The sequence below is a fragment of the Thunnus albacares genome, chromosome 12 (genome assembly GCF_914725855.1).
Source record: "Thunnus albacares chromosome 12, fThuAlb1.1, whole genome shotgun sequence".
In the NCBI taxonomy this organism is placed as follows: domain Eukaryota; kingdom Metazoa; phylum Chordata; class Actinopteri; order Scombriformes; family Scombridae; genus Thunnus; species Thunnus albacares.
This window is the reverse complement of record NC_058117.1, coordinates 4,549,244-4,621,332: the sequence shown is the minus strand read 5'-3', so window position 1 is coordinate 4,621,332 and position 72,089 is coordinate 4,549,244. Positions and strand designations below refer to the sequence as shown.

The 72,089-nt window shown below is 39.3% G+C and overlaps 3 long non-coding RNA genes across 7 annotated transcripts; 2 read left to right on the top strand and 1 right to left on the bottom strand.

Annotated features, from left to right (window-relative positions):
• Positions 1-40,531: 40,531 nt before the first annotated feature.
• Positions 40,532-43,405, bottom strand: LOC122994120. Its single transcript, XR_006406516.1, has 4 exons — positions 43,068-43,405; positions 42,544-42,693; positions 40,972-41,066; positions 40,532-40,620 (listed from the first exon to the last, which is right to left on the bottom strand). It is a non-coding gene; the product is annotated as an uncharacterized LOC122994120 (long non-coding RNA).
• A 139-nt stretch (positions 43,406-43,544) lies between these two features.
• Positions 43,545-58,923, top strand: LOC122994662. 3 transcript variants are annotated; one of them, XR_006406646.1, is made up of 7 exons: positions 43,545-44,921; positions 55,466-55,695; positions 56,042-56,219; positions 56,323-56,677; positions 57,465-57,576; positions 57,695-57,764; positions 57,875-58,923. It is a non-coding gene; the product is annotated as an uncharacterized LOC122994662 (long non-coding RNA). The 3 variants fall into 3 exon arrangements; XR_006406647.1 differs by lacking the exon at positions 43,545-44,921 and adding an exon at positions 51,304-52,321; XR_006406645.1 differs by lacking the exon at positions 43,545-44,921 and having other exon boundaries at positions 51,305-55,695.
• A 3,541-nt stretch (positions 58,924-62,464) lies between these two features.
• On the top strand, positions 62,465-68,727 carry LOC122993066. Of its 3 annotated transcripts, XR_006406321.1 has the most exons (5): positions 62,465-64,578; positions 66,009-66,249; positions 66,640-66,834; positions 67,849-68,304; positions 68,523-68,727. It is a non-coding gene; the product is annotated as an uncharacterized LOC122993066 (long non-coding RNA). The 3 variants fall into 3 exon arrangements; XR_006406322.1 differs by having other exon boundaries at positions 62,465-66,249; positions 66,669-66,834; XR_006406320.1 differs by having other exon boundaries at positions 62,465-66,249.
• Positions 68,728-72,089: the final 3,362 nt, after the last annotated feature.

Genomic DNA, 72,089 nt, shown 5'->3' with positions numbered 1-72,089 from the left:
GTTGGCTAGTCTTGTGTTGATGTACTCGTGGATGGGTTCGTAAGGACTTATGTATGAATCTAGGCGGAAAAGGTAGATGGGTTGAGGTTGACCCGACTGGTTAGTCTTGCTGCGTTTGAGGTGGTAGATGAGTGTGTCTGAAGAGTGGAAAGAGATGTCGGACAATGTGGCGTGTAGTGATGGATCAAAGGAGTAGGAAGGATTGGTGATTTCTGAGCAGCATAGGAAGCCAAAAAAGGCTAGTAAAAACATGGACTCTAGGGTTTTGTCTATGTGGGGAGACAAGTAGCCTGTGTGGAGTGTGTGAATGCATCGGACCAGAAGGTCCAACGTGAGGGGTGAACGTTTTGGTGCGGGGTGCGGTTCCGCCTTGCGGAGACCTTTAATTAACATATTAATATGAGAGTGGGACAAGGCTGGGCACGGTGCTCCGGAAATCAATTTAACAAAGAAATTGATTCCACTGAGGTAAGTCTGTATGGTGGAAGACTTGATCTTGAGTTGAGTGTGGGAGAATGTAATGAAGGAGGAGAGGTTAAGAATGTCCAGTGAAGGGAATGGGAGTCCGTGAGAGACGTGAAAGGCTTTAAAGGAATTCCAGCCGGTGAGGTACGAAGATAGTGTTCGAGGGGCGACGCTGTTGATGATGTTGTCCCGTGAAATGGTGACCAGTTGTTCCAGTTGCGGGTTCAGTTGTAGATTGTGGCTGAAAACAGTGAGACTGGAGTTGGAAGAGGGTTGGAGGCTGGAGCTAGTTGTCTGAATTTCTGAAACAGGAAACGAGAAAGTGAATCAGCCATTGCGTTTTTGTGGCCTGGAATGTGGAGTGCTCGGATGATGAACTCGTGCTGGGCTGAAACCAAAGTGAGCTTGCGCACGAACTGCATGATGTCCAGATTGTGTGACCGGCCTTTGTTGAGGATGTCGACGACGGCGCTGTTGTCAGAGTGGATGGCGATGGTCTTTTTGGACCATTCATGCCCCCAAAGGATGGCAGCAATGATAATCGGGTACATTTCCGAAATGGTGGAGGAAGGGGTCAGGGAAGAGGAGTCGGGTGGCCATTCAGCAGAGAACCATCTGCCGCCGTAGAGACCGCCAAAGCCGACTGAGGGGGCGGTGTCAGTGGCTGTCTAGCGTGACGTGGTCGTGGATGGATGGGACGGCGGTGGCTATGGAGAGAAGGTGTGACAAGAAGGATCGGCCCTGAGGGATGATGCGGGTGGCGTAGTTGAAATGGCCCAGCAGAGAGAGTAATTGACGTTTGGTGCATGTGTTGGCCATGAGAAAGTTTTGAATGAGTAAAGAAATGCGGTGGAGTTTCTCAGTAGGCAGAGATGCTTGGAGTGTAATGGAGTTGAGGGTGATGCTGAGGAATTCCAAGGATGTGCTTGGGCCTTCTGTTTTCTCTGGAGACAGGGGAATGCCGAGATCAGTGAATGCGGAAATCATTGTGGTGAGACCGTATGACGGGGGCGAAGGCGGTGGCGTGACCGTGAGGAAGTCATCAAGTAGGTGGATGACGTACGGGAGTTTATAGTTGTTGGAAAGAATCCGGCAGAGGGCTTCGGACAATGAGTCGAATTTTTTTTTTTTTTTGGGCTAGCAGCCGAAGGTTAGACGCGCGGCAAAATAGTATGCGCCCTTTCAGGAGACCCCGAAGAGGTGCCAGTAGTCGGGATGGATGGGGAGGACTTTGAAAGCACTTGTGATGTCCGCTTTGGGCAACCATGCTCCCTGGCCCACGAGGTGGATGAGGGAAATGGCGTGGTCTATGGTGGCGTATTGCATGGAAAAGTCCAGGCTGGGAATCAGGCTGTTAATGCTTGGAACAGTGGAACTGTGGGGGGACGAGAGGTCGATGATGAGCCTCTTTTTCCCCAGAGTACTTCCTGGTTGCCACTCCGATTGGGCTGACTACAGCTGTTGCTTTGCCGGGTTGTGTGGGCATGTGGCTCTGGCGTGGGCTCCTCCGCAGAATGAACAAGTGTGGAGGAATTTGCAGCTGGAGGAGCTGCAACCAAGGATGTTGAAGTTATTGCAGATCATCCGTCCTCCCTGGTAGAGGACAGGTCTCCCTCTCCTGTCCGTGCCTTTGGGGAGGGGGCCGAGGATGGACGGGTGATCTAAGGCAGGTTTGAGGGTGATGGATGGTGGGGGAGCCGCCGATGGCAAGTGGTATGGCATGGCTGGGCTTTGCTTGTCTGTTACCGAGGCGGGGGGCAGGGGGGCGGAGAGGGTGCATGCTGCGGCGGGATGGGAAGGGGCGCCGCACGTTTCGCAGTGCAGAGAAGTGCGAGCTGCGAAAACTCGGCAGTATAGCTCGTGGTCCAGTGTTCCCCAGTACGTGCCCTGGTTGAACTGTTGGAGGCGACCGGCGGCTTGGGAGGCGAAGAGGATATGATTGGTATAGAAACCGTTGCCACCGAAACGCAAGGCCAGGTCGAGAATTAATGACAAGTAATCATCGAGCTCGGACCTGCGGTCGGGGAAGGCTGAACAAATTATGTCCCTATACAGTGAGAAAGCAAAAGCGAACACGGCGACTGTGAGGTCCTTGGAGCGGGCAGGAAGTGGCGGTTTAAGTTCCAAGGGGCCGAATAAGGTGAGCAGTTCCCTGGGGATGTGAGGATTGATTGATGTAGGGTGAATGAGTTGAGCAAGATCAATGTAATTACCGGTTAGGATCTGCTGCCTGAGGGTGGGAGACACAGGGGAGGGCCGGGCGGATGCTAGGGGGCGCACTGGTGGCTGGGCGGTGGCCAGGGTGTAGCTGCTGGATGGAGGTGCGGGAGCCAGGAAAAGGCCGAGGCTGGCCGTGTGTGAGGCGGTTGGATAAGGAGGTGCAGGTGCTGTAGTACAGGTAATGCTAGAGTGCGAGTGGTGGGGAGGAGGGGGGTAGGGGAGGAGGCAGGGAGGGTGAAAAGAAGAAAGGGGGGGAAAAGGTTGGGTATAACTCGTGGAGCTGTTGGGGCCCGCTGTTTGTGCTGTCTGACCGGCTGCTGAGGTTGGTGCGGGTGGAGGAGCGGCTGAGATGGCCGGGAGGGAAGGGGCAGCAGAGATAGGAGCCAGAGAGGAGGAAGGGATGCTGGGGTGGTGGGATGTATATGCATGGGATGTAAGTGTGGCTGAAGAGAGAGTAGGAGGAGGAAATGGCTGTGGAGCAGAGAGAGCCTGCATAGGGTTAGAGACGGACTGTACTGGAGAGGCTGAGGTTGCTGAGGAGGAAGGTGTGCGTCTGGCAGAGCGACGTGCCGTGACGTCACGGATGTCGTCGCGTGCGACGCCGGGAACCCGGAAGATCGTGGGAAGATGGACGGGAGAGAGTGGTGTCCTGCAGGGAATTCGTGTATAATTGAAACAGTCTTGCCTTATTGTCGGTGCAATGGAAGGGTATGTTATTTTGGCTGGTGAAATGCTTTAAGTGAGCGACGGTCCACTCGGACATGTTTGGGGCCGAAGAGCGGTCGGTACGCTGGTGGCGAGGAGAGCGCTGCTCGCGGTGGCTGCTCCTCTTAGTCGGGCTCCGGGATCTCGAGCGAGGCTGGAGTGAGCGTCGGGAATAAGTAGCTTCCTTCGGACGCCGAGTACGGGACCTTCCCCTGGAGCCGCTGGGGATCGAGGGCTCGACGATACCGTCATCGACAGAGGATGAGGGCCGAGAGGCCGGGATGAGGGAAACCGAGGAGCGCAGGCGAGGCTGCCGGAAAGATCGGACGCCGGGGGACTCCGGGACTTCGAACAAGTCCTCGTCCGAAGCGTTGAGGAGCAGTTCGAGGTCCATGATGTGAGTAAGAAGTTTTAAGTTTATGCTGGTGTGTCACAGGGTGCTTGCAAGCTGAGACAAAGGGAAGAGGAGCGGATATGGTGTGTTTAAATACCCTGTGGTGCGGAAATGGGTTGCGTACAAGGCGTGGTCTGTGGTTCCCAAACTTTGTTTATAAGTCTATAAACTTCATATAATTTAATTATTTGTGCACATTTCACATTTAATTTTTGCTTTTGTCACCTTCTTATATTTCACACAGTCCATATTTCCCTTGCAGTCAGTATTTCATGTTTCAACTGAAATCATCTCACACAACATACTTAAATGCCATTATACAAAATTATTGGATTAAATTTTTTTTTTTTTCAATAGTAACTGTGAAGGCTTTTCAATAGTTTATATAACTATTGAAACATACTATACTATGTATATGAGCACACTTTACTAGTATGTGTGAAAGCTTTTCAATAGTTTTAATGAGAGCGTTTCAGTTGTCTGTGTAAGCATAGGCTACAGTTTTTCAGTTGTTTATTTATTTATTTATTTATTTCATTTATCAGGACCATGTACAGTTTTAAACATAAATGTTACCATTTGATATACTGGACCAGAGTTAGCGTATAGCTAATTTTCATCTGCAGTCCCTTCAGCAGGTCACAATTATAACATGTAACAGCACAATAACAAACAGTACAAAGCAAAAAACACACAGGACACAAAATACAAAGCTACACACAGTAGCACATCACATACACCAACAATGTCAACTAGAAATGACTAATGTATGCTTGTCAGATTAAAAGCAAGATTATTTGTGTTCATGATAAAACCATGAGATAAAATGTAGAGTCAATGGTTACAGAGCTGAATAGCTTTTAGCAGATTTTTTAATTGAAGCTATTCAGCAAAGTTTCAGGAGCAGGACCACACCTCACTTACGCCACTACCAGCATTCCTATAAATACCACCTAACCCTCTCCGCTTCTTCTGCTCTCGTATTCTGCGCCCCTCTCTCCCACCCTATTTCTCTCTTCCTGTTTCTTCATGATTCCTCCTCTCCTTCGTAGGGTCCTGAGGGGGTCCGCTGTTGCCCGGGTGCTGCGGCAGATTCCCTGTAAGATTCCCCACTACGCAGTCAGCAACCAAAAGAACTATGCACATTAATTGTTTTCCTCAATAAATCATCCAAACGCATCTCATTGATGGTGTGGACCTTGCTAGTGAATTTGGTTTTAAATGCACTGATGGAGCTGCAGCTCTTCTTATAATCAGGTAGGACATTCCACTGAGTTGTGGCTTTCACAGAGAGTGCTGACTGCCCAAATACAGTGTGATAAAATGGTATGGTACAATCTTGTATAGAAGATATTCTGGAGGATTGTTTTAAGCAAATTTGAAAATAATCTAAAATACTTGAAGCTCAGTGTAAATATTTGTGTGAGAGTGTTTCAGTTGTGTATGTAAAAGCATTTCAATTTTATGTGTGTGAGGTTTTCAGTATATTATGTGAATGACTTTGGTTTCTCATATGTATGTGAGAGGAAAAGTACATGTATATGCATGGTAAGTCTGAATAATATCCCTAATGGCCCCTCATACACATAGCTATTACATATTTTGATGTGAGAATGGGTTGCACTCAGACTTTAGGGAGGATCGAGTGGAGAGTGAGTGAGCGAATAACAGTGTGTGTGTGTGTGTGTGTGTGTGTGTGTGTGAGGATAATGCATCCGGTTATGTATGGAAGCAAATAATTGCCATAATAACTGGAAATATATCAGCAACTGAATACCAAATTTTGACATTTAATCACTACTGAATACTTGGTGTTGACATTTAAATGACAGAATTTCTTTCACTGAAAATGACCTTGAAAACCATTTTCACTTTGTGAAATTCTAAATAGTCACTTTCAAGTTGTGCAATTCCAAAAACTTTCAGATAGAGAATTAACATGCCATCCATCCATTATGATCTAACTTTTAGCATCTGAATTTCACCAAGTGTTTCTGAGCAACCAGTTTTATCAATTTTCTATCTGAATTTAAGAACCCTAAAAATATACTCTGGAAATAAAGTTTAAATTGAACAACTTGAAAGTGACTATTGAGAATTTCACAAAGTTCAAACCAAATAAATTCAGAAAGGTGGTTTTCAAAGTCAAACATTTCAGTACAATAAATTCACTGGTATTTAACAACATCAAAGTATTCAGTAGTGATAAAATATCAAAATGTGTATTTAACTTCTGATATAATTCAAATTATTATTGCAGTTATTTGCTTCCGTAGATGTGTATTAGCAGCACTTCAAAAACGGTCCTGACAGATCCTTTGAAATGAGGTTTTGGAAGTGGTATCTATGGGTGCTATAACAGCTTTTGTACATCTGAGTACAGATTCAAAGCAGAAGACTGTGAAGCTCTAAAAGTTCCCACACTGTGTGCGACACTGAAGTTACAGACTTTTAGTTGTTAAAGCAAGCCCAAAATCCAACCCAGTCTCAAGATTTTATCCTTGTTTTTATTTCTTTATTTTTATTTTACCAGTCCCGTGGGCGGACTGGAGAGGATGCGCTTTATATGAGCAAAAATATGATACAATAATTTTTTCCATATTAATCAATATCGATACTTATCATGATCTATAATTTGATAATGCTGCCAGTTTGAAGAGTATCCTGATAATGACTAAAGCCTGAGGAAACCAGAGAGTTCATAAGTTAAACTTTAGAATAGTTAATTAACATAAAAAATGGAATAACATAATTTATCTGCCTAACAAAACAATACAAGTTAGCTTGCCTTGTAACTCAATTAAATAATGTAAAAACTAAAAGTTGTGAATACTATCACATCAAATTCCTTTGGTTATCTCTTAAATCTTTTAGAGGTAGAAATATGGGTAAAAAGTGTAAAATTGTAAACCAGCCATTATACTACATCTTCATATATATCTGTGCTTAATTCACATATCATTAGACTCGCAAATTTTCTTTATGAAATGACACTAGTGGGTACGTTTCCATGGAGTTTATACCCCTTCGCCAGCCTGGGTTCACTGTTTACCCGGGGACAGAGAAGAAGTGTGTTTTCTTTGAGGAAACTTTCATGCAGTCCATCGGCTCTCACTGTGGTCTCATTTGACCTGCATGCAGCCATGTTCTGTAATGAAGTCAGAACAGTCTCAAATTGTGCAAGCGCTGTTGGACAACAGGTGTGTGTACTGCCCATCTGGTAGGACACAATGGCTTGAGAGATCCAAAGTGCCCAGCTTCAGAGACAGTGATCTCCTTAAAAATGGCAGACTGGTGAAAGAAAAATCCCAAGTCGTGAACCAAGTTCAGTGAGTCTCTAACAAATGGAGATGCTGAGATGACAGACTGCATCATGACGTTGACACAGTGTAGTCTGCAATGTACATACAGTGCTACCAGTTGGTCTTTTCTCAGGTGAGCTTGTACATCTTGGACATTACCTGATATGTCTTCTGCCCAATCATAGGTCTGCCCACTTAATTATGAAACAGGAAGATCCAGTCAGTGTAGCACATCAGTGGCCACCTTTGCAATTCCCTCACCTGTTGTATTTTTTATGTCATACAATCCAAAAACTTGTAGTTAATATTAAGTGCAGAATCGCCTTTAATAACCTATAACTGCAAAGACATTCTTTCCCCCTTTTGCCAACACTATGTGATAATGAAATCATCCTAAACAATGTTGAGGAACTCACTTGTCTTTTAGGCTGTTTCGTAAAGAAATGTCTTATTTCTTGCCCCTTCCTTTTCCCTAGCAACTCACTCATAGTTGCTGAGTTGTGACTGAGGATCAAATTATTTATGTACAAACAAGCAAGAACCATACACATAAAATAACATTATCACGCCTGCCTGTTAGGGTTAAAAAAACAATTTGGCCCTTTAACTTACTAACTAATACATATATTAGTGGGTTACTAGACAGAGATCTCAGGACAACAACTAGTGATATGGAGGTTGGCTGCTAGCCAGGTTCTACAAACTTTTTTTTTCTCGCCCCCCAACAAACTCTAAAGTAATAAACACTACCTGTGCATCACCAAACAGCAGACAGACAAAGGTAGCAACTAGCCGGTGAATAAAGTGGAGCATTTAGCAGCAAAGAGCCAGATATTTCTCTCAGGGAGGTGGTGGAGTCAAAAATGGAGCTAGAAGGAGAGTGAATATTGGACTTACATTCATCAGGTGGACAGACACATGACTTTAAATGAATGCTAATGTGTCTGCCTGATGTGTAAATGAGAAACGGTTTGCTAACATATTGACCCTATCAACTTTATAGGGTGATAATATGTCAATGCTGCTCCAGTTGGCCAAAAAAATCTATGAATGCAGGTTTAAAGCATAATTTTCTACACTACCAACTGATTCTGACCACAGTCTCTTCCACTACTTGTCCAGGTAGCAACTTACATCTTGTTTTCCTGGCTTTGTGAATCTCCTTTTCAGTCCTACAGGGCCAACAGTCATGCCAAAGATCAGCCCTAAGTACCCAAATCATGTCTTTATCAGCTCATTGATTACCCGTTCATTAACCTTCGGCTTTAAGGACTGGCCCTCAATTAGACATGGATTACCTGATTGTGAACACACACCTGTTTCAAGGATATACAGTAAGTTCTGCACTGGGGAAAACTGACAAGAGCCCAGTTGCATTGGAGTTTTTAATTTAACAGTCATGATCCTGCGTTGTAAAAAAAAAAGTGTTAGCACACAAGCGATAAAAATGAGTGATGTGGTTACCTGAGCAGCAGAGGTACAGTGTGAAGTCAGAGTGATGATTGAATAGTAGACCAGTGGACGGGTGCAGAGCATTCATTCTGCTCTGTAATCCAGGTCCCCTCTCTCATTACTGAATCAACAATGAAACCATGTTTGGAAATGATCCTCCTGTGTGACCTTGAGCCGCCCATCCCTCACCCCTCAATTTGTATTCATCGGCAATTGCGCACAAGCCCGACCAGCAGTTATTTCACACTACATCAAAATGGCATGTAGGTGCACAACACCTCAACCCACCACTGTGTGAGTACGGGGAAGGATAGAGAGGAAAAGAGGGAGAGAGGTGGAAGGTGAACAGGGGGAATATGAATATTGAATGCTTAATGTAATTTCCTTCATCTGTGCGTGTGTGTCTACACTGTCAAAGGGATATCAGTGGCAGAAAAGATTCACAAGAGGCCCAGCTGCAAGAATTACTATGAACCCTGCACCCCAACCTGCCTACCTCACAAATTGAACTCATGCTGTGCAGCGTTGTGAATAATTACTGCTCATTTTTACTGTACACTCTTAACCTTTGTTATCAATTTAAGATTGGAGCTTTCATACATGCACCTTTCTACTTTAATGTAGATTTCCACAAGGAATTCTTGTCAGGCTTCCTTTGCGGTCTGCAGTGCTGAATAGAGTAATATGTGATGTAAAACTGTATATATTTATATATACACACACAGTATACATAGAACTATTCATATACACACACAGGTATGTATATTCCCTTACTAATGCATACATACTGACACAATGATAATGCAATGCATGATTAAAACCACAATAAGAATTTATGAATCTACAATCCATCAATTATATTTTCCAAGTTGTAAACACATTATTGAATTGAGTTCCATATTGAAATTGAAGGTTTGCTTGCCCATTTAAGCTCTTTTGTTTTTTGGGATCTTTTTGTGACCATTCTTTCAGTTTACTTTCCCATTTCGATTGGTGAGGGTACAGGAACATAACATGAAAGAGACTCAATACACTCATGCAAGGAATACATTAAATACTCACATACAATCTTACCAAAAAAGTAGACAAGATGTATCAACATTTCTGTCTCGGGTCTTTACAATATCAAAATAACCAGACAAAAAAAGCCAAAACTCACCTACCTTGTATACCCTATACCCACCTGCTGCAAAAAATAAAGCATAAATAAGTAAACAAATAATATAAACAAGATACAATTATAATCTTGTGTTTCAAACAAAACTAACCTGAAACAAAAAAGGGAGTTTGCTGGAGCTGCCATGCTTATAGTATCACATCTTTGTATAGACATATTTAGTAGTTGTCTACGGTTGCGGAATATACAGGATCTTGGAGTCAACCGCCCACCATTAAAGGTGTTACAGCCACAGATACAAAAGATAGTCCAACATCTTGTTCTTATCCTTGGTAGTATAATGACTTTTATCTCTACTCCTTATGTTGACCTTATGTTTATCTAATAGTTTGTCCTGAAGGCTTAGTGACCATTTAAACTTATGAATTTTCCAAATGGTACAACTGAATGTCTCACATGTGCTACTACAGTGGGCCTTTCCATTATGTAGTGTCACTACTTCAGTTCAAACCCACATTGTGAGATCATTCTTGTTGCCTTGTTTAATGCATTCTGTCTATCTCTCTCTGAGTTGCATTGTCCCACACTACTGCACAGCAATAACTCATGTGACTATAAATTAAACCATGAGAAATAAACTATATATACTGCATGTTTTCATAAGAAGTTTGCAATTCATCAAAACAGTCCTGCCATTTTCATCATCTTTCTGAAAGGTCAGTATGAACTGTCCATGTTAGATTATTTTGTAGTTTGATTCCTTTGTGTTCCATTTCCATTTCCACATGTCAAATATTATGGTTTCAATCTTTTGTCCTCCTTCCTGTTGCGCATTTTGTCACATTTTAGGTTGTGTTAGCATTTAACACCAATTTATTATTTTTGGCCCAATTTAAAAAAACAAAAAAACAAAACTACAGTGCAAATTGAAAAATATTAATGTACCTGAATTTGTGAACCTGCTTTTGGTGTGACTGTTGTGTCATTCACAAAGCATTCTTTTTTTTTCTTTTTTTGCAAAGAAGGTCCCCAGCCAGATTTGAACCAGCAACTGGGGACACCTCAGCATACATGCATTTGAAAAAGCTAAAGCTAAGGGAAGATCATTTGTATAAATGATAAAACAACAATGGTTGGAGGCAACTCCCTAGTCATTTATTTTGAATGACACATTTTTGCAATGAGTGACACTCTGAATAACTGATTTAAAAAACAGAAAATTAATCTGGCTTCTGGCTCCAAAAGTTTGTAATATTTTGCTGTACTCATCTCTGTAAATAAGAGCAAGGTGTGAAAAACACTCTGCTATTGCAGGAAGTAGAAGAGAATTGAAACATTTAGCTTCATCACCAGATCAGTTTGTTTATAGACTGACCTACAGGTGCAACCACCAACTGCTGTCTTACCTGCTGTTTAGTGCAGAAAGGCTGCATAGTAAATGATGACGATGACAATGACAATGAGGATAATGATGATGAAATGGTCTGTTTACAGTAAGGTAGACACAACTAGCTGCATTCTTGGGAAGTTTTCTGACCCACATACTTTTTTGTCGAAACTTATTTCTGCACTAGACACAAATCAATTTTTGCCCTTGAAGTGTTTGTCTCGCTCGAAGTCAACACCAGGATATGGCAAGGTAGCAGCAAATCTTTACTCATCTCGGATATCTCCAGAACAGTAACTCTGAACTAGATATTTAGCCTTAAAGTACATTTTAACACTACACATCCCCATAAAACTCTAAATATTGTACAGGATGGTAGAGAGGTCAGAACACATGGCCAGGCCAGACTGTTTTCCTCTGGAGCTGTTTCACTAATCTGTAACCACAACTTTAAAAATAAAGTTGTGGTCAGGTTTGATAAAGATATGGCAAAGACAAGCCTAAAAATAGCCCTTAATAATAGCATCTGTACAGGAATGCACACTGTGGCACACAGATGTATTTTTGATCCTTTTAGCAAGCTTTCCTAAGTGTTTTCACACACGTTTGTCTGAAAAATTCTCTGAAGCCTCAGATGTTAAACGCCACAGGGTTTGCGTAGGTATTTCTGGACTGCAAGGTGATAATTACACTTTACACTCTGCAGGCTGCTGCGCAGATGCAAAGACCAGTAGGAGGCGTGATAGCAAACAAAATACAAGAACAGATAATGACAGGGTTCTTGGAAGCCTTGGAAAAGACAAGAAGTGCATGAAAAACTGGTCTCAGAAAAACATGAATCGTCACATGTACTAGAAGACCCAATGACACAGTAAATTGGCTGTTAAGGAAAGTATGTATACCACTGTTTATTTCTTAGCTTCATAAGGTGAGATACAATGGAAAACAGTGTAGAAATAAGGATTACAATGTGGTGTATTGTACAATTACCTTCAGTGTGAGGGTGTTGAGTCTTTCAAGGCGGATACACTCACTACTGCAGGTCTATGCAGGGAGGGGTGTAGCCATGATGCTCTGTGTGTTAAACAAGCTGATAGGTTGATCCAGCTCCTGATGGGTCATGGGTTCCAAACGGAAAAGAAAAAACACATACACTTAATACTGAAAATATGTATTTGCCTCATGACTGTCTCAGAATGACCCCAATACATGTTTGATTACATTACAAAGAGTCCAGAGAAGCATGCTCCTGAAGTTGAGGATTACAATTTAAAATTCAGTTATTACATTACATTTGCTAATCTCAGCAATGCTTTGCTCCTTTCACATTGCCATTGTTTTCTGTTTCACCAGGTGTTGATCTTAATATGTCAACAATCAATTTAGCCTCTATGCATTTTGTGGAGAGACCAATTTGGAATATGTTAGGTTGGCACAGGGGTTGGAGGTGATGGGGGGCAGCTAGCCTCCAATAAAAGAGGAGGAAAACATCAAAATTGTCTTATTTAGCTTTTTAGCTGACTAGTTAACGTTAGCCACTGGCAAGACTTGCATTCAGGAATCACCTGGTTTTGATCAGAACTGGGGGGTGTGAGAACCCCACAGCCTCACTGTGAGGACAAGACTTGTAGCCACCGGGGCTAACAGTTAGCTGTTGATGGTCAGACTGAATGTGAAAAAAAGACACCAACACATTTCGACACAAGGCCTTCATCAGGATAATTTGTTATGGTCAGAACAAACCAACTGTACAAACTACAGGCTGGCTGCTTGTTAAACTACAATATTTCATCTTCTATGTCTACACTACGTCAACACTGAAGATTTGACATGTCAGTTAAATTTTGGAGTTGTTAGAAGCTTGGCCTTATTCACCCATCAAGTGGTTTTTCAGAAAATCTTCGACCAGAGCCTGAGTCTGAGCCTGATTATCATCCCTGCTCTGTGGAAGACATCATGCCTTGTTCCTTTCCCCAAGAAAAAGCACCTCAACACCCTCAGTGACTACAAACCAGTGGCTTTGACGTCACATGTCATGAAGTCATTGGAGAGGTTAAAGCACTCCTGTTCATTAGACGAGCCATCACTAGACCCTCTGCAGTTCGCAAACCAGCCCCGTATTGGGTCAGGGTTAGGGAGTGGAAGATGCCATCATCTTTCTGCTGCACAGGGATTATACTCACCTGGAAGAGGCAGGCAGAAATGTGAGTCATGTTCTTCGACTTTTCAAGTGCTTTTAACACCATACGACCTGCCCTGCTCAGGACTAAGTTACTGAACATGGATGCTCCACTAGTGGCCTGGATCACCAACTACCTCACAGGTCAGCCACAGTATGTGAGGCTGCAAAACAAAATTACTCGACATTGTAGTGAGTAGCACGGGGGCACCTCAAGGGACGGTACTGTTTCCCTTCCTGTTCACGCTATGAACCTCAGATTTCAGATACTGTTCAGAGTCCTGCCACCTGCAGAAGTTTTTAGACGACTCTGCCATTGTGGGTAGTATCAGAAGGGGACCAGAAGCTGAGCACAGGAGTGTGGTGGACAGTTTTATGGAGTGGTGCGAACTAAATCACCTGCAACTCAACATGACAAAGAGTAAGAGTTGGTGGTGTATTTTAGGAAGTTAAGCACCCTCCCAAACCCACTAAGCCTCTGGGGAACAGAGGTGGACATTGTCGAGGAATACAAGTACGTGGCCATCCACATAGACAATAAGATGGACTGGACTAAAAACACAGATGCTCTGTACAAGAAAGGTTAGCGCCACCTATATTTTCTCAGGACATTCAGATCTTTCAACCTCTGCAGAATCATGCTACAGATGTTTTATCACTCATTGGTGGCCAGCATCATCTTCTACTACGCTGTAGTGTGCTGGGGCAGCAGAGTGATGGCAGCCAATTCTAACAGATTCATAAGCTCATCAGGAAAGTGGGTTCTGTCCTGGGAATGGAACTGGAGTCTTAGGTGGAAGTGTCAGAGAGGAGGATGCTGATGAAACTGCTCAGTATTATGGACATGGAGTCATATCTGAGCACCTTCAGCCATAGACTGAGACCAGGTATACGACAGAATGCCACAAGAGGTCTTTTCTACCAGTGACCATCAAACTGTAAAACTCCTCCCCCTTCTGCAGGAAGGACAGCTGAAACATTGGAAACTGAGAACAATAATATCAATATCATGTGCTATATTACTTTTTATTACTTTTTCAATATCATTGCCAGGATCACTTTCCAATATCATGTGCGATATTACTTTTCTATTTTAGTTTACTTATTTTACTAAATTTAACTTACTTTTACTGTCATTCTATCATGCACTAGTGTTAGCATTTACTCCTTAAACACTTAATATTTTTTACTCTATTGTTTTTATTTTTATGTTGTAATTTTTGAGTGATCTCTGGTACAAGAATTTCCTTCAGGACTCATAAATTTTTATCTTATCTTATAATGGGCAACTGCAAGTAAGATGCTTAACACTGTGCTCAATACATGTAAAGTCTGAGCAGATGTAGAACGTGTCCCTACATACCCACTCACAAACAGTCATTTCAGTACAGACAGGGTTCTGAGAGAAATAGTTTCTGTGAAACCCTGAGGAGTTTCTCCAGTGAAAAGCTCAGCAGCAGTTTGTGAACTTGAAAGTGGAAAGCAGAAGACTCAGACAGGATTGCCATTTTGCCAGTTGGACTTTCACACAAAGCTCAGCTTTCATTTTCTTCATCTCTGTTTGACTCTTGCAGTGAAACACTCTCACACACACACATACACAGACTGTAGGTCACTACATGATGTCACAAAACTGTCATTTTGCTTTCACAAGTCATCTGTACTGTAAGTGATGGGCAACAGACCCTGCTGTTCTTTACCTTTCTGATTGCATCTACAGCCCTCCTTTCAGCACCTTGTTTTCTCTGTAGCATTTATTATAGTCAGGTTGTTCCAGGTCAAGTATAAGTCATTACTAGTAATTGTTGGTATATCCATCTCTGTGGTGAAGTATCAAGAACACAGCAAATAGAGACAATCTTTATACTCAAGAAATACTTGAGAAATGTATTAGTTTCTCAAGTAGCATTGTGCTCTTTAAGGCTGGTGATATTTGATTTTTCTATTTGTGTCTGAATTCCATGAAAATCAATGACATGTTAGTCCATCTCTCAATACTTTCTGACTTCCCTCCCCTGTCTGTGGCTCTTGGCCTCAAAATCTTTGGATGTGAATCTCTGTCTCATGCTGTAACTATATAGTTTCATTTTTAAAAAAGTCTCAGTAATTTTCTAAAACAGTTGGGCACTGTAGTTTTGAACAAACATTACTCAAATGGGAAGAAATAGTGCATTTGTTGGGGACTAGTTTCAGCGGTGGATTAATCCACATTTGGTGCTCTGGTGAGTTTTTATGGCAGCAGAACAGTGTGTGTGGGATTGAGTCAAAGTAAAGTACAGTGTGTGTGTTCATGGTAATGAAGGAACATGTCAAACGGTGGAATGGTGTGACTCACTGATATGTTTGTAATAGCATTTGGACAACAATGGAATTCTATGGCACAGAGGAATAAGATACACCAGGCTTTGGATACACACACAATACTTGATAGATGATCAATTCATTTTTGATTTTGGACTCTTCATTGGATTTTTTAATCGTAAAAATCTGTACATAGAATATCACCAGTCTTGTCCTTGTTGTCCTTAAATTTTTGTTAAAGTAATTTATGAAATGTTTGAGTTTCAAGTTAATTGTACAGGGACGGCATGAGTTTACATGCTAAAGCAAGAAATGGACAATATAAAACATGTACAGTACTGTGCAAAAGTTTAAGGCACTTCAGATTTTTAGATTCTTATCCATAAGGCAACACCATCAGGGAGGTGTCTGATTGATCCCAAATTTATTTTGCAGCAGGACAAAAACTATCTTCAACATCATTGAGTCAGTCTGGAATTACATGAAGAGAAAGAAACAACTGAGACAGCCTACAGTAAATCCCCAGAAGTACCCTGAAAAAGTGTGTGCAGGTGTACTGAGGAGAACTGCTGCTGTTTTAAAGGCAAAGCGTGCTCACACCAAGTATTGATTTCATTCAGGTTTCCTCTGTTTCCTGAAAGTTAATTGATAAATGGCATTATTTTGAAAAGCACATTCACTTTACTTTTTGTGCCTAAAACTTTTGCACAGTACTGTACTTTTAACATGTATTTGAGTATTGTAGTAGCAGCGGGAGGCACAGTAACCATGGATTATGGTAATCCAAGATGTGTTACCCTGTTGAAGCCAGTTGAAAACACATTTGCAATTAATTTAAATGTCATTTTTTGTGGCTGTATTTTACTTTATTTGGTTTGCTTACTGTACTGCTTGCTGTCTTTTATCTGTACTGTACTGAATCAAGTACATTAACAGCAGGGAAACCGTCTCTTTGTCTCCCTCCCTCTCTCGCTTTCTTCCTTTTCTGTCTCCTCTTCTCTCTCTCTCTTGCTACTGAATTACAAAGTACAAGTACACACAAACTGGGTGTGTAGCTTTGCTGAAGAGGCTTTGATGAATAAAAATCAATTATTTCGTCTGAGTTGGTAATTAGCCTGTTCAAACCAAATGGCTTGAGACAAATTTCCCCTCAGACAGACAGAAGGCCAAAAAACCAGAGGATTAAGATTCACTGGCTTTTAAGTCCTGTTTGCAGATGGAATAAAGAAAACACTGTGTGAATATTCTGTTTGATTTTAACAAATGGCAGTTAATCAGATAGTGAGCAATGCACACACATGGAAACACATATGTTTGATTCAGTTTGACTGTCACTGCTCTATCTTTGTGTGACCACAAGGTAAGAGCTCTTTTTTACACACTGAAAACAGTGGTTCCAGCACCATAATGCAAACCTGTGGGGTCTCTGATCGCACTCACAGGGAATACACTCAAATTTTAGATGACCCTTATCATATCAACTTTCCAACACCTGTTTTTTTTGGAAAAAACAGCCCTCTCTCTTGTAAAAGCGAAACATGAAATACTTCAGCTATGACTAACAACTGGCCACTATGATAGTGTTTAAGAACTTTATTCTGCCACATCCCTATGACATACTGTATGAACTATGACCTTCCTACGGAAGCCCACTTACAACATACACTGTAACAACTGCTCTCAGGACATACAGTGTCCTTAAAGCTTCCAGTAAATCAGCAGCTAAGTCTAACTCAAACACTCTCCTGTCAGGCTCTTGGAAAGGATTGCAAAGTTTTCTCTGACCGCATTTTTTAGACTGTCTTTTTCAGCTCTTCTTCATGACATTCTGTGAACCCACAGAATGGCTGCTTGATAGATGGTCCGTTTCTGCAGTAACGGTGTCGGGAGATGCTCAAGGATTTTTTTTCCCTCCGTGCCTCCCTTCACACTTCTCCTGTAGGTTAAACTGGGCTTTCAGGGCTGGTAAATCTAAAAGACACACTAAAACAGACTTAAAGTAACTCGTTAGCATAGCAACAATAAAGCTATGCTATGAGGTCATATCAGGTGGTGGTGTACTGGACTACATGATATTGAATGGTGTTTCTAATATTTTGTCCATTCCATTAACATACAGGAACGGGGCAAAATATTTGGAACACTTTTCATGGACTCCAGTACACCACCACCACCACCCACTATGACCTTAATAATAAACATAAAGTAGAATTATCACCTTTGTAACAATGTCAGTAAAAACTGAAAATGTTTCAGCTTCGTAAAAGTAGAATTTATGGCAGAGCTGTTGTACTGGATTGCACAAGATTGCACAGGTGAAATGGGACTCTAGCCCATTTCATTCATCTTGTAGCAAGAAAATAAGATAACTAAACATCACTGTCATCTGGATTGGACTACATGAGTGCCATGAGTCTCCATATGGTGACAATGATGTTTAAATGCTTCCAGGTTGGCAAAAAGATATAATATCAGATTTTTTTAGTACAGCCTACAGTATATCAAAATGTGATAAATTTGACGCAAACTGCAAGTTTACTTATATTAAAGAGGAAATATTAGCTTTCATCACAACAACTTTTGAAAAAGCAGCAGATTGACTTGGTTCAGCCTGAGGTGAAGCTAAATCTGAAAACTGGCCCGACTAGGACCAGGCTGGAGGGGAAAGATCAAAAGGAAAACCTTGCCACCACATTATTTTAATGTCCATTCATTTTAATCATCTGTACACCAAAAACATGCTCTTCTTGTCAATGTAATAATCGAAATGCCCTGTAGAGGTTTTGACCACCAGTGGTGCTGTAGAACAACATTTTGATGAGCGTATCCCAATATTGTTTTTATAACACTACAAGTTTGTATTTCCTATTTCCACTCACTGCAGAGGGCTGTTACAGCTGGTGGTGATAATGTGCCTTAAAAGGTAGCAATATGTCAGTAAAAGAGTGGAAGAGAAGACTGCAAGCTCAACTCAAGTTCTCAAGTTTCAAAACATAAAAACATAGGCTTTGCAAATATTTTAAGGGATATAAAATGTTTTCAATGTATTAACAAGGCCTCAACGACGCTTATTGGTGAAGAACCTGAATTTGGTTGTTGACAATGGAAACTTGACAGGGTTGATGGGAGTAGTGAGACTGAACCAAACAAAGTTGCGGGCAGTAAAACCAAAACAACTAGCTGAAAGATGCTAAAACGCTCAGTAGAGATAGGGGAGCTGAGGCTGGATAATAACTGGTGTTGGTTTGTCACTATGAGCAGCTCCTTTCACATTATATGTAGTCATTTGATTCATTCATCAAGAATATTTATTAATGCAGCTTTAACACAAATCCTTGCTATTTTAAGGTATAATAAGAATACACTATTTTATTGCCACAATTTTTCTTGTGTGTTCCAGCAAACACAGTACATAGTAGAAACATACAATATCTCTGCTTTAGATTTACAGTCAATAAAAACCCATTCACACCTCTACTGTGTAGCACTAGCAAAATGGATACACATCTTTTTCTATGTTTCATACTGCTAAATTTTGAGGAAACCACCTCCAACCGGAGGATACATGAATAAATGTAGCACCAGAAACAGAAATGTATTGTTCATTTTGTATTCCTTGTGAATATAACACTTACTGGTCTTCTTCCTCCCCTTTGAGGGCAAAGCTCTTCAAAGGGAATTAAAGCTTTTTTTTTTACAGATAATGAATGGGACTTTTATTCAAATTCAAACTCTTGACATTTTATTCTATTTCTTAGTGAATTTCACCCCTCCTGGCAGATACCCTTGAGAAAAAAAGGAATCAAACATGCCAATTTTAGTTGATTGTGTTCGCGGGTGATGTTACCCTCAGGCAAACTTTAAATGTTCTAATATCTACTCACATGCTTCCAACTTCCCCAGTGTTAGTAAGTACAGTAAGCGACTAAATGTATTCTGCTTAAAGCTTTGAGTTGAATCAGTGCTGCTGCTTTGACACTCAGTCTAGGCTTTACTTGATCTGCTGAACCAATCGTTTACAGCAAAGGAAAAGTAAGGGTTAGAATTCTTAAAAACATCATCGAGAGTTAACTGCTCTGGCTTATCTTATCCTGTTAAATCAAGCAGAAAATATGATTCTTGATTAAATGACATGTTAAAGAATGGGTTCACAGTTTTTCAAGTCTTAAAACAATAGTCAGATGTCTAAATCAACATTGAAACAGGTTTTTCTTGCTGTAACCATTCCTCCTGTTCATACTGACCATTAGAGTCCTCCTTCTGTGCAAAAATGTATTTAAAAGTTTATCTGAAGCTAATATGAAGCTTCCATCCAAATGAGTCAAATCAAGTAGATATCTTTCAACATCAACAAAGTCTCTCTTTTTATTACTATATTTCCACAGCAGCTCAACAGGGAAACACTGTCTGAGGAAACACAAAGAGGGAATTTGATGCTGAAAAGACTGTAAATGTGGCAGATATCCACTTGATATGACTAACTCAGACTGATGAAGCCTCAAATAAGCTTCACATCAACTATTAAATGCATTTTTGCACTAAATAAATGTGTGGACACACTGTGGAATTGGCCTCCATCACTTACATTGAAAGCACATTTAAGGTGATCTTTTAATGGTCAGTATGAACAGGAGGAATGATTACAGCAAGGAAAACCTCTTTCACTGTTCATATGGACACCTGACTGTTGTTTTAAGACAGACTTGAAAAACTGTGAACAATTTAAGTTTCAGGACTGTTAATTTGTGTGTTTAATTGTTGTGTCTCCATCTTTGCAGATCAGGACACTGTGATGTGTACCTTTTTTTTTTTTTTTTTAGTAATTTCTGCATATGGCAGTTACAGAATGGTTAAGGCATAGTTGCACAACAAACAAACTATGCAACTAGAGCACTTGGCTAAAGTGAAAGGTTATTTTTTAGACACTGTACCTACTGTGGTTTTCAGCTAAACAATGACGCTTGAAAAATGTCTCACAAACACACACACACACATTCTCAGCAGACCAAACTATGTACTACAGTTCTGTCCTGCTGTGTGTACTGTAGAATCATGTCCTCTGTACTCAGTGTGACTGCTTTTAATTAGACAGGCTCTTATACCTCATCTTCTGCACCAGGGCCATAAGGTATAAGGGTCAATAATATCTGCCTGGCAGGAGAATTTCTGTGTTTATATTTATATTTCTGTTTTCACCCTTTCATATTGCACCTCATAATGATTAAACTACAGAAGTGGTGAATATTTAACTTTTCTGTTCCAAAAAAAGTGACTTGACATTTAATAAACAGGTCCTAGTGGATTGTTGTGAATTGTTTAACTCATTTTGCACTTGACAAAGGGACTGGGCACTGACCTCCATGGTCAAAGCTGCTATAGTTGATGAAGCAGAGTATCTCGGAGGTATAATTATGTCAAATTTAATATTGGAAAAAAGACTGCATAACAGCAGAAGAAGAAGAAAACAAAACCCAGTTTCCTCTCAAATGACTCTTCACAGTTTAACTTTGTTCTTTTGTAAGTTAATGACACACACATACACACACACAATCGCATACACACATGCACGTGTCTGGAAGCTGTTAAATGCCCTTACATCAGAGGAGTCTATGGAGAACAAGTGATATTCACAACTCCACAATTCCCAAATCACTCCACCTTCAGATTGAACACACTTGTAGACTTCTGTTTAATCTCACATTCCTAAATATAAGATTGCGGGTGTGAAACTGATGTGCTCCATATTTTGACAGATATATCAGGTGAAGTTGTTAAAGTCACAACTTTTCTGTGGTTTTATTGAGAGGCAGTAAGGGAATGTGTGACATTTGGTGTTAAAGCAGCATTGCAAAGTCCTAAATCATAACAGACCACAAGAGAGAATTTCCCCTTAAGAAAAACACTGCAGACTGGATATGTTCACTCAAACAAAATCATGAATCATATGCAAGTGATTATTCCACGCTAACAAAATACAAAACAGAAAGATTAAAAAAAAAATGGAATAATGTTAAGAAATAAGACTAATGATATTCTATATTTTTCGTATTGTTAACAAATCCCCTGAAAAGACCAAAACCATCAAAGAAATGAAGTATTGTGTGTGTGCCTGATCGATCTTATTCCTCTGTGTCATAGAGCTCCATAGTTGTCCAGAAACTATTAAAAATATAACAATGAGTCACACTGTTGCATGTTCCGTCATTACCATGAACACACACAGTAGTTTAGTTTGACTCAATCCCACACACAGTGCCCTGCTGCTGTAAATACTCACAAGAGCAGTGGTTCTCAAAGTGTGGTTTGGGGACTGCCAGGGATCCTTGAGGGGGCACCAGGGGGTCCTGAGCAAAAAGGGGAATAATTTATTTTCACCATAATTCCATCCATAAGTAACATAATGACAGAATGTATGACTATTCTGGTAATGGGTTTCATACACTTTCTGTAATAAAACATCTAAATGCAAAAATCTTATCATATGGGGGACCCTGGGACAAAATCTTATCAAATGGGGGTCCAAAGTCTGATTTGTTTCAGTTTAGGGGTCCTTGATGTGAAAATGTTTGAGAACCACCATTAAATGTGGATTAATTTGCTACTAAAAACTGAAGAGCCTGGGAAATATCTTGTCCTTTTCTAAAAAATTCAAAAATACATTTATGACCCATTTCTAAATTAAAGTCTTCAGAAGGAACCAATGAGCTTGGAGCTGTACAGGTCAGGAAGAGAGACAGACTAATGTGTGTTTTATAGAGAGGAAGTCATAAGGTCATGTCCAGGCTAGCCTCTGCTCCAGTAGCTTGTGTAACTGATGCACTCTCTCATTCAGCTTTTATTTTATCTGTCTTTTGAAAGAAAAAACAGAAGCACGTTCCTCGGGTTTACTTTCTAAACTAAATAGCTGTCCACTACAGCACTTGCTATCGGAAGTTCAAACCTTTGTAATTTTAACAAAGTTAACCAACAATTTCTTTGTGACCAGAGAAAAAAACGCAGCTCCCAAGAAACTTTACAAGCATGGCAACACAAGTACTTAGTTGATTTGGTTTGTCCATATCAATAAACATCACCAGCACTTTCTTTGAATGCCCTTTTTTCAATTTTTATTTGTAATCTGATCTGTGCTGTGGAAAAACTTCTACAGCATTCAGTCGTCTCTGTCCTGCTGTCATTACAGACATGTCTGAACTAATGACTAACTTCTTTTAATATGTGGTAGTCTACAGCTCATGGGAAATGGTGCAGCTAAAAACAGAAATATCAACTATCAATGATACTGTATTAGATAGTGTCTTTATCTAAACATGCAAGGATTTATAGTTATTTCCATTGTTACAAATGTCAATGGGATTTTCACTTCGGCTCTCTATTAATGGTCTTTTCATGGGATTTGTTGACAATAAAAAAAAACCTCCAGCCTTATCCTTTAAAGTCAAGGCTGGTAATTAGCTTGCTTGCACAGTGACTCATTTAGTCCATATTTTAGGATTAGATAATGCTGCAAAACATGTTGACAATAAAGATGTTTTGAAGATTTGATAATATGTTGCAAGAATGTGTTTTCTTTAGATGTGGGTCAGGGAGAAAAGTCTTGCTGTTTTACATTTTTTTTAAAAAAGTGAATGTGTTTTAGACTCTTCTTACTGTTATTCAGGTTTATTTTGACTCCCCACGTGCTTAAAAAGAAATCATAATTTTGAAAAAGTCATTGGAATTTTATTCAATTTCTTCATACTTCCATTCACATCTTCAAATTGTTCACTTCACACTGTTATTTGGGGCAGTTATGTGTGAAGTTACCCCACGCTGCATTACTATTTCAAAAACGTCTCATACTGCTTTAAAATAGGACTTCAGGCATACATAATCAAGAGGAGTTATAAAACCACATCCTGACTCAGAATGGATTTCTGTCATAGTTTCTATCAAGTTGCCTGTTTCACTTTAGTTCTGTGAACGTAGAACTATCAATGCCCCCTTCGGCAATAATATCACATCAGGCTGGTTCCTCCAGACTCACAGTGAAGTGTTTGATCCTGGATGTCAAAGCAGCTCTCATAATGTTGAAGACAGTTTAATATACAGCGATTCTACGTCCATCTATCACACAGTCAGCTGCATTCAATACCTTTACTTTTGCTGTTGATATCATATTTAGTTTTATTGCAGAGCAGTCAGTCAAACTGTGATGAACCATACAGGTAACACTATCAGAGGCAGTTCGTGGTGAATGTCATGTAAAATCGTTTTATGATGAGAACCTTTTTTTAAAGAGTGTTACACACAACATGATAAATGTTATCTAATTGAAAAAAAGTCAAAAAGTATTAGCAGTTGGTGATTTTCTTGTGAAGGAATTGTTCAAATTGTACTATTTTTCATCACCTCTGTAGGAAATAAGCCACACACCAAACCACATTCAGAATACATGCAGAAGAACATACAGTAATACACTAATCAATGGCACTGGTTTAAGTGCTTTCCCTCAGATTACATTTGATTAAGTGCCAGGTTTTATCCTGGAACCTGCACCCCCACAAACAAATCTAAATCCTATTCATACAGGATTAGCAGGGATCCCAATGTAAATCCCAATAATCTCCAACTTTGACATACATAAAATGTCCCTTGTGTAATCATGTTACAAGCATGTATGAGGCGCTTCGACTGTGCCCTGTAATCGTGCAGTGCAGACAGACAGACATTTTCACTTGTCAAAGTAGGAGAAACATTGACAAGCACAGCAGGAAACACACATCAGTGATCATTAATGTTAGTAATGATGGCTCCCTTCCACTGAGCCAGAATGAGCAATATCATGGACCTGGCCGAGCTTCATGGGATGCAGCCCTTATTAATGGCTTGCACGTGTATCAAAATGTTCGTCATGGCATTGTTTGCATAGTCAATGGGATGTTGTTTACAGAGAGTGGAAGAAAGAAACTGGATTAGAAACCCTGTGGCAAATACTGAAATACTAGCCTTGGATGTCTGAAACCTGTATATACGGTTTGTTTGTTTGAGCATAATGTGCTTAAATCTGCAACAACTGATTTTTGGGCCACTTGGGGGGGGGGGGCAGAAACAATTTGTAGAACATATATCATCACCTTTTAAGTTGATATGAAGAACATGTTAGCAAACAGTTGCTTATTTCCACACCAGCAGTTATGGAGCAACATTATAATTCATTTGGAGTTGTGTCTCTGTCTACCAGGTGAGTCCAGTATTCACTCTCTTTTGGCTTTGTTTTTGTCTCTACCAACTATGAGGGAAATATCTGGCTCTTTAGCTGCTAAATGCTCCACTATGTTCACTAGCTAGTCTACAGCTAACTGTGTCTGTTTGCTGTATGTTGCTGAGCAGGTAGTGTACAGTGGATTTTAGGGCTTTTTTTTCTAAAAGCAGCTGTCTGCTTTGGTCGAAAACAAACTTTAGCATGGATATGGTGCAGTATTTTTATTGCTCAGAAACCTATCATGTTTTTATGATAAAGAATGTACTTTTTGTGTTTTTTTCATCTGTTAAAGTTTCATGGTTTTGTTTTAAGACAGAGAGTGAGAAAGTCTGCTGAAAAACACAAACAGGCAGGAGAGCTGAATTAATGTTGAATGAATTCTGAATGCACTAAATTTTTCATGGCCCACCAAAATAAGCCATTAATTTTACAGTAGATGGCAGCGCACTTCACCGCACCAAAGCTGAATATTGGTAGTCAGACTGTGTTTTGTGTGTGTCCTAGCCACTGGCAGCAACTAGGTAGCAAGCCAGGGTTATACTGTAGCTCCTTCACTATTCTTCACAGAGCTGGAAAACTAAGAATTTTTACAGACATATAGAATAAAACTTTTTTCCACTGTAATCATGAGCTGGTCATGGTGGTACCCAGACAACATGTCATGGTGTGATGCATGCGTGAGGCATAATCTAGCAACTGATACATGCTTCCAGCTGAAGTCAAACAATACTGGACCGTTTTGTAATACACACAACATGGAGTTCTGCTTTCTGACCTAATTCTGACTGTTCCTGACAAAGTATTGGGTTTAGGTTGGGTTTGGTTATTTTCAAATGTGATTTAAGAATCTTTTCTCTTTGTCTCTATCTGGACACAGATGGTCATGTCACACGAGTTGCAATTAGATACCCAATACCCAGTGGGAAGAGGGGAAGAGAGTGAAGCCAATGCTTTGTGTTAGCCTGTTGAGCTAACAGTCCATTTTAAAATAAAGGTCCAATAGTTGGATCCAAATCTCAAATTTAGCAGAAAAATTTGACAAATAAAATAGGGTTATTGGTGTACTGTTGTTTCATTAGTCTATTTCGCTTAAAGGAATAGTTCAACATTTTTGGCTTATTCGATTTATTGTCGAGAGACAGATTGTGATTGTGCACACACTAAACTGAGTGCAGCTGTTGATTGCCCCAGATGACAGCCTATGTGAATGTTATACAGTTATTCAACACCAGCCTGAAATTGGTTATGACTTTGGGAAAAAATATCTTGATGTGGAAACGCTGTGGAGTACTTAAAACCCAGCGGGCACTTCCTGCTAACTTCAACTTGCAGTCCATTATCTCTTATATTGTAATCAGAATAAATACATCATTGAATTAAAATCTGAAACACCTGAAATCGTAAAGGTGGAATTTTGACCAGGAAATATGTAGAGAAGTACCCAGCTAGCAATAGGAAGCAGCACACTGCAGATAGCAGTCATGACAATAGCTTGCCCTTTAGTGGTGAATTAAAGTGAAATAGATTTCAGGGAGAAAAGGCTTGTGGATTTTACTTCATGTAATAGCAGCTATGTAGAGGGCTTTCAGTGATTTCCAGGTGAAAAGACATCTAGCTGTCTATTGAAAGTAAATTACTACATTTTGTTCAAAGGAATATTCAGTTTTAACCTTTATTTGAATGGAAGGAACCCTCTATTATATTTTCTATTGATAGCCGGTCTAAATAAAATCCTTTACATTATGGCCATGTGTTAACTTCTACCTTAAACCCAGATCATTGTCCACTGGCTCAGGAATACAAAAATGCACTAAAATCATCCTGTCTAGTATGTGCAGGGTGTACACCGAGGGAAATATTCCTGGTGCTGCTGCTGCTGCTACCGGCATATCACCTCACCTGTCCGTAGAAATCTGTCTCTTTCTCTTTCTTCCGCCAGTGCTGAAATCAGAGGAGAGCATCAAGTTGTATGTGGCTGACCTCATACCAACATCAAGAGTGTTGTGTCAAGCCGACACAAGACAGAAATCATTTCAAGTCTCCAACTTATTGTAGTGATTAAGGAGTCCCCTTGTTGTGTGCTGTGTGTGTGTGTGTGTGTGTGGCCAAAAGATAAGCAATGGCATAGTGGCGCTCCCTTAGAGGCCTGTATAATTCAATCCACTGAACCTTCAGAGAGAGCGTGTGTCTGAAACACTGCTGGTGAAATCAAAAGGGGGTAATTGCCTATAGCCAGTGTTTGAACTCACAGACACTGGAGACAGGGCATTGTTCTTGTTTTTGTTTTTTTCACACTGGCCCACTTTCAGCCTTTGACTCAACATAGTGGATAGGATAAAGTGTCTTTTGCACTCAGGTGTGCTTGTTTGTGTGTGTGTGTGTGTGTGTGTGTGTGTGTGTGTGTGTGTGTGTGTGTGTGTGTGTGTGTGTGTGCCTAGATGTTGTGCAGTTGTAGTGAACTGCATGCTGAATGGGAGACCATGTCAATGTCACTGGTGTGTGTCCCTCTTACAAACTACATAAATAACTTAGGGCAGCACATTTTTAATAGTTCCTTCCACCTATATTCAGATGACACTGTGTCATATACAAATGCTTATTACACTGCAGGGCAGTTTTTATATATATCATTCATACATCTAAACTGTTAATCATTTTCTCAATCCCTAGCATTACAAATAAAGAATACATACCTGTCTATTACAAATTGAATCATTTTGAAATTAAAAAATATAGTCTGAGACCACTTTCCCAGACTTTTGGACCCCACGGTATATATATTTAATACTGTATCTGTCCGTATCATGGGATTTACATGGACAGCAAGTCTATTGAAAGTCACATTTTGACCTCTGACTGAACACAAAACACTTGTTTTAGTTGGCAAAATACCTGCATTCTGGTTCATTCGTGTTGGACTAAAGAAAAAAATAAGATGGATTGCCTTTTAGTTTTGGTCAAGAGCACTCATATGGACTGACAGATAACTCATTGATTGGACAGTTCTGATGATGTCATCCTGCATCATTAGCACGACATGGAGCCATGTAGGGAAATCAAATTCTGGTGACTGACAATCATGTCATGGTGAATTTTACCACATCTCATCTGTTTAATGATCTTCTCAAAGAGCTCATAAAAAAATAATTGATAATGAGAATCACTAGTCAAGATGGCAACTGAACCCTATATATTATAAATAGTGATGAATAGACAGATGTGGTACAGTTGAAACATTACAACAACTTCAGTGTGACTGTTTTAGTTTAGTTAGTTGAAGTCTTTTAACTATCATCTCTGAACTTTTGTTAAGATGGCATATCTCTGCCAAAAATCTCTGGATGTAGAGGAGTCGCGCGCATAACTCAAACAGCCATGCACGCATATTATTTTTGCGAGCACTTTTACTGCACTCGCACGTAGAATATCTCTGCTCCCATGAGCAATAGTGTAGCCTGCAAGGAGGAGGAGCGCGTGACTGTTATCCCCAAGCACACCACTACTATCATTGCTTTCCTGCTCACAAAACTTTCACCTGCTTGCTCACGAGTGGTTTTTCTTTTTGGCAGTAAGTGGGTGGACCCAGTCACCACTGTATCCCTAAATATAACTTGGTATGCAGGTCTGCCATGCTGGACAGTTCGGTACGGCAACACCACACGAGTGTGTGTGGATCTCATTTGCGCTCATGGGTTTTTGGCAGAGATATGCTGTCATATTCCATTACCTTTTATAATGTGTAAAAGGTATGGGTGCAATGCTTTGTATGTTGTTACACCTGTTGTCTTTGAATACAGAAATAGATTTAAGAGAAACGAAGATGAACAGTAGTTTGACAAAATAATATTAACTCAAGGCACCTACTAGGTTTTTACAGTGCTGTCAACCACATCTCATGGTCTTCAAGGTGTCATCACTTGACCAAACTCTCCAGTCACACTCCAGTCACATGATAACAGGATGGTATTTGGATACCGGAAACAGACATCAGCTGTCTGTGAACACCAGACCAAAGCCACTCACAGCATCAACTGGGAAGGGGTCAAAGTAGTGTGTCCTACCAATTCTTGTAATCCAAGTGACTGGTCTCCACTGTAAAGCCCACAGTTCTGAAGGGATGTCTATATAAATTAAATGTAAGCTGAATGTTATGTACAATATAAATCCAGTGTTCTGCCATTTATTTCTGTACTGTGCAATGTATTTTACCTGTATTTTTTTATTACAGGGCATTCTTTTAGATAATGACCACAATGACTGAATAGATGAGTCATATTCATGTTTATATTATGAACATTTCATTGTACAAACAGTGCATAAAATGTGGTAAAAGATTATTTTCAGTGCAAATATGCTGTAGTTAGTTTTATGTTGTTTGGCAATGTTGGTTGGTCGGTCCACCACTTTGGTCTAGACTGAAATCTTTCAACAACTATTGATTATGAAATTTGGTATAAATGATTATTTCCTCAGGTTAATCCCTTAACTTTCCATCTAACACCATCATAAGGTCAAAATTTTGATGTGTCTCTGACTTTGGTTTATAACCAAATACATTCCCAACAGCCTCAGCTGTACTTTGTGTTTAGTACTAACTAGTTAAGATCATGGTAAATATTATACCTGCTTAATATCAACATTAGCATTGTCATTGTGAACAATGGGTATAGTGTTTTTTTGGGCTATTTGCTGTTTTTTTTTATTTAAGTAATACTGTCACTTTATTCATTAGACTGAGTTTTCTGTAGGAGAGCTAGAGTCTGTCTACTGTAATTGTTCATGTACTGTGATACTCTTTGTGACCTACCTGCACCATTGTTTATTAGCACTATAGTAAACAGTTGGGAGCTAAAAGTCAATGTTAATCTTTCACTAGGGAAGGTGTTTCTGGAAAGGTTGTTCAGAGGAGACATATCTGTTTCCTAATTGGTTTCCCTGATGATGTTAATTGAGTACAGAATGAGGGGGAAATAACAATTGTTTTGTTATCACTCTGATTATCTTAAACTGTCAAAATTACCAAATTAATGCTGTTCTTCACTGAGTGCAGTCAGGGAATAAAAGACCCACAAAAAGAATATTTCTCTGTGTCCGGTCACATCATTTATGACCAGGCATAAATAAACAATCATGGTTTATCTCTTTTTCTTTCTTTGCTTCTCTCTTTCCTTCACTCGCTCTTTTGGTTTGGAAATATACAGTGAATTGGTGAGACAATTAACTATGTCTATGACATGAGGGAGACAGAGACAAGCAGAGGCCTGCGACAGTTTGGCTACTTTGTGCTGCTTTATCTCTGAGAAAGACATTGTGACTAATTTACTCAAACAAGCTCTTTGCCCTTTTTATTTCTGCACTCTCTCACTCTTTGCACCATCAAACATCCTCTGAAGAGCCACAGGGCTCGCTAGCAGCTTTGACGGATAGCTGCCTCTCATGTTGGCGTAAAAACAACAACAATGCAAAGGGCTTGAGCACTATCCAAAACAAGCCTATGAGTGTGTGTGTGTGTGTGTGTGTGTGTGTGTTTCCCAGATTAAGTGTGCGTTTACAGAGCCTCGTCCATCTGTGTAAGTGTCTGCATCGATGTTCAGCTAAGGGAAAAACATTTGAATTTTTACAAAGGAGCAAATCCCCAACGCTCATTCAAATTCCCCAAGAGTTCTCTATGTACTCTCTTTCCCATCTGGCCTTTCTGATCCAGCAGTTCAACAGGATCCTCCTTTTCTATGCACATTACTGTGAATCACAGATTGAGAGGAAGGAAGGGAGCTACAGAAAAAGGAAAACTAATCAATGGAGAGACATGTTTCTAACTCTAAAGACAATGTTAAAGGATATGGCTGTGTTTTTAATATTTTTTATCATTATCTAATACCTTAAAAGTAAAATAACTAGTTTTGTTTTGTGTAGCCTCAGTCTGGTATAGCTTAAACTTCTATGCCTCCACACTGTCAATAACTTATTAATCAAGCTGACATGCTCATAATGATGATGTTAACATGTTATTCAGCAGTTAATGTTTATGATGGTTAGTTAAACATTTTATAATGCTAACATGCTAAATAGCACTGAGCTGAAGGTATTGTTGAGACTGATTAGAATGTTGTTAGTTTTGCAGGTTTACGTCATAAAATACTGGATCAAGTTTGGGCTTCAGTGTCTGGGCACGATGGATGTCTGGACAGAATTTCATGGCAATCAATCCAATAGTTATTGAGATATTTCAGTCTGGACAAAGTGAAAGACTGACCCACTGATCAACATTTCCATCCCTTAAAGCTATGTCGGTAGCATGGCTAAAAAGCATAAAAAAGCCATAAGAGTTAAATGTGGGCGACATATTCTGTCATCGTGATGAGGAAAGCTGGAGTACTTTAGATTGTTTCTCATAGCTTGTCAATGTAGTAAAGCAGCATGAACATAGAACAAGATTCATGAGCATGCTCAGTGATGTTTTTGTAACAAGTTACCCTCCAGAGATAGAAAATGCAGCAAAGTTGTTTCAGAGTTAACTACGGGCGATGTTCATTGTAAAATGATTGAATGTTTTCTGATCTGCTACCTGTAAGGTTGAGGTTTAGTTAGATTTAGTCGCAAAAACTACTTGATTAAGGTTATGGAGAGATTGTGGTATGGACTCAAAGCCGCACTAATCAATATTTTTATATGAACAATGGATCAAATGAATATGAGTAATGTGAAAGGGGTTTTGTAGGGATGAACCCTCAGAGAATTATCACCCTACTCTGCTCTACATCTTAGCTCTGTGCAGAATTTTAACATCTTTCAGTTCATTGTTTTTATTTTTTGGCACGCAGCTTTGGTGTCTGGCTCACTGCTCTGCTCTCATCAACTTAGTTTACAGCAGTACTAGGCAGCTGTTGTCAGCAAAGAAGATGTAAGGTACGATACCTACCTTGCACCAAATAACACAGACAAACGTAGAGACTGGGTGGTTTTGCATTTGCATTCTGCATTTTCGCAGCCAAAGAGACAATGTTTTTTTTCTCAGGAGATTTTGTAAACCAAAAGAGAGCTAAAAGGAGAGTGAATATTGGAGTTTCGTCAGGTCACTAATTAACACAACACCAGAATGCAGGCTAATTGCTCTGTGCCTGCGGGATAGGTAAATCAGCAACAGTTTGCTAATGTTTTAACCATAACAACTTTATAAGACCATAATTCTGTCCAAAGCCCAACCCACATGCTTTATTGCCCCTTCCATCCATCATAATACCTGTTAGCAGGATAAATGCATAGGTGTTTTTTGCTCTTTATATGATTTGTTTAGAAAAACTGATAATAATAATAATAATAATAATAATAAGAAGAAGAAGAAGAAGAAGAAGAAGAAGAAGAAGACGAATGCCAGCACTATCTTTTTAAAGAAACATTGATTTTGAAAATGTAAATGTCCATATGCTTGATTGAATGAGTGAACTAGTCTCCTGAACATATAACAAAGGCATTGATCAGAAAACACAAGTAGGTTCATAATAAGTAGCACTGACACTTGCTGCCACTATTTAATCTAATTTCTTTTATTCTCTTACCTCATAAGAATTTGCACTTTTAAATCAACTATTATATATTTGACAAGCCATATTGATTGCACAGAGGTACTTAAATTTAAGCCCAGCTGTGCGATACCAAATAAAAAAAGGAAGCAAAGACATGAAAGGCAGAAACAAAGACCAATATCATCAGGGGACTTGACATATGTAGTAATGCTCCTGCTTGTCTTTTTCCTCTGAGTTTTAACCTCTTTTTGCAGAAAGGAAATATTTTTCTCCTTAACATTGCCCTTTGAAAACAGAATCTTAACAAACTTTGTTGCCAAACTGTCTCTGTACATCTTTACTTCTCTCTCTGCCAGATGGTAGTAACAGAGATAACTCCCACTGTTTGTGTGTACACTGGCTCTCACTGATTCCCTGCAGTGTCAAGAGTAAGAGACTAAGTGAGAAAGAGCAAAAAGCAAAAAAAAAAAAAAAAAAAATTGGTGTGATGAAATGATGATGAAAGGGAGAATGATAGAGCAAAGAAGGACAGTAGATGGAAAAAGGGACAGATAAGAAACAGTGTCAAGAGACAGAAAGGAAAGAGGTTTCCAGAGACTGGCTGCTGCTGCAAAGTGACTCACTTAATATCATTTGGCTTCTGTGCATGTACAATGTTATCTTTGTTCTGTCTGTCAGCAGGACACAAACACAACTCTTACATGTAACATCAGTTTAAGGCTGTTATCACAGTTTAGTATCAAATTGACTCTCAACATCAGAGTAGATTAATGCAGCTGTAATCTTGTTGCCCTTTGGTTGTGTCGGTAATAGTCTGCAACTCATTAAGATCGGAACGAGCACTAATTCTCTTTTGACAGAATCTCCATAGGAAATAGGAAAATAATTATTGTGTCCCTGCTGTGTTTATGGTTGCTTAAAGCTGCATTCATTGATTTTTTTTATCACTGGGGGGTAGAGGAACTGACACACACATATCCCTGACACATTATCTATTGCTTTATGAAAATATTTAATTTGCACATCTTGAAGTGGCATTAGCATTCAGCCGAGGTTGTGTTTCAATACAATATCCCCATCCATCCCCATTTAGCTGCAGTTTCTCATATTGTTCAGTTGATGCGGTCCCATGGCGCCCTGGAATCCCACTGAAATCCCCTTAGCAAGAGCATTATGCTCATGCTACATGAGATGTGTTCACTTAAAGAGGATGTATTGTGTTCGTTTCCAGGTCTATATTTATATTCTGGGGCTCTACTGGAATATCTTTGCATGATTTACAGTCAAAAAAACTCCATTACATAAAAACTTATTCAACTCATACTGACCCTTTATGTAGCCCCTCAGTTCAGCCTCTGTATCAAACAGGCTGTTTTAGCTCCTTTCTCTTTAAGGCCCCCCTCCCAATGAGCCCATGCTGTTCTGATTGGTTAGCTTCCAGAAGCTACCCCTTAGCAGACTTATGCCAGAAGCTAGGTCATGCATGTATTATAAGAACTGGATACTGGACACAAAGATGCCGCCTATTCAATCAAATGAGAATTGCTCACCTGGCGCATGAGCCAAAAAAGTTTCTAGCTTCCAGGTTTTACTTCCAGGTTGTGTGGCCCACTGAATAAGCTCAGCCCATAGACTTTACATTGGGATGACGTCATGGATTTTAAAATCACTTTTCTAGGTTCTACAAATAACCTTTACAAAATAACCTTTTACAAAAAACCTTCATGGATCAAAAATTCATAATAATTTATAATTTACCTTATTTGCAGTTCAATCAATCAATCAGTCATTCAATCAAGTTTATTTGTAACATGTAATCATATAAGGTACAATCACAGTAAATGTGATCCCACTAGTTCTTTCAATCAGTCTTAGGCAGTGACCTCATTTAGGATCCTAGTGGCCTGAGGGTAGCCCCTCTTGAGCCTCTCAGTGCTGGCCTGGTGTATCTGGTACCTTCTTCCTGACCACAGCAGGGAGAAGAGGCCATTATCCAGGTGGTTGGGATCCTTAATGATTCTCCTAGCCTTAGTCTTGCAGCGCCTGGTGTAAACATCCTTTAGGGAGGGTAGAGCACTGCCTACTGTATATTGGGCAAAATTGGCAGCAAGGCTGAGCAGCAGCAAGGCTGAGTGGCAGCGCCATATCCAGCTCTTATAATACATCCATGGGCTATGTCAACAAACTATAGTAGTACGAATTCACTTTTTCTTCTTCTTTACTTGAAATGTTAACTTCTCAAATACATCCTTATATATATAATCTGATCAGAAATATGAGAGTGGACCATGTGAAACACCTTAGCAGCAAAGGCTACGGAATGGATGTCTGTTTGTGGACTTGTATGAATATTCTGACGTCAGTTCAATGGGGAAGTAGAGGTAACATTTCAAGAGGAGTGTTTAGAGCAGGCTGAAGCCCTGACTTTTGACCAGAAGGCAGCATTTTACATACGTTCACCTCATGTTTTGGAACTTTGACCATGCTTAACATAGACATCCGCATTATAACAGTATATAAATGACAGAATGACAGGCTTTGAGAGGGTTTAAACAACGGAGGGAGACCACCTGTGACATGTCATAGTAGCTCCTCTGGCAGTGGTGTTAGTGATGTACCCCAACAATAAAATCCACAAGCAGTAAAAAACATTGTTATTGTGTAATACTTTTGATTAATCAGAAGTGTTTGTAGTAGGTATATCACACTTATAACTGACTTCCAAATGGCACATGTCCATGCTTATCCTTGTTTATTAATGTATTTACTATATTCCATAGCCACATTAATAAATAATTAAGCCACCAACTAGCCCCAACAAGAAACATCTCTGAAGTTGCCCACATTTTGTAGCAAACACTGAGAAGTTCTTTCCTAAAACAGTCAGAGGGCAAAAACGATATTTCCCTCAGACAGACAGACAGACAGACAGATAGATACTCGATAAATATAAAAATTAGAAATTAAAAAAGGTGTGTTCTCTGTTGCTGTAGCTCAAACTCAACTGCTCTCTGCAGTTATTCCTGTCAAGTATATGTTCCCTAAACTTCAACCTGGTCATTAAGTACAGTATGTTTTGCCCAAAACCAGTCTATGATCCCCAAATCCTGAGAGTCTGCTAAAGTGTGTCTCCAGTCTCGTCTGTTTGCTGGTTTACTGAGCAGCAGGTATGAAGCCTGGGGACTGCAGCCCCAGTCTCCAGAGACAGAGATATCACCTTTACAGCCAGCGTGTACATGTCTTGTGCCTGTGTCATAACCATGTGTTCAATTTGTACCAAAAAGTACCAACAGTACTTGTATTATGTTTTGTAACAGTTGCATCTTTCAAGGTCTTTGGCAGTTGTTTACTTGTTTTAGGCCCAAGTTGTCAGTTTTTAATGCTGCTGACCATGTGCATCCCCACAACAGTAGAAAACCACATAACAACATACACTTTGTAGGACAACTTCAGTCAAACTGGATGTTTTGCTGGAATTAAATTTAATTAACTTGAAAGAAATTACTTAACTGGCTACATGAAAAAAAACCTTAATTGATGTCAAGCTGGAAACAATCATTTATTTATTCATTTATTATTCATATGCCTGTAACAGCTCACAAATCTCACTTTGCCAAATCACATTAGTGTGTCAGGAGGATCCAGCAGGAGCAGGAGCAGCACATTATACAGCAGGAAGTTAAAAAAAAAAGGCAGATTTGTTTCATTATTGTTTTTTACTTTTTCACATGAGAATATATTAAATTAATTACCTCTCTAGAGTAAAGTGTTTATAGAGGATATAAGATGCATTTACATTTTTTCAACCACAAAAGGAGGCAGAGATAGTGAGTATAATCAAATATAATTGCTATCAATGCTGGAATATGATCATCTCCCATGTGAGCCTCGTCTCTGTGCACATTTATTTAAAATGATTATGGAGACATAATGGCTATAATGTTTTTGTGGTTGTGGATTATTGGACTTCATCTAATTAATATCTGGTGATTTTATGATTCCTTATTTATTCTAAACATAAATTTACATAAATAAAACTGGAGTAAGATTTAAAAGCAAAATCAGTTTGTGCTGTACATGTACGTATGTGTGTCTGTGTGTGTTATGGTAATGTGAATAACTGATGAGTGTAAATATCTTCTGGTTATTGTGAAAGAAAAGCGGTGTGAACAGTTGTACAAGTTTCATTGCAGCAGTTCGACAATATTCAGAAGCCAACCATCTCCTACACATTTCACATGCCATCTATGATCATACAGAGTTTTGTATTTTTCATGAGTTTGGTTTATGCTTTTTCCCCATCACATTACCCAGTTCAACAAATGCACATGAGGAATCATGCACTGTTGTGCATAGTAGTGATTGTTAGGAAGTTGCAACATTTCATCTTCTTAAACCTAAAGAGTCTTAAACACATATGTTCCATGTCACAAATAATATGGGATACAGCATTTTGGTCTGATCCAGTGTCACCATGAGCCAGCTGTGTTCCTAATAAGGCCCATTGGATGTGATCTGAGTAGGTCAGCCTATCACAACGCAGCATGGCACATACCTTGGTTGCCAAAAGCCAGATCAAAGCTTATGTTTAATTTAGCACGTTTCAGCACTGCTATTGTAAATTGGAATAATTGAGAACCGACTTATGTTATGCAACTGTTATTAACCTACAACCTCAACAACAGTACTGTGAGGTTTTTGCCAAAGGAGGTTTACAAATTGAGAGGAGATGGATTTATTTTTACCATTCGCATAGAGGAAAAAAACCTTGAAATTTTGTTGTTGTATTATTTATTGGTTAGACAAAGCCCTGGGACCACAGGAGACTTCTCTTTAAAACTCCCTTTCCCACGATATAGCATTTATAGGTGGTATACAAACACTCAGTGTAATGTTGCTCTACACATATATAATAACATACATTTTAAATGTTTATTAATGTATGTATGTAATATATGACCCCCCCTATGTAGTATCTGTAATTGCTGTATAAACATTTCAAGCCGAACTGAAATTAAAAAAAAGAAAGAAAAAAGAAAATTCTGGTGTTTGTTTTGACTTCTCTACATACTGTTGTTGGTCAAAATTATACTTGTATATAGTGCATTGTCTGTGTAGTTGGGCACAAAAAATAGTTCATAATATCACTTCAACGACCACACAGACAGTTAACCTGTGCGGAGCTGACATACTCCCTACTCCACAGGGTACTGTTTGTAGTGTTGAGGTTACAGGATTAATGGCTGCTGTGAGTTTTCAAGGACCTGTCATAATTTGCTGTCACCACAGCTGGACCCATGAAAGACTATGGAATATTATATCATTTAAAAAGTTGTGCCTGGAAACAGGATTTTCTACCTGTAACCTTAATTTAGTAAACTTGTACATTTATGTTTGCATCTGTAAGCTTAGTTTTGTAAATTTGCACATTTATGTTTGAACCTGTAAATTCTAGCAAGCTTGCATTTACATACTTTACTGGGATTTTCTAGCTAGCAGCTAGTTAGCTGTCGACTGTCTTGTGATTGAACAACCTAACCAATTTGATTCACTGTAGTGGGTCCAATAAAGCTGGTTGGTCAAAAGTTGAATGTCCTGCTGCTCCTTCTTACAAAGCTCAGTGTACAAAACTGGAACACGCAATAAACATGTCAAAAATATGTTCACACAATCCCGCGTAAATCTTTGCCTCACAGGCATAGCTCTTATGGGGCTTTTTTCTGATCTTTATTCAAGAGCGTGGTCTTTCAATTTGAGAGCATAACTTATTGATTTCATGTTCAGATTTTGTAATGCTTTCCCTCAAAACCTTGCCCTCGCACTCAAATAGCTCCTGCTTGCACTTGGATTTGCTCTGCTTCTGTTCAAACTCTAAGCTTGCACTCAGATATATTGTTGCTTGCACAGATTTCCTGCTACAGCTTCAGCCCTTCTCTCTCTCAGGCTGCTTCACTGCACACTTGAGACATCTACTCTCAGATTTCTGCTCTGCCCTCGGATTTCCCAAAATTCCCCAACTAATAGAATGCCAGGTGTAGTGTTGACCAATGAAATGATCCCTGCCTCCTTGCAGGTGCGTTTGCCTATTTCTTCGAGCATTCCATACGGTGATTATTCTTCAGTCTCCTCAGCTCGGCCTTAGCTTAGTGCGCAGTCTTAGGTGGTAGTGAGTCTGAGCGGTCGTGGTATAGTGAGTTGGTCTGTTTTCGGTAGTTTTACATTGCATTTATTTATCATCATCATGGTAAATTATTGTGTTTGTGCTGGTTGCACAAACTCCAACCTGTCAGGACATCGGGTCCACTGTTTTCCTAACAGGAAAAGGAACGGAGCTATCTTTCGTGCCTGGGTGCGTTTTGTGCAGGTGAAGAGACAGGACTTCACTTCAGCATCTGTTACTTAAAACGCAGTCGTATGTGGCGCTCATTTTAGACTGGAGGATCATCCCAGCAATATGATGGAGTTCAGGATGGGATGCCGATCCCAGGAGCGGGTGAGACTCAATGCTGGTGCGGTTCCGTCAGTGCACACAGCGGGTTTATCATGTCCGCCATCAGCAGCAGCCTCTGGTTCTGCCGCCAGCGGACCTAATGGTCATGGTTCCGTCAGAGATTCAGTTCAACGATAACGTTAACTGTGCACCGTAAGTATTGTTTTCTAACGTTTGCTAACCTCAAAATTAGTCAAAATAATAATTTTAAAAAATGAGACGCAACGTCTGATACATGTTGATTGTTGTAAGGCAACATAGCTAGCTTCTAGCTAACACCCCCCAGCTAAGAAGGCGTAATGGCTAACGTTAGCTAGCATTAGCAATGCATTTTGTTACTATACTGTACCGTTTACATATGAGAAGGCATAATTGGTAACCTAAATTTGATAACATTAGTACCCTGAAGTCTAGTTACAGCTTGGTGACTTTGTTTGCATTTCCAATAAATTTGTAAATGAACTTCCCTTGTTTTCTTGTACAACTTTTGGAATAAAAGGACAGTTAACATATATATATATATATATATATATATATATATATATATATATATATATATATATACATACACATATACATATATATATCAGTGCCCATACTTTTTCTTTTACCATAATCGCTACAAACCTGCTATTGCTGTGTTAGAGGGGAAAACAATATCACCTTCATGACTCAGGAGCGTGAATGTAGCAGATCGCTAGCCAACATGGACTGCCAAAGTCAAGGACCTCAAGTAAGTTTTTTTATTTCAATAGTGCTCTTCCTTCAAATTGAATTGGTTGAGACATATTTGTGGCACAAGAATACTATCCTTGGCTTTCAAGTGTACGTTATGGGAGCACTGTTGCTAGGCAACTAACAACAAAATGGACGCCGCCATGTTTCCTTTCTTTTTTTCTCTCTATTTTAGTGTTTAGGAATTGGAAAAGTACCAATAGCTATCATATTACGACAGTACAAAACAAAAGTTAATTGAATGAGCAACTACATTTTAAAAATGCAATTGGTGCATTGTGTACATAAATATGTATCAACTTTAAATGATGTTTACCATTGTTGTGTCTGCTCTATTAGAAATTTTTCACATATTGTAAATTAGTTAAACACGTCCCCACTTGCAGGTACCATATCTGTGTATCTACAAATTAAATCAGGCACATTGCAGACATTAAGCACTAACTTTCCGGTTGAACAACGAGGTGTCTATTGCTGATAAAGCTGAAGAAATCCTTAAATTGTGTCACAGATATTATTCCAATTTATTCCAATCTCAATTAATGCTACAGGGTGATTACTGGAGATTGAGATACACATTTAACTACTCATAATTTCTCTGTAGAGACATATGTGGCAGTGTTTCTTCTTCTTAAAACTTTTACAACTATTGGTGATACAATGAATGCCAATGTCGAACACTGGACTACTGAAATGAAAGCAGATTCACCGATAAACAAGGTTGTACATGAACCATCACTTTTACTAACCCACAAGTCAATACGATTACTTTCACTACCAAACCTGCCACAACAGTTGCATGAACAACTTATTCATCCACACCCTGGAGAATTCTTGTCCCAGATGGAATGCCTCCATCAGGACTACTTTGAAATCTTGATGATCTCATGTGTTGAACAGGGAAGGTGATGGTGCTACTGCAAGCTGCAACAGCATATCCTGTGTTCCCTAAAATGTGACTGGCAGTGATGACTGAACTTTACATTTGCCTTGAAACATCTCTTCTCTTCCTGCAGGACAGGAACATGACCTTGCCCTGTTATCTACTCAAGAAATGCTTTTGGAGATGATGAGGGAGGTGCAGCTTTCTCCATCCCTGACTCAGTTTCCTATGAAAATTAGAGGCAATGAAGACAGAACGCAACATTTTAAGATTGATTTTTCAGAGATTAGACAACAAAAACCACGTACTATGGGAGTAGTCCATGTACCTAAGCTAAGAATTTGTTTCTGCTACTATACAGACAAAAATGAATTGCAAATGTCAGAGAGGGTTCTTATTACTCTGCAGATGGAAAAAATGATGAACAGAATGTTTGTACTACAGATCATATCTATTTAAAAAGTAAGGAAGAGATATTGTAAATGTGTAATGGGTTTTGGAACCTCTGTCATTGGTTTGATTTTATGAACCAATAAAGATGATTAAATTTCAGTCACAGAACAGCAAATCATTTTACCTTGCTCCAATTCCTGCAGGGAATCCTGCAGATGATTCATTAAAGTCACCTCCACCTGGTCCTTGTTTGAGCCTCTCACTGAATTCTGCTTGGAACTGTGGAAAGGTTTTAACAATTCTCAGTTCAAATTATGTAGCAATGCATACAAACTGAATTGTGCCATGACTCATTTCATTAACCGTATATCAGATCTAATCAATTGATTACTAATCATTTATGAATCACAGGGCCGTGCCCAGACGTTTTGGGGGGGCAGGTGCTTAAGCCAAAAAAAAGGGCATTGGTAACTGAATACATGAATTCACATCACACGTCCACACACACACGCGCACACACAGTGAGCAGAGGAACCAATCAGAGCAACTTTGAATGGGATGGAGATAGGAGGATGAGGGCATCATACCACCTTAAAGATGGCTGGCAGAGAGTGATTTAAGTGCAGGGCGTGAAGGGGGAGGAGGGGGAGGCTTTAATAGAGCCTGCTGCTAATTGCTCTGGTGGCATCTTAAAACCTGTCTCCCCTAAAAGCCCTTGGAGCCTGAATACTGCTGCTAACAGAAGAGCTGCTGACACAGGAGGAGAGGAGAGGAGAGGAGAGGAGAGAGGAAAGGACAGGAGGAGAGGAAAGGAGAGGAGGAAACAAGATAGGAGTAAAGAGGAGAGGAAGAAACGAGATAAAGAATAAGGAGGAGAGAAGAGTAGGAGAGAAGAAAGGAGAGGAGGAGTGAGGAGAGGAGATATTCAGATATGATTGCATAGACTATTAACCACATAATGCATAATTATTTGTTTCAGTTGCCTGACAAAGGAACTAACTAGCCTACTAGAGTTCACTTTTTTTCATTGACGACGCTATTTTACACCAAACTAGCTTACTTGTTGTTAAGTTTAATGCTGGGCTATTTCCTGAGTTAGGCTGGCTGTATTGAAATGTTTTAAAAGTGATATAATTTAACAACAGTGACAAACAGTGCCATGGTTTAGGACAATTTATTGTTACCCTACTTTCACCAATGAAGGCAGGTCAGGGAGACGTGGATCATGCTGCTCTGCAGGGCGTTCGATTTGCGCGGGTTAATTTGTGGCTGTGACAAGTTGAAGAGGAAAGGGCAGAGGCTTGTGTGGTCTTGCAGCATTAAAACTCAAATACAGTTGTTGGGCATTACAACACGCTTTTAATTCATGCCATGATCCACTAAGGGCACTTATCTAGTCAGAGGCCAAAAGGGCAGGTGCTTGAGCACCACCTGGGATCTATCTGTGCATGTGCCTGATTAATCAGTTGGTCAAATAAAATGTGACCCTTGCAATCATACTTATCTCTAACACTGATCCTGCCACATCCCCAAGTCATGCTAATGTTTGTCTGGTTTTTATGTTGAAGTTTCCTGTGTAAGAAGTCCAATCTACACTAAACAAGTAAAGTGAGCACTTGTCACATTTTTGCATTTAAGACCAAACTGAAGCACACAGAGTATACCATTTCAACTTCTAAGCCATGTAGGACTGAAAAAAGACTGTCATGATGTAACAAAAACATTTATCTTAAAATTGTATCTATGGTGCACTTACTGTCATTTCTACTCCTGGTACAAACAAAGGCTGACAGTTATCATGGTATTTGGCCATGATATCGCACAAGCTATACAGCTTCAAGCCATCCCTTATCTGCAGCAGAATCAGGAGCAGCCTCAGGTTTGCATGGAGGACAATAGCACTTTTCTTGTAATAAATCGCATGCACAAACACACACACACACACACACACACACACACACACACACACAAACATAATTAATCACAAAATACTCAAAACTTTAGGAATTTATGGGCAATGTAACGTGTAATGGTTTATTTGGGAATACAATGAAACCAAAGTTTGCAGCATTACTCATTATTCATATATGTACATCCATGTATAGCCACCAAGTGAGAGATAATCAACGAGTATCTGTGTGTGTTAAGAATGTCAAAGTCATGCCTTAAAACCATTTAACACACACCTACAAGCTGATTATCCCGCTTATGCCATGTATTCCCAAATCTTTGGTGGAAGTTTTGCACTCAGAATTGAAAGGTTATGAAGCAAGAGCTTACTATTGTCATGACAACTTGCCACACTGTATTCGCTGCCAGCCTGAACCAAGGCATAAAATTCATGTAAGGTGTCATTAACCATAACTGTAGAGAAAAGTAGAGAACGTTTCTCAGTATATCAACTGCCCATTTTGTTGCCTTTTTTGTATTAATGTCATCCTTTTCTTCCTCTATCATTTTAAGCTCTTCACGTGTCATTTCCTTGTGCTGTGTTTCACATGGTTTCTTTCTTGTCTTCTCCATTTCTTTTTCCTCTGCTGCATCCCATTCTTCAAAACTTCATAACCAATAAGCTTTGACAGTTGTGCTCTTTAATGTTGCTATGGTTACAGGTTGGGTAGCAGATGAATTTAGAACAATGATTAAACTATGTGTGCAATAAATGGTTTTAACGCACACCTGCCAGCCAATCAGAAAAGAGTATTCACCCAGATCATGGTATAAATTTTAATTAATCAAAAATTGGAGAATGATATTTCATTTTTAAAAAAAGACGACTATATCACCAAAATATGGAAACCCAGTTATGGCACAATGGCAGCAAAAGGGAATGATAAACAAAACACAAAGTCTGGTCAGGCAATAATGACCAGGGCATACGTGTATACGTAATACAGTGACATAAGTGCATAAGTGACTACGGTGAAATTATAGACCACAGTGAAAAACAGATTTTTATAGCTTCACCATGTTGTCAGGTGATGATGCCAAAGTGTGGAATGTGATATTTTTGATTCTGAAACAGTACATTAAGCAACAACACCCCCAACATACTGGATTATTTTGTCCTTTTTCTCCAAGCTGATTAATTCTGTGTACCCACATTTCAAGATCTCCTCTGTGAGACCTTGAATTGTTGTCTCAGTGGCTGCCTCCACCTGACATTAAAACAGACAATTATGTGTTGTCAAGATACACATCAAGTGATACTACTAACTTGACTGATCTGAAAGTTGTGTGAGGGCTACTCCCAGGCTAAGTACAGTAAGCATAAAAGAAAGCTAAAGTTTCACAATTCTTATGACCTATTATGCCCATTTCACTCCACTACAGTAGCTTGGCATTATTCAAAGTTCAAAAAACTCCGTATTTATCTTATACTGGCTCTTTATGCAGCCCCTCAATATACACAGTTTCTCTTACGCCTGAGACACACTAGATGCGTTAGCAGCGCATGTGCGTTGCGGAACCTCTTGCTTTTCATTTCGGCGCTCATGTTAACAGGTTAGAGCAGCCACACAGCCCACATGAGATGCGCCTCATGTGCGTCTCATGTGTGGCAACTGCATCGCATCATCTAGAGATTCGAGGTCTCACTTATTTTCTCCTTGTGACACGCGCAGTTCTCAGCAGAAATAGACAGGGAACATGATAGAAAGATAGGGCTGCCAGTGGCAGAAGCGCTGCAGCAGACACGCTTCCTGTGTGGACGCTGCAAGATTGCGAGACGCAGCAGTTCAGTGACGCACACGAACTGCTGAGGTTCGCGCATCCAGTCTGTCCCAGGCGTTACACTCCGTTTTAGCTCCTGTCTCTTTAAGGCCCCCCTCCTGATGAGCCCACTTGTGATTGGCCAGCTTTACGTATCAGAGTTGTGTAACTTTACGTCAATGCAAACCAAACATTTCTTGCTTTACTGCTTCAAAGAAAGTAAAAACGTGTTCCCCACTGAATTAGAGGAGCTTCGTTAGCGGCGCTAAAAACCGGTCGAAACAACAACATATGGAGCTATTTGGAGCTATTTTTCAGCAGATCAATTAGAAATAATTCAGGGAAGAATAGTACAAGCAGAAACAGCCACAGTGATGATGATGTTTGATGACGAGGTGCAGATGACCAGCACACCTCCAACAGGTAAACTACTTATTTTACTTTGCTGTGCTGTGTAATGGAGTAATGGCTTGGATAACTACTCGCGGAGCAGAGCAGCAAATTTGCATGCTGTGCACGTAGCAGATGTCCATATATAGAAATCCGTCACAAATTGATGTCAGCTCGGGCTGAAAGTGGAAAAAAAGTTGGAAACATTGAAAGCATTCAGAGCAGTTTGAAGTTGCTGCTTTTTGCTCACAGGGATTACTGCTATATACGTTTACATCATTATTTGCCACTTTTAACATGAACATCCCACATTGTGACATTTAATATATGTCTGAAAAAAAGGAAAAGCATGATATCTCCCCTTTAAGGTTTTATGCGATAGTCTGTTTGCACTCATGTATTTCCTTTTTCTATGCCAATACCTGTTAAAAGTGAAGTGCTTCTTCTCATCAACACTGAATATGGCTAAACTGTGTACAGTAATACAGAACAGACAGGTTGCTGACATGGGATTTAAGTCATGGTTTCCATTCTTTCAAGTATACCACTGGTGTTTTAAAAAGAATATATGGCATATAAAATTGAGGGCAAGCCCAGGGTAGTATATCCAAAAAAGAAAGGTCACATTAATACATTTCGATCATGAAACTTTCCAATGCATTAAAAGTATTCATATATACTTTGTCCTTATACGTGTCCAAATACGTGAATTTCACATGGCATGATTGTGCCTTCGAAACACCACAATATTAAAGTTATTCAGACATGCTCCTATTTCTAATCTTAAACAATTAGATGCTGTCTACTACTCAGCTCTTAGATTTATTACTGACGACCCACATGGCACCCGTCATTGTGTCTTGTAAGACAGGCTGGCCCTCCTTCTCTGTCAGGTGAGATCAACACTTTTATCTATTCATTTATAAAGGACCACTTCAAAACTTACTACCTTATTTATTGTCACTCCTGTGCCCAAGACATTCTACTTTTAACACCCGTTCTCAGGACTTGCTGACACTATATATTCCCGCAGTAAATACTAGTCTTGGCAAGACAGCCTTAAAATATTTTGCTCCATTCGTCTGGAATAATTTACAGAGTAGACTGAAACTTGACACACTGATATCGATAGGGCAATTCAAAAATTTGGTTAGAGGTTCTATTGATTTTAGGTGTAATTGCTTTACATCACATGCTTGTATTTTTTATTTCTTTTTTAGACATACGCCATAGATATTATAGAATTCACATATTTATAATTTGTCACGCTGTTGTCTGTATGAAGGTATATTTACATTTTCTTTTACTACTATTTTAAATTGCTGCTTTATTACCATTATCATAATATTTTATTTTTATTATTATTTTCTTTTACTCTGTACTCAGGTCTCACTTGCAAATTAGATCTCATCTCAGTGTGACTTCCTCATTAAATAAAGTGTAATATAAGATGCTGCCACAGTGACTTTGGGCGCTGATCCTCTCCCAGTGACAAGAAATAGCTCTTTATAGCTGTCCAGCTGTCGTGTAGCCTCTTGACAGCAGGCCATAAACTTAACCGTCTTGTGGGTACATGTCTCAGTACAACCTGATAATCTTCTTCCACAAATGCACACACTGCTGTCAATTCTTCTGTACGTTTTGAGGATGCTGAAAAATGACACACACAGTTGTGCACTATGTGGCCCATACAGTTTGCCTTTATGATGCCGCTGTTGTTCGCTTTTAGCTTCTGGGAAACAGGATTGTTTTTGCTGTAATTTACACTTGCATTATCGGCAGTGCATGCTGAAATCATGTCCAGTTGCAGGTCATTTTCTTTTCATTTGTTCATAACCTGGTGGTGTATGTTAGAAGATGACTCATCACTATCCTCATAAAAGTCAAGGATCTTGCTTTTCTAACCCAACGCTGGTGTCCAATATCAGTGTCAATACCAGTGGGAAAAGTTTTGCAGTGTCATAATTAGAAGCATCTGAAGCCACTGACAAAAGGCAGTGTGTGCATTTTTGTCACTCTGGAGTTAAAGCACTGTGTTTTTAATTCTCTCAAACAATTTTCAGGTGCAAGTACATCTGCAACTATGGACGCTGCTTTTATACGACCACAATCTCCGAGTCTCGAAAAATGGACGGTGCTAGCTTACTACCACAGTCTGCTGACCTGTATGATTGGGAGTGCTGCACAGTGTGGTAAACACTAGTTATTTCAGCTGCTGTTACCTTATCTGTCTGGCAATCATCTTTGGGTTTCAGTAGGAATGCATCCATAGATCGGCACATCTCTTTTGGAGCCACACATTTCTTGTGAGACTCGCATGTCGCATGTACTATGTCGCTTCACATGTACCCCCCCCCCCCCCCCCCATGTGTACCTCATTGGGCATAACGTAGGCAGCAAAGGTGGTGACGGGTTAACTTGCACTTGACCCACATGTGCACAGTTTGATTGACATCAAACACAGCCCTCTGACGACAGCTTCCCCTGCTTTCTACATAGCCATTGGATAAAAGCCAGATTTTTGAAAAGTATCTGTCCTGCAGTGGTTTGACTTTTGAAAACTAAAGCCGGCAAGGACAGGACGAGGGATAAAAATGCTGTGCAGTCCCGCATAAAGTGGGACACGTGGTCACCCTAATCCACCCAGGAAGGCGTTTCCTCCAGACTGTCAAGTAAAACATGATTACACAATGATGTTAATTATGTTAACGAAAACTATGACTAAATATGTCAGTCAACTGTTTTTTTTCCAGACGGCACCAGTGTCAAACACTAACTGTGACTATATCAACATGCAATAATGTTGTCACAAAAAAAGACTAAAATGTAGTTTAAAAATAAAAACTGTACCAAAATGTCTGTCTGCATAGTCTGAGGCATAGTCTGAGTAGCATGTTAGCAGAGAAGCAGCAGCGAGTGCTCCATCTGTGTCTACACTAAGTGCATCAGGTGCAGTGTTGAGTGTAGGTCACCCACATTTAAAAGCACTAAGAGCCCAATACACAATAACTGTAGTTACATACATAAACAGAGGAAAATAGACTTCAGTTCACGTTTATGTGTATTTAGTGTGAGTGAAACACGAGCCATTACGCAGCCCATGCAGACAGCTGTATTGATTAAAACAGCAGTGTATAACGTTACCTTTCCTTATCATGGTTGTTGTTATTCTAGCAAGCCTTGCTTTGTTTAACCTTAATATGATGCCATGTGAACTATCTTGCTAGACAGCCATTATGTTAACCTTGTGTCATCATTAAGTCCATGGGGCACATTTGTTTTCTTATCTTGTTAACACCAACCTCAGATCTATTTATTCTATTTTTTTTGATGCAAGAAGGTTGCAGTTAGTGTGGTAAAGCCTTTATGTTACGTTAGAAGAATACAGTAGAAGGGAACAACATTAATATTACTGGGGAGCCTCTGTATTGTTGAATTACTAAAGGTAATACATCCCAGAATTTGTAGTTTTTATTCAGATTCTAATGGGATTAAAATAACCAGAGTCAGAACAATGCTTAATTAATGCTACTGATTTTCTCTGAGGCCATATATACTAATAGCACATAATTTCTCCTTCCAGTACTTTTAATGATCATGACCTTTATTCCAAGTTTCACACATTCTAAAAAGGAATTTTCTGTTTATCTCTTACAGAGAAAAATAATGTATCTATTTTCACCTGTCTGCATGAGTTGGCATGGGCTTGTAAATAATCCACTGGGTATTCCATTTGACATACTGGATATGCAGCCTAAATGTAAAAGCAGTAGCACGGAAAGACAAGAAAATGACTTCAATTTATTAAATAATTGCAGTTGCTTGCATGACAATTTTATCTTCCTAGGGCTGGTTTTAAATGTTTTGTACTACCAAATTTGGTCTCATTGTTGTGCTTAGTGTGGTATTACTAGTCCCTGGTTTAGATTCTGCTGGAATGGACTCAGCAACAATTGTCACATTAGGGAAATACTTAAAAAAGATATTAGGGGTTACACTTGTTAAATCCTGCCTTAAAATGATGAGAAAAATCAAAAGCTGTTCAAATTGAATTACCCCTCCATGAAGATCAAAGTCATCCCCTGATGATGGCTGGTCCACACAGGACTCCTCAAGCACAGCCAACACTTGCAATGGCATCCTAGATCCACAGACTCTACAAGTTGCTTTAGGCATCTTTTGGAATTCATGTGTGTCTGGAGGAAGGGGGTATGTATCTAAGTCATCCTGGAGTGGAAGAAGGAGGAGTGTAGATGGTGTTCTTTCCTCCTCCAGTTAGAGTTTTTAAAAAGTGGGCATTACAACCTTCAGCTCCTGGGGAGATAACTGAAAGTTTGTGTTGTCCCGATCCATCTGAAACAATGAGCAATGAGTGAGTAAATGAAGAATAAAAACATGAATAAATTATTCAGTGCATAGCTACAATACCATGGGCTTTATACTGCGGCCAGCCTCCTGATATATTCTCAAGTTTCGGGTTCTAACTCGTAACGAGTCTTGAAATCTGTACAAAACACAATACACCACATTGTATGAAAGAAGTATACCCTTCATCCATATTCTATGTTTTGAAGAATTTACGAGTGTATTCAGATACCTCACCAAATTTTAGGTAGAAGTATTGAGGATACATGATACATTTTCAGTTCTCAAAGTTAGTTTTGTACAAAAACAAACTAGTTAATCAATCCAGGTTGGCTTAATTTACCTCAAAGTGGTCAGCAGACTTGGGCAGTGTGATGGTGTGTCTTACCATCCCAGCAAGGAGGAGTGTTAACTCACCCGTGGGACACACTAGATGTGCGAGCAGCGCATGTGCGTCGCAGAACCTCTTGCTTTTCATTTCAGCGCCCATGTTAACAGGTTAGAGCAGCCACACAGCCCAAGTGAGACGCGAGGCTGCTGCAGAAGCGCCGCAGCAGACATGCTTCCAGTGTGGATGCTGCAAGCATGCGAGACGCAGCAGTTCAACGACGCACACGCACTGCTGAGGTTCACGCATCCAGTGTGTCCCAGGCGTTACTACTTACTGTTGGTGTCCTGTCTGTGTTTTCGTTCAGCATATAGAACTGCAGGGTTACAATCTTCCCACTGCTGCTGACCATCCTACAGGGAGAGCAAAATCTTTTTCTTCCCGTTGCAGGGGCTTTTGAAAAGAAACTTGGAAATAACCTGTGGATTCACATATAGTCATATTCATCAGGCCAAATCTTAATTTTAAGAAATTATTTGTTCCATGATGCATATTACAGTGGTTGTCTTAAGCTTATAATGCACCGAGTATACAGTAAAAGTTAACGGATACCCAAGGCCCCTTTTAGGGATCCTCAGTTTGCCACACTGGCAGAACCCTTTTAAACACATCGGTTCTCTTAGGAACTTGAGGTCGTTTATGAGGTTCCGTGAGGAACCCTTTTTTCCAGCCTGGTCTGGAACCACTTTGGGTGCTTCAAAGCACCATTTCCTATATCTGAGGTTCCTCAAGGAATTTAAGCTAATTTGGGGGCGCTCTGAGGCCTGTTATTGCTACTGCTGCAATAACAACTACTTCTACTACTACTACTACTAGACCAAAAGATTACAACAGCAAATCAAATTTAATTCAAGGATAATTTATTCAATGTTTTTTTTCTGTAATACATTAAGAATTTAAATAAGAATACAATAATGAAGTATAAAATTAATAATAAACATTATTTAAAAAGCATTAAATAAATAACAAATTACACAATAAATAAGCAATGAAAAACAAGTAAAACAAATAAATAAATAAGACTAGAATTTACAAAAGCAGTACTAAAATTACTTTTTCAATAATTTTTCAAAAGCATGTGATGATTTACTGGCACACTCGTCACCACCAGGTAAGTCATTTCACAGCCAACTCAGAAATCCACAATTTACCACCACACACACTAATTTTGATAGTGGAGTATTCATTTAAGTTCTTTAAGTAAAAATACATTTGATTGATATAGATTCACAAATGCTAAGAATTGCTTGCTTTTCTCAGATTCATATAGCAATAAAATGAAACCTTTGGGGTTTTTTTTAGCTGCTTGTTTAATAGGGTGATTCAGAATATAAGGAAAACAACATCTCTGTATTAAAAAGGATTTACTTTTTAAACATTTGTTTTGCAAACATCTCTGTAATAAAATACAGGGAACGGGTACCGTTTTAAATGTTTATTTCTCCTATCACATCTGTAGTAAATACATGGAACTATTAACATTTTGAGAACTAGCTGTTTTGAGCAGTCTTGTCAAGGAGATTTGTGAAATCAAAGGAGAATTGTTTTGGCCATGCGTTTGTAAATGTTAAAGACATTTCTATGATCAGTTGGGATGTCCCTTTCAATGGACAACAGAAGAAGATCTGACAGTCTCTGTTTCTAAGCTGGGTCTTGATCAGCTTCAACACTGGCAATGGAGCATTTATTTGAGGAGTTTTGTCTGTTAGCAGGGCTACTCAAAGTGTTCTCTTCCACATTTCATGACAGTTTCATGACAAGATACATTAGGAAAGGACAGGAAAAATGTAAAACTTGTTTAACATGCCCAGGCAGAGGTTTAAGTCCTACTGGGCATTCCATCTAATTACTAATGGCTAATGCAAACATACTTCATCTCTCTCATCTCCTCCCTTAAGCCTCTAGCTGTATTTTGCAGATCCCTTTATATTGTCTTCAATGTTCTGTCTCTTCTTGGCATTCTCTACAAGTGCAAGTTAATCCAAGCTAAAGGGTTGTAAACACATTTTGAATAAAGAATACTCTAATGATTTCCTTTACAGGTTTTATTATACAGCAAAAGGTTGATTTCTAGTTTGTGCCAAATATTTAATACACAGTTGGCTAAGTAGGCTATGTATCTAATTAACCAGCTATTACCCCTCTAGCATATTGTTTAGCATGTTCGCATGTTGGACAGGCCTGCATATAAAACCGACTCAGAAAATACAGTCTACATACATCAGTAATGCATCATTAATCAAATTTAATCCATACACTCATTTTAATTGCAAAAAGCCTTACTATGCGACCTATCTCACAAACTGTAGTAGTATCAAGGTTGCAGCTTAGACTGCACTGACCCAAAGACAATAGAATAATCTATGGGGGTGTGACTGAGCAAACTAGTGAGTAGTGCTGTATCAAAATCAACTGAATGGAATAATGTCAGCTACAACAACCACAACATGTTTTTAAGGGTGCTTTATTTTCCTAATGGTCAGCTAACATAAAGGATACATCCATTTCTACCCTAACGGCGAGTTTACTCGATTATAAATGCATCTTATAGGGCAAGTATCTCATTTTCTTCACTGGAAGGGCACTTCACAATGTTTTTCTCCCACAGAAGGCACCCTAAAGGGACCACAACAGCAACTCATAGGGCACAGCATTACATCTTGTTGGGGTATTTTACAAGGTACTATCACATTTTCTTCCACTGAAAAGGCACTTCATTCCAGGTTGTCACATACAGAGGCCCTCTATAGGGCACTTGCCCCTCCTCTGAGTCCACCAGTGACAAAATCAATGTCCTAGCACCTTTGATACTTTGACCAAATTCATTTTAGCACATTTTCATGCAAATGTTCAGTACTTAGCAATATGTGCTTAACATTAAAAGAGAAATTGAAAAATAACAAAGCAAGCATGCATTAAAAGGGAAAAATCAATGATGCTCTTTGCTTAAGAATCTGTGCCAACATCACCACTAAATTTAGATGGGATTTTTAAGTAATTTCAGCAGTTGCATAACAGCTGTAGGGAGCTTGATGTGTTAAGAAATAAAACAGATGTGACCAAATTATGTACCACTAATAAAATTAATAGCACCAGTGTTATAACTAATAAAATTACGGGTCAAACCTTGATCTAACTTATGTAACAGTTTTACAGTTCACCTTTGCATGCCTCTTCAGCATGTGATGGAAGTGCTGTGTTATACTTTGCCAGCAGAACCCCAGCTATGCCTCTCCTTCCTGTCTCCATCAAAATTCGCTCTGCACTCATTCAAAATGCTGTCAGAATTCTTCTGTCCATGTCAATCTTGTACTTCGACATCATTTCTGAAAAAATCTGTTTTTGAGAAAGAGATCTTAGAAGAGAGATCAAGTTTGAGATTGCATTTCTAATCTATAGCTTATGTTTCCACGCATGATGAAAGGGTTAGCATCTACTTACAATAGCTGGAAAGTGCAGGGGAGGGTAAAGGATCAGTATTTCATGGGTGCGTCTTCCTTTCACAAACACCTCTCTTGCTCAGGTCTCTTCATTTTATCCTAGAGCATGGCAATGTTAGGTTTCTTCTTTCTACATTCTACCTGCATCTTTATTATGTGTCGATTTTGGCTGAATTCATCCTCTGCAGTCTTAATGTGAGAAATGCAAAACAACTAACAGAGAAAAGTAAGGCCTTGGAATAAGCTGAGGGAACCTTCAACTTTCAACTTCTGAGAGCCTGTTGAAGTTGAAGTTTCAGCACTTTTTTGCCACTTTAATTTTTCAGCAGTCAATTTTAGGCACAACAGCATTTATGTTGCAGAGATGCTTTATCAGTAGATCCAGGACAGTCTATCCCAAGACTACAGTCTGCTGTCAGCAGGCAGATGAGACTTACAGAAGAATTAGCATATCAATATTCTTAATGAGTAAATTAATTTTATAACTTAATACGTACATAATAATTTCTAAATTTAATGTCTGCATACACAAACATTCAAAAATGTTATTTGTCCATGCTAAGTTTTGGACCATGCTTCTAAAAGTTTTAACTTGGGGCACATGTGCTCCTAAATAAAAACAAGGTCAGCATATAGCCCTGTCTACAATACTGAAAAAATGGTTAACATGCTGTGCTTTTTATCAGCTTTGCACTTGTGCTGCACAGGCACATTGAGTCTACAGTAAACAATGCATTAAGGATACAGTAGCTGACAAAAACAAGGCATGCTGCCACAGACTGTGGTTGAGAAGTTTAAAACATCCTGCTATTAGCCAAAGACCAGTCAGAAAGGCACAAAAACACACCAGAGGTCATACAAAGTGCTGTGGGCTCTTAAAAAAAATCAAATGTCCTGGAAGCTTTGCAGGTCCATGCCTGCTAAATGCTAACAAGTGACTCTAGGAGATGTTGTGACAGTAAGACTGCATAAAAAGTTCCCAACTAACACTAGCTAGCCAGATAGACAGTGATTCTGCATCCTTTTGTTGATGATGAACCCCTGATGACATTATTAACCAAAGAGTAATGGAACCTATTTCACTTTACTGAAGTGAAATATGTTCTGTTGGATGAATAAGTTTCCCATAACAACTTGTAGAATGTCGGATCTTTTCCATGTTCATTAAACAGCTGTGGTCATCACACAGCAGCAGGAATGATGCGTGTTTCATCTACAGTCTGGTTTGAGTGAGGGGCTGTGCATCATTTACGCGCAGATGGCACAGCAGAGGAAACTTCATTAATTATTTAAATCTTCCAACATGGCGACAGGATCTTTCAGGATCTATGATAATTAATGTTCTGAATTTTCTTAACAGTCTGGAAAGCTGTTACTCATAGATTCCACATTTAACAATAAAATCATTTAAAGTAAAGCTTCTATCCTCACGATGCATCCTGAGCTCCATCAGATCTGTCCAGACATTTTCATTACATAAAAGTTTGACCTCAAGTTAGACAGGTTAGACTCTCTAAATATTTTCAGTCGTGCACATGGACGTGTTTCCATATATTCAGTGTGTAAAATATCCTCTGATAACCAGAGGTCCTCTGCATCAACATCCTGTATGCCATGAACAAACAAAACATGTTGATGAAAACATTTTAAAACAGGTTTACACACAGTCCTGCTTACTTTACACAAAGCTGGCACAATGTGGATAACTACATCCATCATTTAAATATTTAGACGAAACAGTGGTAGAACTTGCATGCTTTTCTAACCAGCAAATTTCCAAACCTGATTTTGTATCTGTTTATTTAAGGATATTATAAGTACTTAAAAGCATAAATGAGGACTTTCAAATATTCAGAGGATGAGTAGAACTGCAGAGTTTAAATGTATTAATTATCCTATATTAATAAGTAGCAGCACTGGCATGCCAGCAGCTGCAGCACACATGAGAACACATCCACTTTATTCTCATTCTATTGTCAGCATATTTGGATTGATGTATATTAATATTTGAGCCTGTTCCCAGTCCCAGGGCGTCAAACACCACTGCTTTGTCATGCCCCTCGGCGTCTGATACCAACGCACAAGGTACCCTTTGGCGTCTGTATGAGATGCACCGGGCTTTCAATTAAGTTCTAACACCTGGCGGGAATGCACTCTATTTTGATAAGAGCTCAGACAGACAGGTGAACACTGAGGTGTGTAATGTGAGCTAGATACATAATAGTCTATGTAAAGGGCCAAAGCAGTGGTTTTACATGTTCTTCAAAGGATGGAAGCCAATGGATAGTACAAAAGAGAAAGTACACACAAGCTGTAGCAAAGGAATTAAAACACTGTTGTGGTCCTTTAAAGTGAATGAAAGTAACTTTTCCATTTCTTTTCAGCCTTCTGAGAGAAAAAAATGGCAGACAGTAAATTGAGTAACCTCATGAGGGTAACCTCATCATCTGCCTGTGACAAGAGCCCCTCCCAACTCCCCAGAAAATATAAGTTCCTGAAGGTTCTGGGAGAGGGCAGCTTTGGAAAGGTGCTGAAATGTTTGAAAAAAGACACTAAAGACATTGTGGCTGTAAATATCCCCAAACACTTAGACGATGGCACTGCCAGCAAGGAGGTAGGACACTTAATTGATTTTGATGTTAACAGCTATAAGAGTTTTTGCAGTAAGAGGTATACTAAGTACCCAGTATTAAGTAAGTTATATTTGGTAAGTGCAAGTGCAAAAAGGCAATTTCTTTCAGTTAGTGCCAAATAGTACAGTAATAGCCACAGTTATTGACAAGAATACCTTTGTAAAAATATAGTGAGTAATAATTGAACCATCTGTCGTGAGATTGAAGCACAACAGTATGATGTTCTGCCTTTTCTATAATGCCCCATCAGTCCGACTGACCTGACCTTCATACAAGTTAACGTATGAACTATCTGTAAACAACTAATACTTTCAAACTTGTCTCCAGTTTTCCATGTTGCAGATCTTAACGCACCACAACTTGGGCCAGTGCAATATTGTCAAGTTTTTTGATTGGTTTGAAATGAAGTGTTGAAAGTCTTCCAGATGTTGGATATCAGCTTAGAAGACAACATTCAGTTGTATTACCCAATTCATCTGGTAACATCAGAGTCATCATCCAACAGGTATGAATACAGTACCATCAGATAGCAAGCAAAGCACTGAACACTGTGTCAGGTTGAAACTGTGCTACATGCTCTGATTGTATTACTGACCTTGTACTTGCAGGTGGCCAAAGCATTCGACACACTGAAGAGCATCAGAGTGATCTATACTGGATATGTCCCTTCAGAAAGAATCTGAAAGACTTTGGCTTGGCCAAGTTTTACTATAAGTAGCTGTGTGCTTCCTGTCCATAGTTTCTGTTTATTCAGTTTGTCCTTGTGCTAGATTGTATTTTTTATCCTTAAAATATGACAGTGTTCCTCATTCTGTGTAACGCTTTTCTTCCACATTCAGGTCTCCAGAAATAATTTTGGGCCTTTCATTTTCTGAGGCCACTGATATGTGGTCAGTTGGATGTGTGATGGTCGCCATGAGCCTCAGTTATCCACTGTTCCCGGGGGAAGATGAATATGAAGCAGTAGGTCATTTACTATAGCTGGACTCTCTGCATGCTGTCCACTCTGTTACTAATAGATCGAGTACTGCTGCATGTACTCTTCCTGAAGGGACAGCCTCAGTTTGCTATCTAAAGAATGATTGGGTGGGGAGCTTAAAAGTAAAATTCTTTTTAGTTTTGTACAACTTGGGTCTTATTTTCACACTTTTGACCATCATTTCAGCTGTGAGAACGTTTTACTCACAAGCTTCATTTGCTAAGATAGTATCCCACTCTGTAACCCCAGTCTGCACAGCTTTACAGGCCAAGTGGCATCACAGACACAAACAGTCTGTAAGGTTTTACATAAAACTCTATCTATATCTAAACCACTCAACTGGAAGTTTTAGCGGGAGCCACTTCCTGGTACATCTTCCTGGTGACCTACACAGTTTTACAGTCCATTTACCTTTTTCACAATGTGTTCACAAATGTGTGTACTGCTGTGTACACCATGTGTTGGCTGCTCAAAGACGGACTCAGACTTTACAGACAGACTTCTCATAGATGTAGGGAAGGGATTATGTGATTCTTGTTGCACTAGCTCCTACTGTTAGGACCGGGAGCCTGCATGGAACAGGGTGGTGTCTGAGGAAATAGGGTGATTCTCTAGCGTTGCACCCTGCTGGTGAAGCTGCTTGCTAGCAGGTGAAAAGAAGGAGCTGGCAACACCATGTGTGTGTAGCTGGTTTACCAGACGGGCTAATGTTAGCAGATAACATTACATGCCTGTTGCATATCTTGTTGTGATGCTGTGTTTTATCTCCAGCTGTGATTCATTGTTGAACTCCTGGGGTCAGCCAGCAAACCATCTTCTGAATAATGGGAGAAAAACATTCTGGTATTTCAACAGGACTGACTTTAACGGCTGGAGGCTCAAGGTACCACAATAACTCATCTTTATCAGTCTCTTCTCTAATTAAGATGACATGTTTCATCCTTCCAACATTTAGCAGTTAATCAGTTAGATTTATTGCAATATATTGAACCTTCTTTTAGACACCTCAGGAGTACTGGGGAAAAATATTGTCCCTCACAAAGACATTCCTCTCTGGATTATCTGAAACAGGTAAGTGTTAAGTGGGTATTAGCTGTCATTGTCACTGTCAGTTGATGTTGATGGAGGTAAGTCCTGTTTCCTGGCCATCAATGTAACAGTGAGTGATTGTCTTTTGATAGCAATGAAGCTTCAGAGTCAGCAGCCACTCAATCCTTCAGGCGCCAGGCCCAGACCAGGTCCAAAAAGCCCATGGAGAAGACCAGTTTTGATGAGAGCTAGGTGTTAACTCATCCTTGTCTTCTCTAGAGGAGTGTGTGGTACAGAGGCAACACTTCCTGCTTTTACCAGATTAAGTCCTCTTTTTGGCTTAACACAAACTGATAGCAGACCATATGTCGCTTTCATCAACATACTTTTGACATAAATCATCCATGAACCTATTGTTTTAGAGCAGTCAAGTTATTTCCAGGGTCTGAAATTCCAGATGTAAAAGTCCTGTTCATTTTTTGCATGGACAAGCTGGCTGATATTTGGGACTGAGCTCTGCAGTTGCACTCTCATGCTGACTGGCTTCTCTACTGTAGAAACGGCAGCTGAGGCTCATGGGTATTGTAGTGTGTAAAGCCATTCACTACTACTTGGCCATTTCCAATTTTTAAATGTCTGACCTGCCGATTCCAGTGTCACACTGTGTGAGCGACGTGCACATTGTGTGTGTGTGTGGGGCTGTACTGTCTGTGTGCTGTGTGTGCAATGTGCATGTTTTGTGTGTGTTGTCTGTGCTGTAGCAGCTGTGTACGTGAAGCAAAGTGCAGCTGGCAAAAAATCAGATTTATGAGACTGACTGGGGCCAGTCACTCGTCATGGCCGATTAGCTGATAAACAGCCGATTTTGATCAGTGGCAGATCGATTGGTGCATCTCTATTTGGATTCTATTATTTTAGATACAAGGATGGTTCCCTCTTTACAATGATCTCTCCTTTCATCCAGCTGCTCAGCACTGTGCTTTCTCTGTCTGCAATCTATTATTGTGCTCATGCTTACTTATAAAAAGCTGATTAAAAAAAGAAATAGATTGGTTACGCATATATATGGCAGAGAAATTGGTGTTGTCCAGGGAATAAAATCTACCTGTGGAAACCACGTTTTTGGTGAAATAAAATAAAATTGAAATAAAAATAAGCTAAAATAGAATAAGACAGATAAAATATAGGAATAAAATTAACAGTGCAGCACAAAAAATGAATCAAGAGCCTCAAATTTGATTTAATAAAAGGCAGTGGCAGCCTTGATTTAAAAGAACTGAGAGTTGCAGCAGACTTGCAGTTTTCTGGGAGTTTGTTCCAGATATGTGGAGCATAAAAACTAAATGTTGCTTCTCCATGTTTAGTTTTGATGTTGGGGACAGAAAGCAGACCTGTTCCAGACGACCTGAGAGGTCTGGATGGGTCATAATGTAACAGAAGATCAAAAATGTATTTTGGCTCTAAACCATTCAGTGCTTTATAAACCAACAGAAGTATTTTGAAAGCTGACATTTTTGCAGTTTCTGTTCACAGTTTTTTTTACATGGTAGGGTTCTTTGCCCAACACCTAACCTAAAAAGGAAGTTTTGGGTAACTTTTTGTCAGCCTGTCCACCAACGTTGAACCTGCCAGGCAGAGGGAACAGATGGGTGACATAGGAAGTAAAATAGGTTAAAGATAAAAAATTTTACTCTTGACTTTTTAAGGCAAAGTCCATCTGCCTTAAAAAGATTATGTAAAAAGTTGAAATCAGTAAAGTGCCATGAATGGACGGTAAATGCAGTTGAAAGTCATATGTTCAGTGCCAACAACCTGCTGAATCTCACAGCTCCTCTTCTGACTGGTGGTAGAAGGCCACTGATAAACACCTCAGCATTCAAGGAGATGACTGTGTTCAACAGATCAATAAAGTCTCATTTTTCACAGCATCATTGGTCCCTATGTGCACTATGATGGTTTTCATAGTTATATATGCAGCAATGGTATGCAGGATTCTTTCTGCCATGTCAGAGATCATATCCTTGGGAAAGCAGAGTATTTTGGTGTTTTTACTGCACATTCTTCTTACATCTTTTACAGCAAATTCACCCACAATCAGAGTTTGAGGCCCAGTCGTTAGCTTTCCCTATAGCCTTTTACTTTCTGAGTTACTCTCAGTGCTTACCCTGCTGTGCTGAGCAAATCTGTTCTCTAGTTGCACACTCGGTTGTTGGGGAGGTTTGTTGCTAGTTCTTTCCTTTCTCAGCTGTCCATGGCTGTGTCCTACTAAGAACAGGGGTTGAAAAGGCGCTCTGCCTGGATGATAATGCAGGCCAGCCAGACGCATCATAAATCTCAGGGGGCTGAGCTCTGCCTGTTACTCATTCTCTCATTTCCCAGGGAAAAGATTTACTCTTAGGCTTTGCACCAAGAGAGTTCCAGGGAGGCAGTGTTAATTTCATTGACGAAAACTATGACGAAAACTATTCTTCAATGACTTTTTTTCACTGACGAGACCATAACTAAATAAAAACCAATTTATGATGACACTATGACGAAATCTATTGACATTTTCATCAATGAATGAAAACTAGATGAAAATGTTAGGGTGGGACAAGTTGGGAAGAGATCTAATCAGAACTACTCAAATTCAAATATGCTTTAGTGGCACGATGGATCAGCTAATCTCTTTGTGTGGTAGGGAGTGGGAGATTAGATGCACACAACTGAATAGAACTGATCTACCCAGCAGGAAGTTAACTGACATTCACACTTACTGCATGTCTCATAAACTGTATGGAAATGTCAACATTTGGGAGAAAGAGAAGAACAGATATTTGGATATATTTCACATTTGATGTCAAGGAAAAGAAGACCCTTTGTAAATCATGTAGAGCGACAATCATCAAAACACAACAAACTTGGAGCAACATTTGCAGACGAGTCGTCCCCAAATTCATGCAAACGTAAGCACACTTAAATGGTCCTTTTTTTCAAGCTAATGTTATTTTATCCGCTAACCCAAGCTGGTGTGTTTTTGCTAAACTTGAAATACAATACAAGCTAAAAGAAACCACTGCTGTCCTGTACTGTACTGTAGGTGATGAGAGAGAAAAATCAGATCTTGATTTTTTTTCCCTTATTCAACCTCAGATAGAGAAGACCTCCAATGACAAGAATGGGCCACTGAGTGCAAATAAAGCTGGTTCATCCCAGCAGAATATTTCAACAGCCCCTCTAAGTGCTTCAAAGTACAGAAGTGACTCTGAAGAACGACACATCAAGGAGGAAGCCACAGCAAAATGGATTGGACGCACAGGATTACCAGTCACAACGACTGAAGATGAGGACTTTGTTCTAATGATAGAGACAGTAGATAGGAAGCTTACTGTTCCAAAGAAAACTAAAATAAGCAATCTGATTGACATACACTATGAAGATGAAAGACAAAAATTCAAAAAGAAACTGGCTGCTGCCCGGAGAGTATCTATTGGCTTCATTCCTTGCTATAAGTAATGCTACTTTTGTGTTAAATAAAATAAACCTGAACACATATTGTTGGCCCTTGACCAAGTAGCCCACCCACACACTGCATAGTCACTCAAGGCATATGTGGACAAATGTATGCTAAAGTTGGATCAAAGAAAAAGATCCTTACAGTAATAACAGACAATGGGAGTAATATCATGACACCATTTAAACACACCACAGCAGAAGGAGAAGAAACCAGCTCTGAGGATTCAGAAGACTCCACCATAATGGAAAGTGACCCTGGGTCTGAAATTGATGATGATCTGCAGTGAGCCATTTTTGTTATTATTCTTTTACATTACAGTTAATGATCACATGAACATGAAACTAATGTTGGGACTGTCTGCTCTAGTGGTGTATCTTTGTTTTTTTTTTCCAATTGTATTTGTTATCTCATGCAAAAGTATTTCCATCATTAAGATGTTGAGGGTTAAAATAGAAACCTTTTTTATAGTTTATGCTTATTTGGCTGGTTCCCTCTTGTTAGGTACATGTTAAAGAATATTTTTTAAATATTATTCAAAAATTATCATTACTCATCATTCATCATTCATCATCAATCATTAATTTTAATCATGTAAAAAATCATCATACGCAGTTGTCAGGACTTGATCAGCTCTCCAAGGTGCTGATCCTGCTGCTGGCAGTAGTTAGGAGCTGTCCAGAATTATTTCCTTCTTTAGTTTCATCATTGTTTTTACCTAATTTATTTCCCCATGTGTTCCTCATGTCCTCATATATTTATGTGGCAGGAAAGTCGATCCGTGTCTGATCCATTGTTGAAATCCATTTGCTGGGTCTTGACAGACACCCTCAACCTGACAGGTCTGTTTAAATACCTATGTGTATTGCCACGATTTTGGTGTTTTCCTTAAAATGAATTGAACCAAATAGAACTGTTGTATTCATTCACTGCCACTGACAGCACTTCCTATAGCAACAATATGCACAATCTCATTCTGAATTACTGGTTTGTTTTTAAGCTTAATGTGATATTTACCTCTATTGTCAATGCTGAGCGAGAGAGAGGAGCTGATTTTTAGTTCCCACACTAATGGCATTGTAACCTAGCAGTTGTTGTTTTAATGTTGACAATGTTGAGTTAGAATGGTTGCATTCCCTGCTATTGACAGTCTTTGAGGCATATGTTTTCAATATTTGGAGATAGGACCTTTTTTTTTTCTTTTGCAACTGTTGAAATAATTAACAGTGAACGCTGAAGTATTGAGTATGTGGGTAATATGTATGCTGTTGATTCATGTTTTTATGCACTAATGGCATTGCTGCCTTTTACAATATTTCATTTCATCAGTCTGAGAAGTAGAAGTGTTATATTCACTTCCATTGCCTGTGCTAGCTGTAGAAAAGAGCACAACCCAAATCTATATTGCTTGTCTTGAGTTACTTGATACTTCTTTTCATTATTAACAGAGGACTGTTAATATTTTCTATATTCAGGTACTACGTGCAATGGCATTAAAGTCAATACAGTTTCTCTTTTTAATATTTGATAGTTGCACTTCTGCTTGAAAGAATGAAGAATGTCATATGCAAGTTGTTCTAAAAAATGCATCTAATTATTGGTTTTTTGGTTTTTGGTCTTTAGTGAAAAAGCAAGGCCATATTGTTTATTTCATGAGAATTGATTTAATATGTATTTAATTTTAAGATAAATAAATAAAACATAATGACATGAAGACATGTATCATATCACAACAGTTAAATCTGTGTCAGTATCGCACGTTCAAACCTTAATACCATTCTTTAACAAGTTAATAGACATTTCCTCCAGGGGTATATAATGAGTTTGGAAATTCTAGAGAAATGCTTACATAATGCATTACATTGTAACTAAATCTGTTAGATGTTAGTTGACTAAATACTGTAGATTTAGTCGAAAAAAAACTTGTAATACTAAATAATACTAAATGCTAAAACTTGTATGACATTTAGTCAACTAAAACTAGACTAAAACCTAAACAATTTAGGTGACTAAAATATGACTTAATGGCATTTTAGTCAAAAAACTATGACTAAAACTAGATCAAAATTTGCTGTCAAAATTAAAACTGCAGGAAGGACTAGGCTACCACTTGTAGATTTATTACCTGGTACACAGCCCTCCTGTTTCTTGGTACGCTTGTTGGTGCTAATTAGCCATGAGTTAGCATGCTCTTGTCCACTGTTTAGAGTCCATGGTAAAGTAGTGTCGTTCCCACACAGTCCATTCACTTCCACGCTCACTTAACCAATGAATTTTGGTTTCCAGCACAGCAATTTTATGTAGAAGTTTGTGGTAGTCGTCTATGGAGAAGGGCATCTTACTGCTAATTAGCCTTAGCTAAGTACCACGTTTCCATTCACTGCAGTACAGGTTTGTACTGTTGGTAGACCATGCTCACCCAGTCCCGAGGAGGAAATGTTGAAATATGGCAATAGCCTACTATATCTATGAAACAATCTAAAAAGTCCCAGTCCAAATCCAAAAAGTCCCAGTATTTTATAAGTATCCAGGAGCCGCTGCTTGTAACTTCTCACAGAAGAAAAACAAGATTATCAGCAGAAAAATGCAAGCAGAGGTGAGAGCAAGCAGCAGAGCATCTGCACTGTAGGAAAGCAGGAAGTCAGTGACCTCTTGCAGCCAGTATGTGGAAATTTTTACCATTGAGTATCCAAGGGCGCAGTACTTTTAAATATTTTAAATCTAGTTTGAAAACATGGCAGAAAGATACTCAGACCTGCAGTCACTGAGCTCAGATACATTGATTATGTTGGCCAGCATTAGTACCTGTGTCTGGTTGGACATTTCTTGTCATGATGAATTGTTTGTTCTTAAACATGTTGAGATAACTGATGGTATACTGGCCAGTTGGGGAATAGTATTGTTATCCTGTATTTTTTATTCTTTTCTAATTTCTGTCTTCATTTTAATACTGATGTCTTTACTGTGTCTGTTTAATGCTTTAATTCACCACATTTGACTGTTAGCATTTACTTCATCATCATCATCATCATGGGTGGCCTCTGCCCAGGGACTACAGATGGAAATGAGCTTCTAGCCTTGAAAGTCAGTGTTAGAGCAGCTTCCATTAAGTCTAAAGTGACATCATCTTCCAGCATCAGTGAATCTCTTTCTGTCACATTCTGCTGAAGATTCTCACACTGTTCAATCAGCATCCAATCATCTCACATGGAGAAAAAGTATTCATGTCAACACCACTTAAAGAGAGGTGATGCTCAGAGGTTCAGTTGTACACTGACCAGGTGTTAACATGGAGGAACAGCTGGTTGTCTTCTCTCACTCACATCAAGTTCAACGCAGATTCACATTCAGCTGCAACTATAGGTGAGTTTATTCTCTATTGTTGTTCGAAGAAATGTTTTGTTTGTTCAACCAAACATTTTCCTGTCTAGTTGAAAATATTTCACTGAAAAAGCTATGCAGTGTTGTATGCAGAGACTAGAGCAAAGGTGGAGGATGCATTTGAATCTGCTGAGAGAGTTGTACTCACCTGCGATGGGTGGACTTCATGGGCCACCGAGTCCTATGTGACCATCACTGCTCATTTTATTGACAAGTGGTAAATGCAATCTCACATTCTTCAAACTAGGGTGATGCACAAGAGTCACACCTGTAGGATAATGAACCCAGGAACAGAAGAAATGTTTAATTCTTTCAAAAAAAAAAGATTTCTTTTGGCCTAACAGTCTGTCTGTTTAGGTGCAGGAGCACACACATGCACACAGACCCAATGACCAGGGGCCATGACCATGACCTCTGACCTAAAGGCCAGGAAACCATTGAACAGAACTTAAAACCCAGCCTTCTCACTACCAGCCATGGAGAGAAAATGGACAGTTTTGGAAATTAACAACTTTGTTTTCTTTTCAGATACAAACAGCCAAACCTGCATGGACTATCCTCCCTTCTACTGCTAGTCAACTATCTCTTAAGTCATACATTTTTGGAGAATCTGCATTACCTTGAGTCGCCCCATCTCCTTCTCTTCTTTTTCTTTAATGTGCAATAAGTGTCTTGACTTGTCCAACCAATGTTAACTTTCATGTTAAGTCCAAGAAAAATTTAATTAGTTTGATATTATGGAAATTCAAACTCTGCTTCAAAATTTGTTAATTATAAGTCACACATATTATTGCATTTGATTTATTTGATATTAACCAGTGTATGTGTGTTATTTAGCTGAGGTTCCATTGCTAGAATAATGCTTTCTCTCGTAGATTTAATTACAGATTAGGAAATGAAGGTATATTGATTTTATTCTGTTAATAATCAATATCACTGGTTCATGATGTGGTAATGAAATTGGCAATGGCAACAGAAATGAGTGAGTGTGCATAGTCTTTAAATATTCTATAAGAATAAAATTATTCCCTTTTATTTGAGGGTCAGTTTTTCTCTCCACACATAGGAATTAATTAGTAATCAATGCAAGAATGCCAAGAATCCTCTTTCTCCTTAAACATGCCTCTAGACTATAAAAACTTTTACAACTCTTTGTCAAGTGGCTGATGCTCTTCTTCTGCCTTGTTGCCTGGCTGACTGCTGCCGCTTCTTCTGTTTTTTCTCGGCCTTATCAGCCGTGATAGTTGCTCATGCGTTGAGGACGTTTTTTTAATATGGCTGAGAGATGATAGCTCCAGAAAGAGACTCAACTAAGGAGCAAAAGATTGCAAAGATGCCTAAGCCACAAGCCAAGCCACACCGTTTGCCATTTGAATATATGTTATTTTCGTAATCTCCTATTTTCATCCAAGTCTACAGCTTGCCACTGAATGACCCCTCCCTGCTGTGTGTGTCCACGACACGGCCTCAGCTAGTCTGAGACTGAGTTCATCCTCTTAAGAAGCAGTGACCCAAAGTGCTTCACTGCACCTGCTGCAGCCTTCTCATCTGGCTGTCACTCTGGCGACCCGAAGATCTCTGAGTCTGCTGCGCCTTGCTGGGCGCACTCCAGGAAGTTCGCCTCATCATCTGCCCTTCATCACCACAGAAACAGTAGGAAAACCATCTACTATGCTTCTGTCTGAGAGTTGATGCAAAGAGCTATTTAAAAATGTAATTTTTATTGACTGTAGTTAGAATCTTGGCCCCTCACCAACTCGTTCATTCCTTTATTCTGACTGCAATAATTTGTTAATTTACCCATTCATTCATGCATCCATTCATTCATTCATTTTAGTTGTATATATGTGTATATATCTATATATGCTAAGTGTTTCCCATTCATCCCTATCCCTTGGTAGTTAAATATCTTGGTTTATAGCCAAGTTGTATCTGTGTATTCCTTTATATCAGAGATGGAGGTCACTATATTCAGAGTCTGTGAGTTTCAGATATAAGATTGATTAATTATGTTTCCTCTCAATTAATTAATTGCTTGCCAAGGTCCAGAGGATTTCCATCTTCTTCCACAGAAGCACCACAGCCGCTGATGCACTGAAGAGAAACCAGAGGATCCTTGACCTTCCACAACACAAGCTCATAACAGATGTTGTTGTCTGATGGAGCAGCGCCTATGAGATGCTCTCCCGGCTTCTCGAGCAGCAGTCTGCCGTCTGTGCTGCACTCTTATCTCCTGAGGTAAGTGTGGATGTACATTGTTACTGATAAAATGTATTAAAATATGTATGTATGCATCTGATTTGTATATCATATAGATTCAATTTTAATAATGAGGTTGTGAATGTTATAGCCAAAAATATTAATACATGAATTTTAATTTAAGTGCTATGCTGCTCTGTTCGTACATCAAAGCTTAGGCAAGTTGAATTTTAGTATAAAATATGAATCATCAATTCAAATATAAATAATTCAAATTGTGTGTGTGTGTATATATATATATATATATATACATATACACACAACACAAAATATTTTATATAATTCACAACTTCATTACTGTCAGTACAGTCATTACTGAAATTCAACTTGGCTAAACTTGAAATTAATGCAAGAACAGAGCAGCATAGCACTTTAATGAGAGATCATTTATTTATATTTTAGGCTCTGTCATTCAAAATATACATTAAACTAATTTTTTAATGAAAGTTCCATTCTATCCTTATTTTTCATTAAAGCTGAGAAAGAGTGTCTGATATCTGCACCCTAACTGAGACAGACATCTCAAAAGCTGAAGAGGTTGAGGAAAAGGGGGAACAGTCAAGGAGCTGATAGGCTGGGGGAAACACAGGGGAATGGGCAAGAAGCTGATTGGCTGGAGGAAACATTGGGGGTGTGGCAGGGCTGACGAGGCTGATGCAGGGCAGGTGTGTAGAAGGACATAAGACTGAAAAGCAGGCTGGGGAGGAGCACAGGAGGAAAAACAGCAACAGCAAACAAGATCCTCCTCATAATAAACCAACATACACAACACTGCCACAGAATACAAATGAATACAACTCAAATACACAAACAACACTACAACCTCTTTAATGTAATAAACAGAAAACCAAAAACCCTCTTAATAACCAAGACTGAGTATAAGCTGTATGAGACAAAGACAGGCTAACTAATAATGGCAACTTAAATAATATCATGCCAGATAGTCTTTTAAAGATACAACTCAAATCAACCTTCTCCAACACACTCTAACAGGGAGAAGAGGCTGAGGGTCTCTGGTGGACTGGAGGAGAATAACAGGGAGAAGCAAAGCAGAGAGCTGGGGATGAGAGTGTGTGTGGATGCAGAGAGAGACTGAGGAGCAGATTGTGACAGAGGTTTTGCAAGCCCTCAGGCCAATGCTGGTGGCAACAAACATCATGTGCGAGGAGAAGAGCCCAGTTTCAGAACAGTTTCTGTCATTGCTCCACTTCATGCCCAACTTTTGAGTGACATAATCGGCACCATTGAGAATTCCCCTCTTGTCAGAGAGATAAAGAGCACCATCCATCAAGACCTATCACAGAGATATGGCTCCACAGAGGAGAAAAACAACTTGTATGTCTCATCAGCCTCAGACCCCAGGTTTAAACGTCTGCTCTTCCTGTTCCAAGATATGCAGGAGATGTATTCCTAAACCTCTTTGGCATGTCAATGGCTGCTGTTCTGCAGGTAATTACATCTTTTAAACAGTAGTAGGTCATCTGAATTCTTAGTTGCAATTTTGCCTTCAAACCATCAGACTGCTGCTAGAGATGCCTTCCATATGTATCCAACCCATATGCAAAAAGTCGTGTGAAAATTTTAAATTAATAGAAATGGTTGACTTGATGTGAGCATGTTTTTAAATAATCATGTAAAAGGTGTGCCACTGTTCATTTTCTTACAAGAGGATGTTGCAGACTTGGAAATGCAGAATAATTCTCAAGAGAGCACTACTGAGCACAGTGCTGCTGCATGTCTTGACACCAGTGACGATGGATGATTGAATGAATGATCCCTCCACTGCACACACACCAAAGAAGAGGAATTCTGCACCTGCTGACCTCCTCAGGAAGACATTCAAGAGCACCAGAGCTCCCTTGTTGTAGTAGCTGACTAATGTGTCTGCAGGAAAAATCTTTTTGACTGCTGTTGACATAATTAGGAGTGTAAAGGTTTTGACACCGAGACTGAAACCACGACACAAATGTCCACAGTCTCGAGGCGCGGTTCCGTCTTTTATGTGAAGTCAATTTATGAAGTTAATCTACTGTCATAGTGTTCTTCAGTGTTTTTGATATTGCAAATTGTAACTGATTTAATAAAACCCAGAATTTTTTTCCCTGTCTTGTCTTATTAGAGTGATGGCACATGTGGACAAGTTGCAGTCAGTGTGTGTAGTGTGTTAAGCTAAGACTCTATTGTTTCATCTCAGTTGTCAAATTCTGTGAAACTGACACCACAGTTCCATAATAAATACATAAATAAATACATGCTTTTTGCCTGTTTAGGGGTATTTTTTCTTTCTTCTGTTACATAGATATAGTGATGTGTCGTAGATGAATTGTCTTGCAATGTGTCGAGTATCGCAGAATCGCTGTATCATGATGCCATCGTTATTGTGGGCAATGTATCATGATAGTATCATATCATCAGTTATTCTGTGATTCCCGCCCCTAGTGCCAATCATCCAATCAAAAAGAAGAAAATACTAAACTTTCTTAAAAAAGAGAGAGTAGATATTGCTTTACTCCAGGAGACCCGTTTGAGTAAAGTGTAGCATAATAAATTTAAAAAAGACTGGGTAGGTCAGATGTATTTTGCATTATATTCAACTAGAAGTAGAGAAGTTGCACTTCTCATTAGGAAACAATTGCCTTTTGTCATTGAGACAGTACAGTCTGACCTGGTTTTCCTTCAAGGGCTCCTGAGCCAATACTTACTCTTTGTCTTGTCCTGATATCAACACATTAACTGGCTTTAGCACATTTTTAGAGAAAATATGAGTTATTTTGTGAAAAAGCAGCAGTGCGTGTACATGCATTAACCATTAGGGATATGAAACAACTAGGGGTAAGAAAAGTGATAAAAATTCAAAGTTGTGCGCAAGACCATGTTTATTTAAAAGATTCACAAGAAAGTAAGATCATTTTTCATGGTGCCAGATATAGACAACAGGAGCCAAATTCAGGCAGTCACTGTGCTCAATATGAACCTGGAGAGCTCCACCGACAAGGGCAGAGATAAGAGAGTGACACTGCAGTAGAGTAGATGTCCTCTTGGTAATACATTAGTAAATGATGTGATATGTTAATTATTTCAGAACTTCAGTAACTTGAGTTAAACTACACAAAAACAGATGGAGCTACACACATTGGCTTCATCAATCATGTCTGAGTCTAAATGTAAACAAGACAAAACCATGGTACAACCTTCTAACGCTGATATTCTCATCAAAGGTGAAAAAATTGAGATAGTTACTGATTTTAAATATCTTGGTGTGACACTGGATCCAAATTTGAACTTTAAGAAACATGTTTAAAAAACAGTTAAAACCATAAAGTACAACTTAGCAAATTTTAGACATATTAGAAACTGTCTCTCTTTGGACGCAGTCAAGATATTTATGCATGCTATGATTCTTTCCCATATGTCTTATTGCATCACATGTTGGGGGCAGGCTGGAGAAACAGCCATAAAACCTCTTGAGTCTTTACACAAACTAATTCTAAAAACTCTGGACAAAAAGCCAATGCATTTCCATCTCTGTAGGGTACTGGAGAAATACAATTTAGTGAGCTTTGAGAATTTTAGATTATTCTCAAATTTGTGCCTAGTTTATAAAATTGTAAATGGTTTGGACCTTCCTCCACTATGTGACTTTGTGTACACTCGCTCAGTAAGTTCTATTAGATCCTCCAGAATATCCTCTATACAAGATTGTATCATACCATTTCGTTGCACTGCATTTGGGCAGTCAGCTTTCTCTGTGAAAGCCACAACTCAGTGGAATTCCTTACCTGATGATATGAAGAACTGTAGTTCTATCAATACATTCAAGGCCAAATTAAAAAATCAACTAAAGACGAATCAGCTGTGTGACCACTGAGCCTAGTTTACATTATTAATTTTTAATTGACATTGTGGGTGTATGTGATGTTCTGTTGTGTGTAGCTTTGTATTTTGTATGGTGTGTTCTTTGTGGGGGGGGTTTTGGGGGTTTTTTTTTTTTTGCTTTGTACTGTTTGTTGTTGTGCTGTTGTATGTTTTGATTGTAATGGACTACAGATGTAAATTAGCTTCAAGCTAACTCTGGCGCATTGCATCATTTATGCTGAATACTGCACACTTAGCTGTTCAATAAATCAAATCAAATCAAATCAAGGCACTGAACAGCATTTTGTCTTGTTTCAAAGAAAAACAAATCCTCCATGTTGTTGTTATGTGTATTCCCAACATACCTAGAGTGACTACGGTTGTGTCTCTTGTCTCTGGATCGAGAGCGCCTCTTGTGGTTCCCTCAGGAACTGGCGACTGGAGTCTTGCTCAACAAACTCTACGAAGGCGAAACATGTAAGCTGAGTCTCATCTCCAGCCGTGTGCACAAACTTTATATCTCCCACCTGCTTGAAGAACTCCAACAGCTGCTCTGCAGTGGTGGTCTGTGGAAACAGAGATGAACCTAAACTCACTGGCAACAAGTTTGCAAAGTACAGAATGTAAAAGCTTTGTTTCTTGAATTAATTTGGTTGAAAGTTAACTCATTCAGAGTTGTAGTGACCTGTTATCCCACATCATCAACACCACATGGTCCCAGATGGAAAAGTTCATTCCAATAACTGAAAACGAGTCATTCTGCACTTGACTTGTGGTCATAAACACTTGATGAACAAATATCTGGCAATGAGCATTACTAGCTGAGACTGTATTTTATCCTTATTTGTCATGAATAATGATAGACAGCTTGAAAGAAAGGAGTGAAATGAGGCATCTTGCACTGCAATATGAATGGAAAAATGGTTGCTGTCAAATTAAGATGTTGTTGAGGTTACATCAACAATGGATAACAAAGTTTTGGGTCATGCTCACCAGCATTCTTTTCAACCATAGTAGGCAGCTGTGTTGACAGTTGCCATGATCAGCAGATGAATTTTGCTAATTTGTTCAGTTAGGCTTTTGAATCCCCAAGAATAGGGCTCCAACTAACAATTATTTTCTTGATTAATAATTTGGTCTATTAAATCAGTGACAATAAAAGTTATCTTATCTGTTAGTTATTTTCTTGATTAATTGTTTGGTCAATAAAATGCCAGAAAATGGTGAAAAATATTGATCACTGTTTCCCAAAGCCCAAGATGGCATCCTCAAATGTCTTCTTTTGTCCCAAATAACAGTCCATAACCCAAAGATATTTAGTTTACTGTTGCAGAAGACTAAAGGTGACGTGTGAACACAGTCCTAACAGTATATCAGAT